This window comes from Poecilia formosa, unplaced genomic scaffold (genome assembly GCF_000485575.1).
Source record: "Poecilia formosa unplaced genomic scaffold, Poecilia_formosa-5.1.2 Scaffold31, whole genome shotgun sequence".
In the NCBI taxonomy this organism is placed as follows: Eukaryota; Metazoa; Chordata; class Actinopteri; order Cyprinodontiformes; family Poeciliidae; genus Poecilia; species Poecilia formosa.
Window position 1 is genome coordinate 3,172,400 of NW_006799970.1, and position 71,108 is coordinate 3,243,507.

Below are 71,108 nucleotides of genomic sequence, written 5' to 3' on the forward strand. Positions count from 1 at the left end.
ACATTTATCTGCATGATTCCAGTTGTTGGCACAACAAAGTTATTTTTATTCTATTCTAGTCCGGAGCTATCATCCTGCAACCTTTACTTGCATCCTTTAGATGATTAAATTAATTACAGATTTGCAAACATGCTGAATTTTACTTACTTAACCCATCAGGACAACAGAAACTAAAAGTAATTAATGAGAATACTAAAAGATGGAATGGACTCTTTCTCTGTGTTGTTTGTGCCATCCCCCGGACCATGCCGCCCTGGGTGGTGAGCCATTTTGCCCACGTGAAAAAAACCCGCAGATGATGAAACTTCTGAAGTTACCTGATTTAAGTGACAGGTAATATTGTGCAGGTCCAGCTTTGTGGTGCTGCGGTGGTGAAATGCATTTCAGGTGGAAATCTTACTGTTATTTAAAATGAATCACATTTATAAAATAATTTAAAAAAGGAAACCAATTCACTCAGTTCACTAGACGTTCCTGTCTCTGTGTTGTCAGACCTGGAGCACATTTTTAATCTTTGCAGCACATGAGCACGTCCTGACGTCGATTCTTTCCTGTTGTTCGCTCATGTTGTTTACCGTGTCATTGACGCTGTTATTTCCGGTGCTATGTTTGGGCCGAACCCCCCCGGCTTGGATGGGATGACATCATTACACACATCGCCTCCTGAAAGCTCTGTCGGAGGACGCAAACACACACACACACACACACACACACACACACACACACACACACACACACATATCGCGGTGTTCCAGCAGCAGGTTGTCTGAGGATCCCGGTCGGTTCTAATTTGGCGCCTCGTTGATCGCAGGTGAATCTGCGGCCCCAGTACACTTACAGATTATTATTATTATTATGGGATGTTTTGTTGGCTCAGATTGAATCGCAAAGGTTTTCTAACCTTTATCAGGTCACAACCATGAATTACGACAGGATTTATGGCATTTAATGTGACCGGCAAAAACACAGCAGCACGACTAAGAAATGGAAGGAAAACAATTTATGAATTTAAAATAATTAATAATAATAATAATAATAATCTGGAAAGTGTGGCATGCATTTTTAACTTAATACCCAGAGCTTCTGGAAGTCGACACAATTAAAAAAACAAAAACAAAACACGCACGTTCAGATGAACTGCTTGGTGTTTATCTGAACTTTCTCCAACAGGGACAGGAAAGCTGTTCGAAGTTGATGGGAGAACTGATGAAGCTCATCAGGACCGTCCTGAGAGAAAACTTATTAGAGGCTGAAAAAAGTTTAAGGTTATGGTGGAAAATTACTTTTAACAAGAACCAGTACAGTCAGGGCTACAATGATACGGTTAGAGTAGCCTAGTCAAAGTCCAGATCTAATATTGTTGAGAATCTGTCCCATGACTTGGAAAGTGGTCTTTTTGCTACTGCATAAAAATCCCAATAAAATATTGTGAAATTAGTGCCTGTAAGGTAACAAACTGGGCATTTATCATATTGTTTATAATTTATCATGATGAGCTTCTACAATAAGAATTTTAATTTAATATTGTCACAACAAATTTCAGTTAATTGTGTTCATCCCTCTGCCCCCAAAACTGTCAATATATTTTAGGTTGTTTTACTATTTTTTCCACCTTTTGTTCAAGTATCAATAAATTTGAAAATATGAATAAATTGGGTTACTGTGTGCAGCTTAGCGTTATAAATCACACTTATTTCTGTGTCTGGTGTCCTGAAGATGGATGTTTTCCAAGAAAAGTGTTTGTGTTCATCTATTAATGCTATGCTATGTAGCATAGCCATACAGAAGCAATAAATACTCCTTATCGCTTTTATCGATATCACAAATGTACCGCAAAAATATCGTGATAAAACCCCGATATTGCCCAACAGGTAAGAACCCAAAAGATGCACCACAGAGCTTTACTTGACAGAAACTAGCTAGCCCGGACCGGGGCGTGTTGACGTGTAGATTCTGGTCTGGAGACGGTAAAGAAGGAGCAGATTCTGCTTATTAAAATCCCGCTAACACGCTGGTCATCAAAAAGCCCCAAGAGGCCAGTTTCTATCTCAACCACTTTAGAAGCTTTTACAGGAAATCGGCTTCATTTCTCGCCACCCCGTCTGCAGTCGGAGTCTGAACGACTCTCAGGAGGTCATGCTGTTCCAGCAGAGCGGCACATTAAGCGCAAAAAGATGAAGCCGAGACATCTTGTTTCAGCGGAGCGGAAATTAAGAGGAATAGATGTTAAGATGATCTGAACAGAGTGTGGATGAGATGATGCAGCAGCGGCAGCAGGGAGGGACCTGAGGAAGAGCGGCCGTCGATCCGTCCTTCCGGCAGGAAGTGTTTGCGGATCAATAAGAGGAGAGGATCTACGGAGGGAGACGGCACCGTCTCTCCATCCACAACTGGATATTCCTCTTTCCAGTGTTTAAATTAGCAACAGTGGCATAATTCAGATTACCTTCCAAACACATCCTGTTGAGTTCCATCGGTAAATGAATGTGAAATCCTGTTGATCCTATTTGTGATCTTTGTGGCTCTTGATTTAAATGAGGATTTACTTTCTGGGACTTTGTTTCCTCCAGCATCAAAGATTGAGACACTTAAAAAAAAAATCTGAGTTGGAGAGTAACTAACTTACTTTTAACTAGTGTGGATTATTTATTTGTTCTCCATGCTGAGTTCTTGACGTGCGAGGTTGAAGAAGAGTCAGCGAGTTGAATTCATGAATTCCATTTATTAATACCAAAATACACCTGCTCCATTTCTCATGCTACCTTTAGGAGTTGGCAGGACAAAATGGCAACACAAGTTTTCCATTCCCTTTGTTGGCCTCTGTGTAAGCTACGGCCTAAAGAGGGCGCTACCTAACATGTCATTTCCTTTAGCATTAGCTTAGCAACTAGCTAAAAGAGGTAGACGGAAAAGCACATAATTATTTATTCTCAACACTAGTAACTTTTTGTGTAAAAACAATGTTTGAAGTTATTGAAGTTTCCGGGATTTAATTAATAAATTGCATTAGGCTGTGAAAACAACTTACCTACAAGTCATAATGTATTAAAATATATATTTTTTTTTTGTGGAAAGAATTGACACAGCGGTTTCTACAAAATATGGCTTCCTAAGAGTTATCTGACAAGCTAAATAAATTTTATTTATCTTCTCTTTTTTTAAGAGAATCGCATCATTTGAAGGGATTTACTTATTGTGTTGCTACCTGACCCAGTTTTCTTTTGAAGTGCACCACAGCATTAAGCTCAATCAGATATTAAGGGTTTTCTATGCAGGTTCTGAGAATGTTTGGCATTTAAGTTGTAGTATTCATGAATGATGTATCAGTATTTCAGCAGACTGTCGTCCAATCGATCGACCTGTACGCACAATGTCCTCACTTGCACAGATTTGTTTCTGCTTTGCTAGCAAAAAAGCAAACAAAAAAAAAAACACCTCAGCGCAGACTGAGTGCATTAATCCTAGACTCTGTGCTTTCATTTGTTTATCTGTTTGCTGCCAGTAAATGATTTGCTCATCGCAAGCTTAAAGGCTGCCGAGTGGAGAGTTTGGAAAACGAGATTAATTTGTGGCTTGATTAAGGCGAAAGGCCTAACCGGTGACCTGCTGAAGCAGCTGATCATCCCCGCTCCATCACCAGGTGATTATTTTCGCCCTCCGTTCAACAGATCCGATCCTCTCAGGAAGGATTACGCCGAGGCTAAGCTCGCTGTGCCACTTACCGAGAGGAAAGCGGCAGCGAGGCACACGAGAAGTCACGGTTTCTGCCAAACAACCTGCATATGGAGGGAAGACGAACGGCGCCGAGCTGTTTGGTTGTTTTTCTGAAAAGCATCTCAAAACGAGGATGTCCTGCTAGATATCAGCTCTTTGAACTTCAAATAGCATAAGTTTTATTCTTTTTATTATTTAGAAAGTTATTCAACTGTTGTTGCACAGCAGATGTTACCTTGTTTTGCAGAAGATATCAACCAACACGCTCTTTTACTTAGAAAGTTAGCTCCTGATAGCTACAGCTTCTGTTAGCCGTCTGCTTGTCTTTGCCATCAGTTTAAGGAAATATTTATTCACTCCTCACTTTAACCTCAAAGATTTTTTGGGGGGCAGATTTATTGTTTGAAATTATCTCACAGCATCTCATAAAGTCAAAATATCAGCTTTCTTCTGGCCCAAAACTTTCATTTTCGTAGCTCTCTGACAGTTCCTGGTGGATTTGCTGGTATGTTTCAGGTCATTATGGTATCGGCTAGTTGTCAAAGTACTTTAAATCCTTTTCCAGACAAGTACCGATACGGTTCTCTGACAATAACTCTGTCAGTAGCAGACCAAGCTAAATGCTTTAGCTTTAAATAGAGCAAACCTCTTTGAAAATGTGTCAACCTGACGTGACAAACCTGTTTTTATCAAAGTCCTCTCTTCAATTTTTGATGTTTGTTTTCGTTACTTTAATTGTTCAGTATTGCTAAACGTATATTGTACATGTTGTTGTTAATCTCAGCTGTTAGGCAGTCGAAAGATGTATTCATTTTATTATTTTGAAATGTTCAGCGTGTACCATCGTAGAAATCTGACTTTTGGTACTTTAAAAAGGTTGAAATTGCTCATCAATGTTTACTTTCCCGCTGGAGTAACAATAAATACATAAATAAAAAATAATGACATTTCTGAGATTTCTGCAAGTTTGTTTTGTTTTGGCTTACAACCCAACAGTGGAAACATGATGGGAAATACGACGGACCGAGTCGAGGCACAAAAGGCTTTGAAACTTTTTTTTTTTGGTCTGGTTGAGGTCGGTATCGTTTATCAAAGTCATTTCGGTGAAATTGAAACTAAAGAGAAGTTTAACAGGAACTTTGTCGATGACTCTGCCAATTTCCACTTAATCTGCAAGAATCCAAATGAAAAAAAAAAAAACCCTCTTCTGGTTATTTCACAAACTGTTTGATTCCAGGAATTTTACTTCTTTTAACTTTGCAGATTTTATGACAAGATAGACAAAATATCAAGAGCAAAACTCCTTACGGCACAAGTTTCCTGCTTCTCTAGTCTGAAGGAAAATGTTTATCTCGTAATTATCATGGGGAAGTTACGCATTTCATCTCTCATATTTAACAATATCTTGGATGAAACCCTATAATCAGGTTTGCTGTGATGAAAAGCTTCTTTGAGCCTAAACATTTAAAGGGAAAGTTTACGGTTTTGTCATGAACTGTTTTTCTAAGAAGCTGTGAGCAGTCGGTGGAAAATATGATGAAAGGAAAACGTTAACTAGTCTTGACCTCTTCGTATTAAGTTAAATATCTTTATTATGAACACAGCTGCTTGGAACTAGAGTGACATAGCTGCAGACATGTTGGGTTAAACATAACAATGCTAAATATAAAGCTGCTGTTACGGCCAATAACTTAATATCAAGCAGAAAATGTCCTTTATTTCAAAACCTAAGCAGTCTGCTGATTTCTGTGATGATGACAAAAGACGGTCAGCAAAAAGCTGATGGAAAAAAAAAAACTGGTCATTTGACAAATTATCCCATTTCCAGTGGTTTCACTTCCTCCCTTGGTCGATGATGTTTGAAAACACTCTGAGGTCAGTGTCATACTGTACTGCAGTAGTATAAGGGTTTATCTGAAATTTGCTACCAAAAGATTTTGTTTATGTGTAGATATTTGTTTTACTCATTTTTATTAGCTTTTCCTAATCATCCAGGTCAGGAGGGTCAAACTCATTTTCATTTTGAACTGTATAAAAAATCCGAATGTTCTCAAAGTTGTGCCAGAATGTATTGATAAAACACATTAAACTGTTAAAATATCAATAAATAGCTGTTTTGGCATTCAATAAGTGTTTATTAAAATAAAATAATATTGAACGTCTCTTCAAACTGATCAGTCCGTCCAGGATGCTGTGATTGTTTTTGTGGTTTTTCTTTTGCAATCAAAACCACATATTTTGCTAATTTAGAAATATTTGTAAGAAAATTTTACTTTATTTGTGCTAATGTGTGACGTCAAAGGTGACTTTTTATTAATCGCCATATCGATCATGGACTATAACTCAAGTAACGCTGAGACAGCAGTCACTTAAACTGATTGTATTTTTAGGCCAATTTTGAGAAAAAAAATTTCAGTAAAATCAGAAAAAATGTGGGGATCTGTTGATTTTTGTGAGAATTTTGCGTGAACTTTTGTGGATTTGTGAAAAACTGGAGGGACTTCCAGATGTTATTTCTAGTCTAGAGGGCCACATAAAGAGCTACAGCGGGCCAGGTTTGGCCACCGCGCCTCGAGTTTGACACGTGCGGTCTGGGTTGTCTGAGAGTGGAAGATTCTCTCCTTCCTCAAAATAAAACGACGTTAGAAATGCGACAGCCTGGGGATTTTGATTATTGTCTCATCACGATGTTCATCTCTCAGCTCAGCTGCTGTGAAATCCTTTAAATCAAAGCATATTCAAATGGCCTAGTCAAAGTTCAGACCTAAATCAAGTTAGGAATTTAAAGAAGAACTTGAAAAATTGATCCTCACAGATGCTTTATTTTTTATAGATGTCCAAAACTGTGATCCATCTTGTATTATCAAGTACGGTGTGCTTGTGATGTTATAACGCTTATTATGAGACATGAATGTGTGTTTTATTGTGACTTTTGTGTTTTTTTCTCTCTCTTTCTGCAGGTCTAGAGGCAGACATCCGGGATACTGACTTGTATTATCTCCTTCTTTCCCTTTAAACCTTTTGTCCACCTTTCTTTCTTTCTTACTTTCTTTCTTTCTCCCTTCCTTTTTTTGTGTGTTTTTGTTTTTGTCTCGGTGTTCACAACATTTGAAATAAACCGAAGGCGATTTCTAATAATTTCAAAGCAGAGCATCACGGTGAAAGCTGTAGCGCTCCACCTGTGAAAGTAAAGCTGTCGGGCCTCACCCTGACGCTCTCACTGCCAGATTGGACGCGTTAAAAACAACAAAAATAAAAAACAAACTACACAACATACATTCAGGTTTGTGGGGATTTCAAGGGCCGTGATATCCTTTAACTGTGCCGAACCGCACCTAAGCTCTAGGGATTGCAGTGCCAGCCGCTTTTATTCTGAAAGTCTCCTCAGGAAGTGGTGTGTGTATGTGTCGCTTCGGCTCCTGCTGGTTTTCTGACTGTGGAGCGATAGAGCCCGGTGTTGAGCAGCAGCTGCAGCTCAGTGCGCCGCGCAGAGATGGAGGAAGAGCTGGCCGCCGCTCAGCTCCTGTAAACCGGACAGGAGAGCATCGGACGAGCCGGTGGGGAGGGGCGGGGATGGGGGCTGACTAACCATGGCTGATAGCACCGACTGAACATCCTCACTGGAAACCACCGGGATCGCCTCGGAGATCCGATGAAAGCAGCCCTGTGTTGAGGTGAGTGCTGCTGCTGCTGCTGCTGCTGCGTTTGGACCTGGTTTATTCATCCTGACACCTTCTTTATCTCCCGACGAGACAACGCGCCTTGCTTCCTGAAGGACAACAATAATGATAATAATAATACGGATAGTAAAATGCAGGATTAGTGAATAATCTGCTTGTTTGTTGCACCCGCTTCATCCAGCGTCCGCGCTGGAACCTGGCGGGGAAGATTCGGGTTCGGATGGCAGGGAAGCGAGTGCAGTGGGCTGGAGCAGAGCAGAGAGGGGTGAGGACGGGGGGGAACCAGAGTGCGCATCGGGCTCTGCGTGGCATTAAACAGGGAACGGGAGAAGAAGAGGAGGAGGTCATGGTGTAAAAAGAGAGAGAGGGGCTTCTCCGATAATCCACTTAGGAGGCTTAATTGGAGGAGCACAGTGTGGTCCGTTCCGGTCCGGCCCAGCCAGCCCGGCCTGATTGGATGATCCGTGCAGCAGAGGCCCGCTCCGGATGATCCACAGTCATTTGTTCGGGCTCCCATTCATCCGGACCGGGAGCTGTCAGCCATTCAGCAGGAGGCTGCCGCCGACTCCCATTCATGAAGCCCATGCAGCGCGCAGGCTGCACAACGATCCACTGTGGGCTTTAAATAGGCCTGCAGCGGGCGGCCCTGTTTCAGGCCTGCTATTGACTTTCTCTCGTGTGTCAGCAGACAGACAGTTAATATGAAGCCCTAATAAGTCTGATTCTCTCCATGACCGAGGAGGCCCTGCTGGCTGGGAGGCGCTTACAGCCCGATCAGCTGGAGGGATCCAGATCAGAGGCGTTTGTTGTTGTTGGTCTCTGGAAATCGGGGCGTGTGGGATCCGGAGTGGGATTCAAGTGAACCTTGTCCAGTTTCACCCTGAGGCTCCGTGTAATTAGCGCTGTCACCATGGGGAAACCATGATCTGTTTTTTTGTGGCTCAGTTTGACAAATTTTAATGTGAGGGTTGGTTATTCTAAGCTGAAAATACAAGTTTTATGATGGGTGTCCTGAAGATACCTGTTGACCTTTGCCCCCTGGATCCCACAGAGAGCGATGCTTGTCTAAAGACTGACTCCTGATTCCGGATTTTACAATCAATACCTCGATAACACCGATCCATCCTGACATGCGTTTAAAGCCTGGATTCTGCTGAAATATTACTTTGGGAATTTTGACATAAAATATATTTTACACATTCTAAAATAAAAAAAATAAAAAAAATCACACAAACATTAAAAATACTTTTAAACAGCTGATCTGGTCATCCTTCACTCCATGACGTTAAAAACCCAAATGAACTCAGATTAAAGACATCTTAGCTAAAATCTGTGATTAGTTTACGGTGCTTCCATCCATTTCATTGTTAACAATATCTTTTTTTTTCTTTTTTTACATTTTATTAATATATACCCAAAACATTATTCACTTAGAACCCCTGCCTCTTATTATCTGTCAGCTGCTCTTCACTTGTTAACCAGCAGGCAGGTGTGATGCTAACATGTAGCTCAGTGGTGTTGACAATAAGCAATGGAGGAAATCTGTCTGTTTAAGAACGTGCTTGGATATTTGTTGGTCTAAATCCACTAAAAACACGACAAGAAAAATCAGTTGATTTTTGCTTTGATTTGACACGTAACCACAGCAACGTCTCCTAAGGGACCTGATGAGATGCTACGGCTACGATCAAATAATAAGAAGCTTCTTATTCACTCAGATTTACTCCTCCTTGAATTACCTCATCACACGTTATTAAATATTGACGTACACTGCTGACAGAAGCGTAATGTTCAAATACATTTTTTTGTTTTGCAAACGCCTAATATTTCAGCTTGCAGGAAGTAAAGTATTTCAAAGTTTCTTTTGGACTTCATCTGAACTTTTTCACTCGTTTTCTGTCCAACATCAGACCACAGCGTCATGTTTCGTAGCTTGTTGTTTAATTAATGAAGCAAGCCAACAAGTAGGGGATAGAAGACATAACTTCACACTGGCTGTACCTGTCGTTTCATGTTCATCTTCTTTTATTTTGCACCTGTAAACAAACCCAGCTAGTCCTCTTCTGTTTATTTATCCCTCAACTTGAGCATTTTAATCGTCTACGGCAATAAATAACCTTAGAAATGGCTCAAATTTGAATTGTAATGCATTTAAAATTAACAATATTTTCTAAAGTTTTTACTTCTGCTCATTGTTCTGATGTCTGTTTGAACCAGATAAAATGTGGGAAGTGCAATTCTGATCCCTGACGGACATCCTCGAATGGAGTCACGTAAACGTCTGCTTTACAGTAGAGAGGAGGATTTTATTAAAGAAAATATATCAAATTAGCATGAAATAAGGAGCTGGAACAGAAGTAAAAAATAACATTGCAACTAATGCGACACAAATGCCAGATGAGTCTTAAACTGAATCTTCATAAAAGTGACTTGTAGAGAGTAAAGGAGCTACACTTGTGAAGGTTTAGTTTGTAGCCTGTTTTTTTTTTTTGGAGACGGATAACTTTGATCACTTTACCTCACAGTCCCAGTAGTGACATACAAGCTAAAATGTGAAGGTAGATGCATCCCCACACAAAACTTTTGCAGTTTAGCTATGGAAATTGTGCCACTGGACTTCCAGTATCAATTCTCGGTCAATCTGTTCCTACTTTAAGGAGGCGTTGTGCCATTTAAGGTGCGTAAAGGAGTGGAAAAACAAGCGAAAAATGTCCACAACGCAGATACTGTGGTCCTGTGGGAGATCGCTAAATGTCACAATCCAAAGAGACCCAGAACCTGAAGGATCCATCATCCCTCAGTTCAGGGATGTCAAACTAATTTTCGGTTTGAGCCAAATCAAGATCGTGAATGCTCTTAAAGGGCCGGTTGTGCCAGAATGTATCAATGAAACCTGTTAAAAACTGATAAAATATCAATATTTAAAACTAAATCATATTTTTGAACATTTTTTCAGTCCTTCAAGGATTTTGTGATGCTTTTTGTGATTTTTTTCAAAGTGTTGGTGGTACTAATTTGCAATATTTATGCTTATTTATTTTGTTACATGTGACTTTTTATTACTCATTGTGTAGATCATGGTCTATAATCTGGCATCAATTAAGGCTGAGGGAGAAAGCTTTTGAGAATTTTTGAGAGAAATCTGCAATAAACTCCCAATTACATATTAGTGCAAAAAAAGTGCAGGGATTAGTTGATTTTGCATAAATTTCCACGATAACTTGGCAGGAAACGGATAAAAACTGCATTGATTTGATTGACAACAAGCACACCTAGTGTTTAGTCTAGGATCTAGAGGGCCACATAAAGAGCTGTTGCGGGCCGGATTTGGCCCACGGGCCTTGAGTTTGACTCACTTGCCTCAGCTGATTATACACTGTAAGCCATGTTATTAAAACCTCCAAGTTGCTGCTAAAATCTGTTAAATTGTGTCTGCTTTGTCATTTCTCACATGTTCGCAGTTGCACCTTTGTATCAGGCTGCTTGTAACAAACACACAAAGATCCAGTTACTGATTGGTTGCAGATGCAAAACCAGCTCATCCCTGAAGTTTCGAGGCCTGAGCGATTCACGTGGGAAGCGTAAAGCAGTCGCAGTTAAAAAAAACAAAAGCAAAAATAAGCACAAATCCTCTAAACAGCCTTAAGGAACAAGGATCCACTCTACTTAAAAATATCACAAATAAAACATTTAATAAAAAAAAAAAAAAAATGCTGGATAAACCAAGACAAGAGGAGATATCACACAAAGCGACTGAACCGACTTCCTGTTGCTGTTTCCTACATTAACCAAATTTAATCCCGGTTAGTGAAACATAAAGCGGGTTGTGCAGCGTTTCTCTACTTCGGCGCGGCTCTGCGAGAGGCCCGTGGTCATCTGTGGAATCAGTTAGACCTGGTGGGTGAGAGACAGGAAATACAAGTCAGCGGTGCAATGTGCATCTCCCACGCAGTTCGTCCTTTATCGCCGGCTGCCATATGGATGCCTGAGCTCACTCCACGCTTACATTGTCAAACCTCGCCAGAGAGAGGGAGAAAGAGGGAGACGGCGGTCTGGCTGGAGAGGCTAATTAATGTGTTTAATATGTGTGTGGTGAGGCTCTGCTCTTCACGTTATTGGAAGAGGATGGAAATCCCTCTCTGCCCCCCTATCGCAGGTAAACCGGAAAAGCACTTAGGTAATTTGGTGCGGGGGAAATCTGCCTCTCCTCATCATCATGTCCGGATTCTTATCTGCGGTTTGCAGTAACATACTGTAAACACGCCCATGGTCTCCTGCACAGAGACAGTGGCTGCATGCAGCGGGGTGTATCAGTGTCTGGATCAGGCCTGGATCCCATTCATGATGTCCGTCTGTGTGCCAGAGGGAGGGAGGGAGGGAAAAAAGAAAAGAAAAAGAAAAATCCTCCTTTTGTCTGTGTGTGTTTCTGATGGTGCGACTCTCCCACACGACGTTCAGGCTCATTACGGAGAGACGAGGTTATCAGCGATCAGGTTAAAGGTCACCAAGTGTCCGCTTTGAAGGCAGCAGATCTAAAACTAAATGAAGGGGGGAGTTTATCTCAGCTGACCCCTATTTCTGCTTTTCCTCCTGCTGCCACGTTTAACCCCTCCGGTTCCGTCTCTTCACGTTTCCTATCTTTGATCACCCACTCATGGGGATTGCTATCGTCTGTCTCCATCTCCTTCAGTTTTCATTCCAGGTTTGCCACTTCATCTTTTGCGGCAGCAGAGTTCCCCGTCTGTTTGTCCCAAAATCACCACACTCACACACTCACACACACTCTCCCACATACAATACCTTGCAAAAGTATTCACACACCCCAAACGTTTGTGACAGAACACCAAAAGCCACAGTGTTGCAACATGTAGGGAAAATGATGTATGCTTTTGAATGCAGATTTGTAAAATGTGGTGTTCACAGTTTAATTTTGGTCTCATCTGACCAGACCACCTTCTTTCACATTTTTACTGTGTCCACAACATGCTTGGTAGCAAATACTTTTCTGATGGTCTGCAGTGGAGTTGTTGCCATGTTGAGATGAAGGACTGTCCAATGCTTCGTGAAATGTCCAAAATTTGAGATAACGTTGTAAAACCTGACTTGTCTGTGGTGATTCTTGGTGTTTGTTCCCTAATGAGGTCTGAGATTAAATTACACATACATTGTTTATTAAAGAAAACATCTGAATGCAGCTACACTGAATTTTCTTTTGGAGTTTCAGAGTAAAGAGTGGACGTCAAACCACAGTTCTCACAATTCTTATCTTTAAAACATGTTTTGAAACCGCGTCACAATCATTCACTAATTTGCGTCGTCCTATAACTTAAAATCAATTCTTTAAAAAAAAAAAGTTTAAGTGGTCGTTGCAACATGGCCGTGAAACCAGGCAGTTTTCCATTCCGTCATCGAGTTTATGTTACGTTGCTACCAATGAGATCTGAAAAACAAGATTAAATTCATTTTCTTATAGTCTTTTTAGAAGCAAGTCTGTTAGAATAATCAGGATGAGAAAGTTAGCATCTTTTCTACTACATAGCTACTCTGTAAAAGTTTCATATTAGACCATCTTATGCAACAAAATTGTTTACCTCCAGGGAGCCAGGATTGAGATAAAAGTTTCCTTTGCCCAGGCTTAACAACTATTATCTTCCATTGTGAAAGATTGTTGTCTCTCTTGTCTTATTAAATCTGTTCAACAACATGACTGCAAATGAGCATCAAACGTATGAATTGCTCTTTTAGATCATAGAAGTAAAACTGGACATTTATGTGGTGGTTTGTCACAGGTCGGTACGGTTAGGCTGACAATTTAATGGACTCTAACTGGGCAGGTGAGGTGAAATCCAAACGTCTCATGTGGCGTCTTACTAGTGTGACGAAAAATGTCACGCATGCTTGACGTGATGTCTTTCTGTCCCCTAGTCAATGGGCTGTTTTGTGGCACACCAGTGGCTCCACTGTAACCGATAAACTGGAAACCGATACACTATTGTACTGAACCGCACCGACCCGTGGAAACGAGGCAATAATGTCTTCAGTAAAGCTTTTCAGTAGTTTGATCTTCCAAGACTCCTTTAAAAACTCCCATTGGTCTTTTGTTCTCTAATCTACTTTTAACACATTTGTTTTATTACAGCGATTAACAACATGTCATAAGGTGGTACATTCCTAGGCATTATTTACACCTGTGCTAGGCTTTTAGTTACTGCGTCTCTCACGGTGTTGTTGGAGATGTCGTACGTTGCTGTGATGCACTGAGCGTGCTCCGAAGCCGTGTGTCGTGCTGTGGTGCGGGCTAATCTTAGAAAACATGGCCAGGCTTGAACTCCCTGCGGTGAGAGCGCAACATCACCAATCATCCTCATCAGCTAATCACAGAGGGTGTTCTGCAGGCACGAGGCAGCGCACAGCATGGACGATATAGGCGACTCTGCGGCTGCATGACCACTGTTCGCCTCTGAAAATGTGCCGAGCTTCAGCAACACTAACCTGCGTGCATCTCCCATGCATCACGGAGACTGAATTGTCTTCAGTGTTCCCACAGGAACCTGCAGCATTGTCGTTTCTCTCGTAACCTCACAGGGGGAACTGTGGTTGTATGATGTGTTTTGCAGGCTTCAGCTGATCGCTCTCCCTGTGCAGCGATGTCTCTTTCCTCCCCACTCAGTTTACTGTTGCAGACACGACTCCCGACCATCTGACAGAGATATCTGCCCCACTCCCCTGGGTGAAAAACCAGCAGAAGGAGGAGGAGGAGGAAGAGACTCGGCAGTGGTAGATTGTTACAACAGATAGGCGACTGATACAGGAAGACGGGAGGGTTTCTGAGGCCTGAAGGGTGGACCGCGTACACCTTCAGCCTCCCCATGACTCGCCTTCAGTTTGCCCTTTTCTTTCCCCCTCTTTGTTTCTGGTCCAGCGGAGCTGAAAAACTCTGAAGGGATTCGTGTTGATGTGGGAATCTACATGGAGCCTCCGCTGTCTCTCGTCCTGGAGTATGTCTGCTTTTCTTGCCACTCCCCTCGTCTCCTACACCTTCACAGGCTCACTGATTGTTTTAGCAGCTGGTTTTAAACATGGTCCCTCATCTTTACATGTGGAAAAAACTACCTTGCTCTCATTTCTAAACATATTAATATCACTGGGAATGGGCAATATGCCAGCATTACATAGTACAGCGTTACAATTTGTTGTCAGTCTTCCAAAACAGAGCGTTATTGTCTGCAGGGCTCATTCTACACATTGCTGCTCTATGTTTTAATTGTACTCTTTTAGTAGGGATGAGATGGATACTTGTTTTAATGATTTCTAGTGTAAAAACGTTGTCATAGTAATTAGTTAATTTCACTTTTAAGTAGGAATACGAACATAAAAACCGGCCTCTTGGACATATTACCACAGATGTAAGCAGAAGGAAGTGAAAGTTCACCGAGGATATTTAAAAAATAAAAGACCACAATTTTTGAGTTCACACCTGCAGAAATGACTAACCTTAGTTTTTATTCTTGCTACATAAAGAATGAAACAACAGGAGTAATCCTGGTGCTAACCTGGAGGTGTTTGATCCAGAACCTCCATCTACTCAGCCAGGTCAAAAAACAAACCCATGTTCTACGCTTCGCTTCGTGTAGATTGAGGGTCTGGACCAATTGCTCGCTGGAGGCCTGGACTCAACTCTGTTGAAGTTTGAAATGAATAGAACTGATCTTACCCGACTGCTAACGTTTGGATGTGACGTACACAACACACGAGATCGATGAAGCTTACCAGAAATTGTGTTAGCTGTAAACACAACATGCTTGCCAGCAATAACATGTCTTAACGTTGTTCTTGCTCTTTTTTTCTCTACCAATCTTCTATGAAGACTATATTTGGGGGCTGCACCAATAACACTTTGGTGTTCAGATACTTCCACCAGAGCAGTGGGTCTCTGCAGCTCCTCCAATGATGGCTCTATCAGGTATATTTCACCGAATGCTTAAAAGATGACCAAACGTTCTGGATGTTTTGTCCAACCGCATTTCTTCCTCAGAGACGACGGTCCCCCACTATCCTCCCATTGTGTAATAATCTGACGGACAGACCTCAACACAATTTGAAGTAATTTCTGCAATTTCTTCAGATTTTGATGAAATCTTGATGCATTAATGATTCGGCCCTTCTTACACACGATTCATCCTTAGACCTGGTTGTTTAGGTATTGAGAAGCTGCCTCATTGCCTCAGTTGGCATTAAATAACTTGTTGCCTGCTGAAAAATAACAGCCCATGCAGAAACAATCCAATAGGAGGCTCATATCTACAGCTCTGCAAAAAAATAAGAGACCACTGCACTGAACCCCAAAGAAAAACTCCTGGTTATTCCACCATATATTGATTTCTGAACTCTTCCTGAGTTAAAACTTTAGCTTTGTTGTTTCTAAACGAATATGAACTTGTTTTCTTTGCATTATTTAAGGTCTGAGAGCACTGCAACTTTTGTGTTATTTTGACCGTTTCTCATTTTCTGCGAATAAACACTAAATTTTTGCTTGGAGTTTCAGAGACATGTTGTCAGCAGTTCATAGAATAAAAGAACAAGGTTCATTTTACTCAAACATAAACCTATAAAGAGTAAAATCAGAGAAAATTATCATTTTAAGTAATCTCTTAATTTTTTCCAGGGCTGTATATCCTTCGTTAAACTCAGATTACAACTTTTCTTTTTCTTTAGACAGGAAACCTGTGTGAGTTATTGTACAAACTACCTCTGAAGGAAGCTGGACTTTATTTAGGGGTGTCAAAGTACTGAGTGAAACAAAAGGCACAATTTTCACCCCTTTTTCTTCTGAAAACCATCTATCATTTTACCTTTGTTCACAGTTATACGTTACTGTGTGTTGGTCTATTACACAAAATCCTAATAAAACACCTCTCGTGGCATTAACGTGTGGAAAAGTGGCCCCAGTAGCCACCTCTCTCTCCACCTCCATCCCTGCTGCTCCTCTTCCTCCTGCCTTCTTTGTCATCATTTTTCCTCCAGATCCCAGTTTGCCTCCTCAGTAGTCTGCTGAGCCCCAGAAAACCATAATGCTGTCCACTTCCTCCAGAGCCTACGGCTTTAGTTTCATGCTGACTCAATGACTGTGCATGTGTGTGCGTGTGTGTGAGAAAGAGAGAGAGAGAGAGACAGAGAGAGAGAGACAGTGGACGGTTCGATATCCTTGAACGAGGAAGGGCAGGAGTTTCAGAAGCACCTCGTCGTGTGCTGGGTTTTTCTGCTGAATGGGTGGAAAGTTGGCCAAGTGCAGGTTTTTAAATAGCTGAATGGGTATTGACCCGCTCCCCAGCATCAGCAGCACAGACACACACACACACACCCACATTCACTCTCACCAGCTAGGGACGGGGGTGATTATTACTGCGTGGTGATTAGCAGTTTGGCTCACAAAGCTCGTGTGGCCTGAAGGCATGAATAAATGGAGCACTTAATGAATGACTTCATCAATTCATGAATGAAAAGAAAACAATCTTCCACAGTTTAGGTATTAATCCCAAAATTAAAACCATTTTCCCCCTCCGTCTCTTCCTCTGTGTGTTTGTGTGAAACCTATCGGGATGGGATTGTGTAACCTGATGACTGATAATGTAACTGCTTCTATTTCTGGACCTCGTGTCGTGATTCAGCTTCAGGGTGCAAAATAAGAGGAAACGTGTGAGCGGCTCGCTCGTGTTCCTTTACTGCTCAGCTAGCCGGACCAAGCGGCCTTTGAAATCACGTCGCAGTGGCTAAATGTGATTCACTCAAACAATCTACAGTCATGGGAGGAAAACCGAGTTTCCACACGTGTCAGAAAAGTCTTGGCGGGGGGGAGAACTAAGTGGACTCCAAGATTCAGATTTGTCTGTCAAGTTGCTGGGTTTTTTTTTTTTTTAGGTAAACAGTACAGAGAATAAGGGATTAGTAATTGCACATTTGGCACACAATATATTGTTTAAGAATTCTGACCCACTTCTTACCTCGATGCTCTAGTAATCACTAAGTTTTTACGAGGGCTGCATAATATATCATTATTGAAATATTGGTGTGTGTAAAATTAATGAAGGAAGCTTAGAAAGCAGAAACTGAGGGCTGATATGTTTCGAGGGTTGTGAAAACACATTCTGCAAGTCAATAAGATATTCAGCCAGTCTCACACAAAAAGGCTGTAACCTGACTTAAAACGTTGTTGAGTTGTCTGACTCATAACAAAGATGTCATTTGTTAGAGTTGTAAATATTTATAGCACACAGTGATTTATTTTTTTTAATCAGAAGTATAAAAATCAGTATATTACATTTAAAATTCACCTTAAAAGCCTTGAGTAAAGTGGACTCCCTCCTATTTGCATGTTAGTTTTTATGCATCCACATATTTGCCGTCTCTTTTGTAGAGCATATGAGCTATTTAAAAAAATAAAAAATCAACTTGGAAAGCTGAAACACTGAGATGCAACGCTACCTGACGCTGGCGTTTCCAAAGCAACCAAACCAGGATTGTGATTTGTTTTCCCCGACACTGATTGGCTGAAGTGGAGATAAGGAAGACTGTGGATTCCAGCGTCTTTGGTAAATGCTGATGCACTGTGTGTAATAATGCATATTAAGATAAATATTGCTGTGTGAACCATTAAAATAGGCGGTTAAAATCATTTTTAGAGAGGATCTCAAGTGTTTCTGGATTTCAGCGTTTAGTGGGTGGTCAACCCTGTGAAAACTGGGGGTCCTCTCTGTTGAATCTATCATCAATATGTCTGTCATTTGATTGTAAAGCTAATCCTAAAGCCATAATCCTACAGCTATGCAATAATAAAGCTGTGATGAAGATGAACTGAAGAAGAGAAGCCTCATTTTCCTGAGACCAAGTTGATCTGAGAAAATATTTCCTTTGTTGTTTGTTGTTATTCTGTCGTCTCACTAATTTCCTGTCCTTTAAAGCGTCTAAAACTTTGGCACCAGGTCTCAGCATCTAGTTACTTTTGAGCTTAGAAATGGCTCCTCAAAGAGCTGGAAGCGCTCTCGTTTGCTTTCTCCTCCTCTGATCCGGTCTGTTGTTTTTGTCCAATCTTGTAATCTTGAGGAGAAAAAAAACAAAAGAGAGAGACTGGCGTCGTCATTATAAAGACATTATGTTTAATCTATTAAAACCATCAATCAGCCCTGGAACTCCCACAGAAGCATCATGAGAAGTCAAGTCCCTGGAAAGAAGCGTTTGTTTTCAGAGTGCAAACCTGAAGCAGCAGAAGCCCAGCAGATAATCTGATCTCTCTCTCTCCGGCCGCCCCGCCGCGCGTTTCCCCCTTCCTGTCCGTTCACGCGACATCTCCCTCTTATCCGCGAGATTCAGGGGGAATAATCAAACCAACATGCGTCGGATTGTTTGGCACCGTAGGACGATGTTGCATTAGTCACTGATGTGCAGATGTAGAGAGAGAGGGGGAAGATGGAGGATAGGTCGGGTGCGGATGTGTGATTGGATGCTGCCACTGACACGGTGTCATTACGGCTTTGTGTTAGATTCCCAGTGTAGCGAAAAGTTTAGTCCATGATGTGATGCGATTTGGCAGAGCTGCAGCCCGAAAGGGGAATAAGCTGATTCATGCGAACTAGCATGTTGGGGAAGAAACAGTGGATGTCAGCATCTTTTGTCTCCATGTTTAAAAAAAATAAAAACAAGGACTGGAGAGGACATAATGATGCAAGTCATAAACTGTAACTGATGGATGTTTTTGGATCAGAACCCTCTGAATCTCTCTGGTTTCACTGAGTCTCCTGTTGTTCTGATGGGAAACGTGATGAGGGCGTGTTCAACATGTGGAAGCGCCACATTAGTCTCCCCCATCCAAGATGGCCAGATTTTAATAACAATGGGTTTTTTTCCTTCTCGGCATGAATTGAAAACATAAAAGTGTCTTTAAAAATTGTCTGTGATTTACTTGAATCTAAATATCTTTGAACAATGTTGTTTGTTTTTTATCTAAAATAAAATCTTAAGGTCAGAACCGTCTTTTTCTGACTCGTTGACATTTTACTAGGGCAGTAACGTCCTTCAGAGGTATCGGTAAATAAATGCCAACTACAATAAAAGTGAAGTGTAAACTTTTCTATCTTACAAGACAGATTACAGAACTTTTTAAAGTGTGCCACACGATAAGGCATTCATTTTCTTCTACAAGATGTATTCAAAATAAGTGATGTAGAGTTAAACCCTCTGACGTTGTTTTGTGCTACATCATTTAGTTATGTTTTTATTAATTTTAAAAAAAGCCTTTCTCTGTTCATTTTTGTATTATGTATATCAGGGTTAGAGACGACATGACTGTGTGTGTGCCCTGCAGTTAAACTTAATTTGACTGCGATTTAAAAATAAAGAAAATTAGGAGAGCGGTGACATTAGCATGTTGTGTTAGCATTTAGCATGATTGGGATAATTAGCTAAAAACATTGTACTCTGTAAACCTCACTTATATCCTCACATACGATGTGAGATTTTCTTAAGACTGACATTTCCTAGTTCACCATGTTCTATGAAAGATAAAATTGGATTCCTTAAAGTGATAAAAACAGGGAAACGTCGCTGTATCAGCTTCTGGTTATCTGTTAGCGTTTAACTTTGTGTTAAAAAAGCTACATCGTACCTGTTGAAAATGCAGTTCTTCTGTGTGGAGTTAGCATCTTCACTGGGCGCCTTCTGCTTCTGGCATCTTCTCACTGTCCAAACAAAAAAGAAAACCCATCAAACAAACCAAGCAAATTTGAATTGTATTTTTCTGTATTTCTATATAAATATCATCTTGGTGATGCATGCAAGCTGGCTCACAGTCTGCTCCATTCACACGTCTCTGCTTCTTCCTTTTGACACCATCTCACATGCAGGCTGTTCCCCAGCTGTTTTATGTGATCCAAAGCCAGCGTTTTCTCTTTCTTTCCCTCTCTTTCTTCTTGTTTAATCCACACTGACAGTCTCTCCCTCTTCCTCAGCCTCTCCTCGGTGGGTTGGCATGGCCCAGTGATGAACGGAGCGGTGCTGCCCGGTAGCCCGGAGCTTTCCTCCTCGTGTCCGCTGCCCGACTGGAGAGAGTTCTGCGAGCTCCACGCCAGAGCCTCGGCCGCCGACTTCGCCGACAAGTTCCAGCGCTTCTTGTCGGAGAACCCGTGCTACGACTCGCCCGGTGCCGATGCCAGCTTCTCGCAGCACTTCGCCAACCACTTTCTTGAGTGCTTCTCTGCGGCGCTGACCCAGGCCAAGGAGAAACAGGCGTCCTCTCCGGGGGAGGACGGCTGCAACGCGGCGACCAAGTACAGCATCGTCCCTTTCCTGGGAATCCAAGGTTGCCCGCTGACCTACGGTCACGACCTCTACCAGCGGCGCAAAGACACTGGGGCTTCGAGTGAGTCTCTGGACAGCATGGACAGCGGAGGCGGAGGGATGGACGGGGGAGGAGGTGGCGGCAGCACCTCCTCCAGGGGTCCGCAGAACCACAAGATGTCCGTCCTGGGACAGTCCCGCAGCTCAGAGGATGTGTCCGTCAGCCACCCGAAGGCTCGCTTCAAGAAGGGCTTCTCCCTGAGGAACATGAGTCTGTGTGTCGTGGACGGGGTGAAGGAGATGTGGCACAGACGGGCCTCCCCGGAGCCTGACGCCCCCTCGGGAGCCAGGAGGGCCAACGGGGCGGGAGGCGAGGCGGGAGGGGGCGAGAAGTGGTCCCAGAAGCTCAGGCTCCCCCGGAGTTCCCAGGGCCACAAGGCCGAGCTGCTGGAGATCCAGAGGGAGGGGGCGCTGAGGTACATGGTGGCCGACGACACGAACTGTATGGGCGCCGCGCAGTGGCAGAAGTGCCGCCTGCTGCTCAGGAAGACCAAGCGGGAGGACGGAGGGGAGAAGTTCCTGCTGGAGTTCTACGTCCCTCCAAAGGTATGCCAACATTGTAGACACATGTTTCTAGTCAGTTTTTTGGTGCAAGTATGTTATCTCAAAAAAGGTGAGAACAATAAACCAGAAAAAAGCAACTGCAAGCCAACTTCATCAAGAAAGAAATGATCGATTCTGAGTAGCTAAAGCTATGTGAGTGACAGTCCGAGGCAAGCAAAATAAAGAAGAAGGAAGTATGAACATGATTATTTAAACTTTGGGTTTCCATAGTTCCAGTTTTGTCTGTAAAGAGAGCTTCTTAAAGGGGGCTAACGGGTCTGTGGTCACAGCAGAAACTACCCACTGGTACTTTTAACACTGAATGTGCTAAAGTAAAGTAAAAATAACGGCAACTGAATCATTATATCATGAGGTGCTAGCTACAGCAGCACCTAACACCAATGAAACATGCATGAAAATAGCATGAAGCAACTGCAAAAGGTTAACAGAAATAATAGTGATAATATAGTTGAGTTGAGGTGCAGGTTTGCATTTTGTGTCTCACCTACTTTGAAAAGTTCTGGTCTAAAACATTTAATGTCATCATATTTGAGTTTGATTTCTCTCAGAAGTCCTAAGAGACGAAGCTGCAGCAGCCAGTGCAGTCTCTCCTCACTGGTCTCTCTTTCATTGACCTTGATAAACACTAAAATCCATTTCAGATGATAAATCCACTGTAATCCGCTAGTTTTCTCCTCCTGGATCACTTTCTCTGCTCACATCACACAAGTCGATCCATGGAGAACACAGTCTGTGTGCGCCTACCCTGCATGTTCTGCAATTACAGAACTGAAAGAGCGTGGTTTGCAACTTGTGGCGTTGCCCTCTAGCAAGGTGTAAAAGGTTGAATTTATATCCATTTAAATTTATTCAGTGCATAAGATAAAACCTAAGTTGTTGTGCTTAATCTGTAACATGTTATCTTCAGCAGATTCTCAGATTAGACACAGTCTTGATGATCAGGTGTTGCCTCTATACTCTGTTCACCAACATCTTCTGCAGCCCCTCTTCCCTTTGCGATGAACCATAACACATAAAAGACACACGTAGATTATCTCACCAAATGATGATCTGACTGTGAGGAAAAACCAAGATTCAATCATTTTCTTATTTTAGAAGGTTTTTACACATTTTGTTTTACAGGGATGCCATACAGACAGCTTTAATATCATAAAATACCATTTATCTCCGTTTCGTGCTTTTTTACTATCTTCAGGTTAAAGTGCCCTGCAAAAACGCAAAATTTGACCAAGTTAGTTTTGACTTATTTCAAGTGTACTAACCTAGACATAACTTTTCATCAAGCTATAGGATCTTGTTTTAAGTCAATATTCCTTAATATTGATTTAAAAAAAGCAGTAGTCATACATGAAATAATCTGCCAGTGGAACAAGACATTTCAACTCAGAACACAGGAAATATGTCCTGTTTCACTGGCAGATTATTTTATGTATAACTAGTGATTTTTTTCCCACCAATATTAAGGAATTATTGACTTAAATCAAACTACTATTTCTTGCTGAAAATTTACTTGTAAGTTAGTTTTGTCTTATTTCAAGTGTACCAAGATATTTAGGCTAGAAGCTCGGCCAAAAACACTTGGTAAGATTTTTGTTTTTGCAGTGTAGAAGAATAAAAAATAAATAAATCAATGATGACAGTAAGCTGCAGCCCTTCCTGAATGCCAGATTAAAATTCAGCTATGCGATCCGGCCCTGCCTGCCTGCCTGCGCCAAGCAGCGCCGGTCACAACCACACGCTCCTGAGCATGCGTGCAGCTTTCACATTTGGCTGCATGGGATTTCCACATCGTTGCCCGTGACCTTAAGTAGGCCAGGAGGCTGTGCGGCTGAGTGTGCGTAAATCTGCTGCTGTCCTTTGATCGTGGCTGGGGGGATCGGGGCGTGGAAGCGGCTGCTTGCGGGCAGCAGAGCGGTGAGGACAGGTGGAAAGGGTGCGGGGGGCTGCAGAGACATCCAGTGGCTGCCTCATTGATTTTTATAAGGCAAGAGGATCTCAGAGTTTCTTTTTCATGTTCACATTGATTGCTTCCCCATCTTGGGTGAGCTAGGTGCTGGGACAAGCAGGAAAAAGGAACCAAAAATAGTCTAGAGGGTGACCTCACTCTCTGCCCAGAGAGGAACAGATAAAGAGGAATAATTTAGCTTCACGGTGTTTAATCTACCGCCTGGACGGCAGGTTCATTAAACACATACGTCTTTTATCGCCACCGTCCCATTCGCGTGTTACAAATCACAACAGCGGTCGCTCCGAAGTGCTGGAGAGATAAACAGACTCATAAAAGTCTCACTCGCGCCGACTCCCTGGTTCCTGCCAGGGTCATCAATCTGCCGGCTCCCTCTGCAACGCAGCGGCGACGGCCCGCGTTGTGACGCCGCACAGTCTCGCTCCGCTTCACAGCACACGTAGGAACACGACAGACGGGTAGAGGATCGAACTGCTAATGACGCTGGCTGATTAGACTGCTGTATCCGGGAATGTTAACAGAAAGTTAGGTGGAAGGAAAAACTGTTGGAAAGTTGGATGAACGCAGTTGTGAAGGAGAAGTCATTCAAAAGTAACACATTTTTACTAAAATATAAATAATTATAATAAAATAAGTCAGTCTTAAACATGCTTTAAAGTTTGAGATCATGTGTGAGTTTTGTAAAAGTTCTTAAAATTAAAACTTAAAGCTACCTAAATGTGTTATTTGCATGTTACACTTTTTCATTCATGGCATCTTGATGTTTTTAGCACGACACTTTCTTCTCTTATTTGATCAGCTCTGGCATAGACAAATAAAAAGTCATAAAATAAACTAATATTGTATCAGAACATCATAATTTCTCCCTGAAGAATGTAAAAAAACATTAAAAAAAATTTCTGACACCTCCATTGCAAAACCTGTTGCAACTGTAAAACTTCCAGTAAAATGATCAGTTTTCTTCATATGAGTTTCATAGGTCAGGAAATTACTACGATAGCTGCTCCCACTTACATGCAGTCAGAATAGCAATTAAAAAAACCAAATGAAGACACTTCATGCCCTAGGATAGGTATGGTGGAGGATGGGTAATCCTGTGGGAAAACCCTGGAACCTTATGGAACTGCCTGACATCACAACCTGAGCAGAAACAAACCCCGACATTTATGTCGCATTATTCCATGCAGTTTGCCTTGATTATAAAAACCTTTTGAGACCTTTTTGCTCATCTTTACCTCGGCCTTTAAGAACCAGTGACACTTTTAAGGAGACTGTTCCCTCAGAGGCCGGTCTCACCACAAACGGGAAGCGACTGAAGGGTTTAATACAGGAAGTGGGTTTTTTGTTGTTGTTTTTTTCTTTTGACATTTGGTCCAGGAAAAAAAAGGGAATTTGTGGGCGTGGTTGGCAGCCAGCTGCACAGGCAGATTGAGAGGAGTGCAGCGTTACTCTAGACAGATCAGCTGATAAGCCGCTGCCACACAATCGCTCAGCCTCCCAACACATACACACACAAACGCACACAAACACACGCAAATAAATGCGCACAAAATACACACGACTCGCTGCCCTGAACATGCTCACGGAGTCTGATTGCAGATTACCGTGTGGCTCTGCAGAGGGCCTGCCGGGGCCTGCCCTCCCCGTGTCGGCGCTCTTGTAAACTGTTGAGTGTTTTATTTGTCAGCCTGCAGGAGAAATTACTGGGTTGAAGTGGGAAACGGCAAATGGGAGGGAAAACGGACCGACTTGGCCCAGAGCAGAGCCTTTGTTCTTCCTTCTTCCTATCATTGGTTTAATTTTATTTACAGATGTGGAGCTTCATCTACCGGGTCCACGCTTTTACATTCGACTCGTTTGAAAGGGAAGCTTTTGTTTGAGAGAATTAAAACTTTTAACTGTGGGATCAAAGTTGTTTCTTTATATTTAGCTTCCAGTGATTCAGACTTTCTTTTCTTTGGACTTTGGCTGCTTGTTTGCTCATTTCTTGACTGTTTTCAGAGAAACGTTTGTGTTTTCCTTCAACACAGCAGAGCTGGGAATTTCTTTTTTAAATAAATTTCCAGAAACTTTTGTTAGTACCGTTTGTCCATCAATCTATTTCATTAGGGGCATTTATTGTGTCTTTTATAATTTATCGTGATGAATTTATCAAGCTAAGAATTTTGATTGATTGTCACAATAACTTCCAGTTGATGCTGTTTAACTTGATCGTATTGTTGGTTTAGTTTAGGTTTCTATTGAGAGTATCAATAAGTTTGAAATTCGATTAGATTCAGTTGCTGTGTGTAGTTTAAATCAACAGTAGAGGTAAACTAGAAACAGGACTGACTTTTATTTTACTTCTTTCAGGCAAATCTAATTTTAGATACTCTAAATCAGCAGCAAATAATCTTTTAAATCTGAACTATCTTTATCTTGCTGTACAACGCAGAAGCAACGTGTGAGCTTTAACGAGTCCGTTTGTCTGTTGGGTTTTAGTGCTCAAAGCCTAAAGTGAGCATCCCTCTCTCGGCGATCGTGGAGGTGAGGACCACCATGCCGCTGGAGATGCCCGACAAAGACAACACTTTTGTTCTGAAGGTACGCTCTGCCCAAGCTCCACCCTTACGCCAACCGAGTCGCTTAAAATGCCCCCAAAACGGGGAAAAACACAGCAGCACAGAGGTGACTTTAAGCTGGAGAACTTGGAGAAACAGGCAGAGCTGCGACATGATGCAGTGAGAGAAGCTCAGTGTGTGACTGATGTTTTTGGCTGCTTTCACAGGTGGAGAATGGGGGCGAGTACATCCTGGAAACCATCGACTCTCTGCAGAAAAACTCCTGGGTTGCTGATATCCAGGACTGCATAGACCCCGGGTAAACCGGCAGATAAATATTTGTTGTTGACTGAAGACGGAGGGAGGAAGTGAGAGGAGGGGAGGCGAGGGAAACACACATAGTCATTAATCATCCAATTAGTGGACTTTTTGACAGGCTGTTTGAGCAACAAACATGGGCAGGCTTGTGTCGCTCAGTTTTTCGGATTAGTTGGAGGTTTGTCGGCACCGGTCCCTATATAAACAGAAAGATTATTTGTTTTGGTGTTTGCAGGAAGTGGCGGTGCGTAGGACCATGTTAGGATGCGGCTAATGTTTGTTTACTCGTGTGTGTGTGTGTGTGTGTGTGTATACGCTCTTGCGGTTGCTCTGACCTGCCTCCTTGTGTATAGAGACAGCGGCGATGACATCGAGCTGGCGTCATGTCCTCACGGTCAGGCTTCCAAAGACTGCTCCATGGTGGCCTCTTGCAGCTGCGAGCTGCTTTCCGAGGGTGAGCCGAAACTTCACTCCACGCTGCACGTTGAATGGTGTTTACATGCTTTGATGCTGGAAAAAAAAAAGGTCCTGATTTATATCTATATAAAAAAAACACTTTTTAGGTGTGTATCGTGCTCCAGAGAGGTCCTGTCCCACAGCAGCAGACCATTACAGCGCCCCCTCAGTTCGATGCAGGGAGCCTCCCTTCACTCAGCACCCTTCGCACATGCCTTTAGAGCGCTTCCTGCAGTCCCCAGAAGCCCAGAGCTCCAACGCTTCTGCAGGTAGCAAAACGCCGCTTTGCTTTTTCTCTCAGAAATATGGATGTTACTTTATGAAAATCTGTCACATTTCAACCGCAAACTTTATGTATTTTACTGGGATCTTATGTGACTGACTAGGTTGGTTATTCCACTTGATTCTCATCTCCAGCTGTTTGGGCTTTCTCCCATTGAAATGGATTCCTGTGGTGACTTTCTATATACGAGGGCAGTCAGCAAACAGATGAAGATGTGAATGATTGATGTTGATTTTTCTTTTTGTATTGTAGTCTGCCTGTAGTTTTAGCAATGGCAGCGGAGGAAGTGAAAGAAGCCGTTCAGTTTGTCCAAAATATCAAAACATTAACCATCTTGTTCAGCTCAGTACTTCTTTCTTCGCAGCAAGAGGCGGTTTGTTTACAGTACAGTTTCTTAAGCTTTATAGCGTTAGCCGAACGTTATCAATTGGGTAAAATTTAAAACCCAAACTGAGTTCTTGCCTCCAGGAAGCAATCATTTTGTTAAGGTTCTAGTTATGTCCTTCTCTTTCCGTTTTTCAGTCAGTGGATTAAACAATTCTTTGTCGGACGTTCAAAGATTGTTATAATGTCTTATAGTCTAACTTTGCCTAAAATATCTCTCCAAAGTTTGGTGGGCCGCCCTTTGGACACACCTGAACTATCTGCTCACTTACTATGTAAAAAAAACTATAAAATACAATTAACTTGTGGTTGTGACGTAACGAAAACGTAAAGTTTAAGTGTTTTTCAAGAAACCATACAAAAAAAAAAACAACAAAAAAAACTAACTTGTGACATTGTTCAGGTGGTGGCGAAGGAACGAAGGAGCCAGAGGGCGACGCCAGTTTGGCAGGCTACCCCTGGTTCCACGGTACTCTGTCTCGTGTTCGAGCGGCTCAGCTGGTGCTTGCGGGCGGGGCCAGGAGCCACGGGCTCTTCGTGATTCGTCAGAGCGAGACGCGGCCGGGCGAGTACGTCCTCACCTTCAACTTCCAGGGCAAAGCCAAGGTGAGACCTCATGAGGACTGAGCACCTTAAAATGGTGGATTCTGTCCACCATTTTAAAAAATATATGTGCATTTCTTTTGTACATTTGAGTTGGGATGTAGGTCTTACATTTCATTCATAATGTTCTTAAAAAGTCTCAAATTTCAGTTGGTGAAACCTGAAAGCCTGTCCTAAAACTAGCAAAACCCTAATAGTTTAATTGGGATAATTGACATTATGGGTCCAGAATAATAGATTTAACCCAATACTCTTAATACCAGATGTAGCTAGCTGTCTCTGCAGCTGACAGCTAGCTAAGCTGTCATTTCCTAGGAAATTCTCTGTAACGTCAGAGCTCTTTGCTCTCTTATGCAACGTGATCCCAGACCATCACGTCCTGCCAGTCGACTGTGTTGAGGAAGTGTCAGCTGCCATCATTTCCCCTGGTGTCAGCCTCGGGATGCTGTCACTCTTCTCCCACAACAAGACGCTTCTTAAGATAATGCCCTCTGTCCGGGTTTCTGTGTGTCAGCTGGCCCATTTTCTTTTTTTTCCTTTTGACTGATTTTAAAATCTTTTCTTTACTTTGGCAACGTTCTCCTTTCATTCTCTCTCTCTGTCTCTCTCTCCGCCCCGCAGCATTTACGTTTGTCCGTTAACGAGAACGGCCAGTGCCACGTCCACCACTTGTGGTTCCACACTGTAACGGACATGCTGAGACACTTCCACGCCCACCCGATCCCCCTGGAGTCCGGCGGATCGGCTGACATCACGTTACGCTCCTATGTGCAGGTTCAGCGAAGCTCCGCTGCAGGTATGTCGACACACAGACTTGAACAGGCCACATGTAACACGTAGAGGATATCACAGAAGTCATTTTGTGTACTTACAACCACATACTTGGGGAAATAATTTATTGCGTTCAACTTTTTGTACAAAATATAACCTACATAGGGTATTTATTAGTATTGTAATTTTACAGGATTTTATTTTTAGTGAAGATTCCTAAAAAAGGTATCCATCTGCATCAACCATCTGGGCCAAACCACCCCGGTAAAGATCAAAGCATTTTTTTTTTTAGAATGACCTAGTCAAAGTCCCGACTTGATTTCAAAAGTTTGAAAATGGATGTTTATAGACTCTATACATCCAATCGGACTGAGTTGTTAGTTATTTTTGCACAGAAGAATTGGTGAAAACTTTCACCTCTAGATTTGCAAAGCTGCTGGAGATGAACCTAAAAGATTTGTGTTTCTTTTTTTTATTATTCTAAAAACATGTACCGTTTTTCCTACACTCCATATTTACACTCTGCTTTGCATTGTAATTGCATAAAATCCAAGTAAAGCTCACTGAAGCTTGTTCTTGTGGAGCTTTTGCATATAATCATGTCTGTCGGTCGTCCTCAACAGCCACTGACTGTTTGAACCTTAATGTGATTTCAAATGACGTATATCAGCTAAAATCTCTTTAACCACCTAAATGTAATTCAGGAGGAACTTGCAGGTGGCTGCTGGTGTTGACGGATGGCAGATTTTGACCTTCCCTCATCCTATCAACCTCCTTGGATAAATGCCCCCCCACCGCAGTGCAGCAGAGTAAGGGGAGGGCAATTATACAGCAGAAGTTTTGCATGCAGGCCTGGACTCTGACTCCACCCCGACGGTCACAAAGAGGCCCTCTGTTTTTCCAAACGTGGGACCTACACACACTCATCCACTCTCTCGCATGCAAATAAAGCGAGGGTTTCATTCGAGGTGTAAAAGGCCGTATTGATGCGCTGCTCAGGCATGTCTTTGGCCTCAGTGTTGTTGGTGTCCTTGCCCACCGAGAGAAAGGATAATAAAGGAGGCCCACACTGCCTGTGTTTACATGCCGATTCATGAAGGAGCCTTTTACTCCCGACTTTCCAGGAGGACCAGTGAACAGCGATCAGAGTTGTTGTTTCGTTTCTATGTACGTCTCCACTTTTTAACACGCTTTCTTTGTTCTGCCGCAGATGCGACCGTGCCTCCGGTTTTCACTCCTCCTCGGGATGCGTCCTGCAGAGCGGATCCCGTCCAGCCAGCCCTTCACCCGCCCGGAACCGCAGCTCCTGCGGGGCCTTCGTCCGACGGGCCCCTGTCCTCCAGCACCTCGTCCTCGCCCACTGCCCTGCCCTCCCTCTCCCGGAGCGACCCCGGTACGGGGCTGGGCGGCGGCGGCCTGCAGAGCCGGAGCAACAGCTCCGAGCGCCTGTTGGAGGCGTCGAGCGGAGCGTCCGAGGATTACCACGACGCCGACGGGACCCGCAGGGCCCGCGCCGTGGAGAACCAGTACTCCTTCTACTAAGCAACCCTCCTAAAAAAAAATGAAAGAAAAACAGCGTTTGGCTTGTTTACATCCTGAAAACACGAGGTGTCAAGGACAACTCCGCACATTTAAAGAAACAACAACAACGAAACCCTGATCCAAATCACTCCTCATTTCCTCTGTTTATTTTTGTTCCAGGGAAATTTCCTGGGAAGTAAATGATGCCAAACGGCGTGTCCGTGCTAACAAATTCCCCTTTTTGCTTGATATCAAGGACGTGGGTAACAGACACCGAACAAAAGGTTAAGATGCACAAAAATAAATAAATAAATAAATAAATAAATAAATAAATAAATAAATAAATAAATAGTAAAACTTAAAGGTGTGGATGATTGCAGGCAGATGGAGTCATATGGTTTTGATTCACTTCCTCTGTCCGTTTCCTGCTCGGCCTTACCCACAGTTCCCCAGGAGCGGAGCCGGTGTGGCCGCCCTGCCAGAGGACTGAGAGTCTGAAATGACCCTGCAGAAACCCCCCGCCTCCCTCGCTCAGCTCCTCGGAGCATCCTGTTAATGTTTGTAAAGCTGCTTTGAATCTGTCCCGGATATCCTCGCTGTCCCCCGAGGATTTTCTCTTCAGAGTCCGGCTCCGGGTCTTTACACTAACACTGGGACAGCTAGCGCATGTGTTTGTGTTAGCTGAGAGGTATATTTCATAAACCTGAACAGCCTGAGGGGGTCTCAGTGCCCGACGGTTAGCCTGAACTCAGAACAGACTGAAGCAGACGAGGATGAGGAGGAGTCGATTAACATCCCCGAGTCTAAAATCTAAAATGTGAGTTTAATCTCTGGTTAAAATCTGCAGTGCCTTGCAAGCATACTCATAGCTCTGGATCTTTCCCACGTTTGGTCACAGGGATTTTATGTGTTAGATCAACACAAAAGTAAAGTAAATTGTGAGATGAAAGGAAAATGATATGTCTTTGTTTTAATTTTTATAAATGAAAAATTTTAAAAATGTGTTTCACATTCAAATTCTGCCCCCTTTTACTCTGATAAACCTAAAAAAAAGTCCACTGTAACCAATAGCCCTCAGTCAACCTGCATAAAACTTAATCTCAGAATAAATCCAGCTGTTGTGCTGAGGCTTTGCAGATTAGCTGGAGTACGTTAGTGAACAAGAAGACCAAGAAACGCATAAAGCTTGGAACTTTAAATCAAGATTAGGCTATTAAACGATGTTGCAAGCTTTGTACTGCACCACGATCCATGTGGTAGAAAGAGACAACGAAAGAGAGCAAAATTATACTTTTTGCCCAACATTATACATGATGACGCTGAACACATCATCCCCATGAGAAAACACAGTGGTAGCGGTATGATGCTGTGGGACATGAAAACCTTTTTATAGGCTGCAGAAGACTTTAAACTGGGGCAGAGGTTCACTTTCTGGGTTACAAAGGAAGAGCGTGCTGTCCACCAAATCTGACTGCAAAGAAGAACGGACAAAAAAAAGAAAAAGATCTAGATGTGCCTGACTTGGGGGAGCTGAGCACAAGTACAAGCCTCACTTTACAGATTTGTGTTTGTAAGAGATTTTCAAAAACGTTCATGACTTTCAATCGTGCACAACTCGGTGTTGATCTGTCACTTAAAACCCCAATTAAAATATACTAAAGTTTGTATTTTAGAGTGACAAGTTGTGGGAAAAGTTAGAGGGATATGGCTATTTTTGCAAGACCGGGTGTTTAAAAATGCCATCTGTAAAGGTTTGTGAAAGTTTCAGTGAGGTCGCTACATCCAGACACAAGGTCAAGTGTTTGTTTTGCTAAAAAGTTTGAGATAGTTTCTATGAACCGGACAGGACGGCTCCCGTGTCAGTGGGTTGTGACTATGAATGTGTGGTTGTGTATTAGAGTCCAGATATTTTTTAATGGTGTGTGTGTGTGTGTGTGTGTGTGCGTGTGTGTGCTGCAGTGGTGTTTCTGAAACATGCTTTTCCGGGTTCCTCCATCCTGGTGGTGGTTCCATATTCACACGCATCATCATCAATGGTAACCTATAGTTTAGATACTCTGTTAACATAAGATTACTTTGAAATAACGCCTTGAGGATAATATGATTAAACCAAACCCAGATTTATTTGGGGGGACTTGCAACATGTTTGTGTGTGTGTGTGTGTGTGTGTGTGTGTGCGCGCGCGCGCGCGCGCGCGTTAATGTGAAAGGCAGCGTTGGGGACTGTTGTGTGTGCTCTGCAGGTAAGCTTGTGGGTATTGACTAGGACAAAGTGGTCAAGGTGGCCATGCTTGAAAAGAAAGATGGTGTTTTTGCCGTTTTATTTGAACTGAAGTTTTATGCAAATTATTTCAAGGAAAACTTGATTTACGTTCAAATTACGTCACATTCAGTTTGAAAAACAACCTCATTTGGGTTATTTTGCGAATCCAATATGGACGATAAAATTAACAAAGATTATCGCGTCGGGACAGGCAGTAGCGACGTCCAGAAACAAATTCTTTTTTTTTTTGTTCAGTTTGCCAGAAAGATTATTGGCAAAGGTTTCATGTGAAAACTGTTCTCTTAAAGTTAGCGACAGGGGAAAAAAAAGAAAGAAAAAAAAACTGCTACTTTCATTGGAAAGACAGTTAAGCGTGTCTTATCGAGTATGGCCACCGAGCCTGGAGGGTGATTTCGGGTGAATGAAGCAGATCATGTGCCAATACGAATCCTATTTTTTGAAAGCCAGTTATTCCTTCACCCATGTAAATGACATGTTTCCTATCGAGTCTTATTTATGTACGACCGGTTCTTCTTTATGAAACAGTGGAGAGAAAAAACCCCACCCCGACCCGTCCCACATATCAGCGACCGCACTTCTTTCTGTTCTACGTAACTCTCCCACAGCTGAACTTTCTGTTGTCTGACTGGGTTTTGAAGAGTCTGTGCAATTTTGTACAAAGTGATGTAATTGACATACTACTTTATATTTCTGTGAATAAAACGTGACTATTGGACGTGTTGTGCGGTCATTCAGACGTTTCTCAGCAGGGTGCTTCAGTGGTTAAAAGAGGAAATTCACGAGAGTCCAGGTATTTTCACATTCACAGTTTGGATATTTGCTCTTAAGGACAAAGTGATGGGTTAATCAGAGTGAATTTGTCCAAACCCTTTAGATGTTTTCATGTCCTTCCACACAGTTCAAACTCTTCTTTTTTTTTTTAAGATGGAGATTATTTCTTTATATCCAGATGCCCCCTGGAGGGCAGATTTAAAAACATAAATGCATTGTTTTAGAGACGGAATTTGGAAATCAGCATTTGTTGAGTGGAAAGTTTTGAAGATTATTTAATTTGAAGATTTTGTCTAGTTCAAAAAACTGCATAAAGCTCATGTTAGAGTATATTCATATTCATTTCTTTTAAAGTCATATTCCTAACCAATGGTATAGTTAAATTTGCAAAAAAAAAAAAAAAGTATCCACTTTTTTATTCTACAATATTTACGAAATTAGGACTATTTAGGAATATTTACGACTACAAATGGAAAATCAGCCAGTGAGTCTCTTGTGAGGTTTAATGTTCCTCTGAATGAAAACATTCAAACACAAAAATAACTCCTTAAAATATTTGTAGATTTTAATACGTTGATAATCATACAGAGGCATCATTTCTGTACAGTACGTAGATGTATTTACATTTACACACCTAAGGAAACAAGCAGGTGTTTACATTTGCTCTTTACATGTAATATGTATTTATTTTCCTATTACATATTCAGTGTAAAGGGGAATAAAAGCTTATGAATCATTCACCATTAAAAAGAGCAAACATCTTTCCATCTTTAGGCCTCATTTGGAGAGAAAACAATCACTTTAAGGTGCCAAAAGCTGCCTGGCTTCAGAACTGAGAATGCAAATAAAAAGTAAACAATATTGTTTGCAAAGTACCTGTTTCTGTCTGAAACAATGATGAGGGAGAGCTTTAGGTGAAGAAACTTTGACCATGTTATCCTAAGACCACCATTTATAAAGTTCAATCACAGAAAGCTGCTCAACGTGACGAGCATAATCAGCACGGTGAGGGTTATTACTATGGTCTCTGAATAAATATTAAGTAACTTAACAGCACACATTCTTCAGAACTACTTTTTGTCCCCCACTTTTTAATTTGTTGCTTCTTTAAAGAAAAGGAGCAACAAATTATTACAGGAGAATAATAATTTAGTGCTTCTGCTGGTTGAAATTCTACAATTAAAGCTGTATTTTTTGTTGTTTGTTTTGGCCATTAATAAGTCAGATTCTCTGGTGTTTTCACATTTTTATCTATAGAAAAGAAAATGATTTCAAAATGCAAGCAGCTTAAAGCTGAAATGAGCTGAAACACCTCCTCATTCATATGCAGTCAGCCTTTGATTTCAAGGATTCAACCATTTTGCATCAATGCCGACTTGAAAGATGAACCATCAATTTTATGCCTGCATGTTTCCTTCAGAAACCGCAACGATCCAGTTTGAAAATTCTTGGAGTTTCAACTCCTGCTGCAAACTGTTCCAACACCTGAGCAGCCTGAGCCTCCGCCTCCATCCGAGAAATATCAGCCACTGTCTGCTGCGTCAAGAGCTGAGCAGACTGATTAAGATCATCACTGACATGGTCGCCAGCATCAACGCAGTGAGCTCCCGCATCTTCTCCTCACGGTACTCCTTCAGCCTCTTCTTCTGCTCTTCCTCCATCTGCTTCCTCTTGACTCTTAGGTCCCTCTCCCTCTGAAGCTGCTCTCCGTAGTGAGCCTTAAAAAAGGCGTCAAAATCAAACATGGGCCCACCACCGGTTTGGGAGAACGGCCTGGCTCTTTGATGACGATATTGCTGCTGCTGGGAGCTTGTGGCTCGGCTCGATACATCTTTGGAGGATGGCTTCACTGGGCTCTGCAGGTCAGACTGGCTCAGGATCCCTCGGTCATACTTCTTCCTCAGACTGATGTTGCCCAGCACGGCGTAAGCCTCGCTGATCTTAGCGAAGCGCTCCGTGGCTTCTTCACTGCCCAGGTTCTTGTCAGGGTGGTAGATGAAGGACTGCTTGTAGTAGGCCGTCTTGATCTGTGACTGTGTAGCACTGGGGGACACTTTGAGGATGTCGTAATAGGCGGTTTTACTCTTGTGCAGCAGAGGAGCCTCCTCTGACCACTTGCTGTAACTTCTAGCTGCTGTAGAGGCTTTAAAGGCACCAGAGAGAAGCTTCGGGTGTTTCAGTGAAGCTCCACTCCCTGATCTGTCATCTGTGAGGATGAGAAGGACAGTGCAGAAGGTTCTGAGCTGCTGTGGGGACCACCAGGTGTCGGGGTGGATTGAAACAGCCCTCCTGGTCCAGATGGGCTTCACGCATGAGAACAGCTTCTCATAACGGCGTCCAGTCGGGATCAGGTTTGTTTTGGTGATTGTTTGGCTCTTTCTGGCGTCCGGAAGCCACAATAAACGAGCTAAATGTGTGTTAAAAGAAGCGCAGCCAAGAAAAGTCATTTTTTTCTCATGAGTTTCAGTTTGTCTTACTCTGTTAAGTTTCTCAGAACTGCGCTGAAGTGCTCTTCCCTTTAGTAGCTGGACACATTCTTCGGTAAAGTGTGCCTGGGTGCAGGTGTCGTTTATCGGGAGAAGTCCGTTAGGTTTTATGGGACGCAGCGGAATAACCTGGCCGGGACCTACTGTCACCAGACGGTAGGCTCCGGTCCCGAGCCTCTGGCTGACCTCTGCCATCTTACCAACAACAAGCCGGTGAACGAAGACGGACAGTTTCCGGGTGTTACAAGGCAACAAACCAATCAGGTGCAATGTTTACAGGAAGTATTTTAACTCATCTACCAATCAAATTCACAACAAAGATGTTCGCGCATGCTGCATTAGAGGTAACTGGGACATTTCGTTTGTACAAGAGAAAAGGTCTCCTGTACAGTGAATATTAATATTACAATATTAACAATGAATATTTCTTAACTTAGCTAAATGTCCCCACCCAGAATTAGGTCTTTACTTCAGCATTTCTAAAGATACTTAATTGGACTAGTTAAACAAAATCTCTTAACCTAAATATAATGAAATGTATTTAGCATTTTAGCAGATTAAGATCACGTTTTGTTCATTTTTCTCTCTACTCGGGTTTGATTCAGTTGAAATACTGTCTGTTTGTGGCTTTATTAAAAAAGAAATTAGATTCCTGATTTGTTCTCATACTTTACACATTCTACATGGAAACTCGAAAGTTGTGTAATTTGAAATGTGATTGTCAAAATTCCGCGGTGAAGCGAATGCATAAAAGTTTATTCATCAGATTAAACTGAAACTGATTGATATTTTTTATATTTTGAAAATGTAAAATTAATATTTTACAATAACTGCCAATATGGGAGTTTTTTTTGTCAAGAAAGCTGAAATTACCTGAATCATGCAGAACAACCTTTCTGCCATACTGTAAGAGAAAGAAAACAAATAATAATAATAATAATAATAATAATAATAATAATAATAATAATAATAATAATAATATTTAAGTCTGTATTTGACTAGGTAAGATTTCAGTATACAATGCAGATGGTAAAAAAAGTATTTGCATCATTGAGTTATTATTTGTTCACCCTTATAATATCCTTTAAATATCTACAAACAACTGGTGTTTTGATTATGAATACAATGAAAAGGTGTAGTTATTTTGTTGATGTTTTTCTTATCCTGTTTGTAACCTGAGAACCAGACAAGAGCAAAGTATGAATTGAATTGAATGAACAGCAGGTGGCGATAAAGCGCCTCTTCCCAATAGAGTAACATAATTTAAATCAGCGAACAAGAACTGTGGCGTTTCACATGTGGATAGCCTGCTGCGGACACAACATTTAGCTTGATTTTTAAACAACAGATAAAGAAATAAAGCCAGAAGGACCATGGCTTCCAGCTGCCGGAGACCTGAACACACAGCTCCGCCGGACGTGGTTAGTTTGACGGCTTTGTTTACCGTAGCTGCTGTATGTTTGTGTGTTTGTGGAAGTGTGTGTGCTTGTGGAAGCTGTGTGTTTGTGGAAGTGCAGAAGTAGTTCCATTAAGTGTTTGGAGTGTTTCCTTAATTGAAACATAACATATTTAAAGATGTATATTCATACTCATTTAAACCTTTCACGTGTTAGTAGTTTTGTAGCTTTGTCTTATTTAGATCAAATAAATCAGCAGCGACCTACAGACATGATCAACTGAGTTGAGTTGTGTGATCTAATCTCATCTCTGCAGTTCTACAATGAAGATGAAGCAAAGAAATACTCACAGAAGTAAGTCTGGATCCTTTATTCTCTATCATATGTGTACAGTTTTGGGCTTTTATGAAAGTCCCTCAATTTAAACTCTTTGAGCTCCTGTTCAGTAATGTTTCTAATTAATCTATTGCTCTGTTCTTGTTTTGTCCTATGTTTCGGTTTATGTTTTATTTATTTTTGCTGTGTTTGCCCAGCTCATTGTTCACTTTTCACATGCTTGTTAAGATGGGTGCATTGATTCATTTTCAATATGCTCCTGTGGTTTGCATTTATTGCTGATTTTACAAACTATTGATTTTAATTTTTTTCCAGTGAATTTGTATTTTTGACTTAAAATTATCCTGGTTTTGAAAATTAGAGACACTTTGAGGTTTATGTTTCTGATAAAGTTAATCAATATTATTCTCTTATCTACAAAGAATAATTGCTCAGACTTTATTACTGGAGTTTTATTGGTGCCAAAAATATGTACTATGTATGTAGTAAATATGTAGATCAAATGACTACTTGTCTGTTTTTTGCTGCATTTTATTTATTAATTAGAGCTAGATTTTGAATGGTGCTGTTAATAGGAGATTGTTTTCTTGCGCACATTTGTTTCTCTCCACGAAGTCTGACTGTACTTCCTGATCGTCAGTTCTCGGATGATTGAGATCCAGACTCAGATGTCGGAGAGAGCAGTGGAGCTGCTAAGCTTGCCAGAGGGACAGGCCTGCTTCCTGTTAGACGTTGGGTAAGTCAGTTACACCGGCTGTTTACATGAAGCAAAACCTTTAGTAAAATAATCATTCGTATGTGGTATAGTTGGATTCTACGTTTAGGTGATAATTATTTCTCGTGTTCCTGCATTCATAGCCATCTCTGTTCTCTAACAATGTTAATGTTGCATACAAAGCTTATAAACGTCAGTGCATTTACATCAACTGTGTATTTGTAATGTATAAAATGTTAATCTGAGAGCTACTTGGAGCCGGAGCAGAGAAACGTGAGGCACTAAGTTCTGTTCGGCCTCCCAGGTGTGGATCTGGTCTCAGTGGAGATTACCTCACAGAGGAGGGACACTACTGGGTCGGAGTTGACATCAGCACTGCCATGCTCGGTTAGTTTCACACGCTTTTTAAATTGAAGCACAATTCATTAAGCACGTTGTTTTTTTTCACGTTAAAATAAAAGAAAATGTGGGAAGTAACCTTGAGCTTTTGTTTGTATGGTATTAGTACAATGATTATTAATGTTGAGGTATTGAATCGTGTGTTGACTTCGAAATATTTGATAAAAGAACCAGACTTGGTTTTTATGAGGAAAAACAGGAATGACCTGCAGCAGTTTAGGACTGCAGGCGCGATTTTTATATTCTTATTTTGTTTTTAATAAAAACAAGCACACTTCATGTTCTGTAGGTTGAAGGTAACTATTAGACGATGCAAAAACATAAAGTTCCTCGTTAGCTTTCCATGCTACCAGCTGAGAGATTTTTGGTTGCTTTTATACCAATATGTGGATTGTCAGTTGTTGATGTGGATTCGTGTCTCATCATCAAGCTGTGAATTTTTCCCTTGATGCTTCCAGATGTTGCTCTGGACAGAGAGGTGGAGGGAGACCTCCTGCTGGGGGACATGGGCCAGGGGATGCCTTTTCGGCCGGGCACGTTCGACGGCTGCATCAGGTAAACGACACGGCGGCTTATCCGACACATTTTAACGCTTTTAACTGAGTTCTAAATTGTTTTAACAATTAAAACTTGTAACTGTTTTACTCTGGTCAGCATCTCTGCGCTGCAGTGGCTCTGTAATGCCGACAAACGGTCGCACAGTCCACCAAAGAGACTCTACACTTTCTTCAGTACCCTCTATTCGTCTTTGGTAAAGTTTTGTCGTTGTCAACCTGGACATCAATACATCAGACTCCTGTGTTTACAGAAAGTAAATTTGGTGTTTTTGTTCTTTTAGGCCAGAGGATCTCGGGCAGTTTTTCAGCTTTATCCTGAAAACTCAGAGCAGGTAGAAAATCTAAGATGCTCTGAGTCTGAAATGATGTTCTTGTGCATTTGGTCGTCATATTTAATTTTATCTTTTTTTTTTTCTTTAAAGCTTGAGCTCATTACCTCTCAGGCCATGAGGGCGGGTTTCAGTGGAGGCATGGTGGTCGATTACCCAAACAGCAGCAAAGCTAAAAAGTCAGAAATCTTCATCCACCTTCATATGTATCATATAATGTTCATCCACCTGCTAATCATCTGAAATTATTAGCAGTAGCAGAAAGTCATAGGAGTCATATTGATTTAACTCGTATAATTAAAACAGATCGCTTCTTACTTACCTCCAGGTTCTTCCTGTGTCTGTTTGCTGGTGGGACGGGAGTTCTTCCCAAAGTAAGAAACATATATTTTTATTTATTTTTGACTTACTTCCTGTTTTTGTAACTTCTATCTTTTTTTTATTTTATTTTTTTTATTAAATTCTAATTATTTCAGGGTTTGGGGTCAGAAACGTCAGACAGGACTGTTGCGAACCAGGTTCAGTATTCAGGACAAAGGTAAATACGTTCTAAGAAAAGCAGTCATTTTTGCACACATTGTTTCATTTAGAATATTGATATTATAGTAATATTTGTGTTTTTTATGTGTAGCAGCTTATTTCAGTCACTATTTTGTTCTACTTTATTGCAAAATTGAAGCAGCTTCAATACAGTTTTTCTTCTATTGATGCTGAAGCCTCCCGTTAGAATACTTGAGCGAATTTATTTTAAAATAATCTTCACCTTTTTTATTCATTTTAAGGATTTTGCCTTCAATCTCAAACCTGCTTGCCTTATTCTTATTCTTAGACGCAAGGCGATTAAAGCAAGCAGTTACCTGACTCTGCGAATGCGATTAGTCACTTTTATTTTGGAGGACTCTGAAAGCAAGTTATGATTAAGTTGTAAAGCAGGTCTCGGCGTCAATCAGTGCAGGTTGAGTCATACTTGTGTTGATGAAGCCAAAAGACCGACAGGAGCTCAGAGGGCCGTTGTCCTGCCTGACCTCAAACTCCGTCAGGTGGCTTTTCCTCCCTTTCACATTCGGATGTTTAAGCTCTTCTCAATCAGACGCTTGGGTGCGAGTGTTCCCGGCTAAAGAGACGGTTTGAATACTTTAATATGCTCTTCTTTGTCTTTGCGAAGATGTCGGTTTAGTAACATGAAAGGGAAATCGGCGAAGAAGGGGCGAGACTGGATAATGGAGAAAAAGGAGAGACGAAGACGACAAGGAAAGTATGTGTGAAACTGTTCTAAAATAAAATGGATTTTTTTTTTTTGTTCCAGCTCTAACATTTTAAACACACTTCAGTCTGGTTTGAAACCTGTCTCTGATTGGCTGACGCCCCTTCTCCCTCTTGACTGCCGTTTCCTGCAGGGGCGTTCGACCCGACACGAAGTACACCGGACGTCAGCGGAGACCTCACTTCTAGCTGTGACTCATGCAGCTGCTCCATCATTAGCGCCATCTCTCTCTCACACACATGCTCACACACACACGCTCACACACACACACACACATGCTCACTCACGCAGTGTCCCCTGGGGCTGCGGCGTGATTGGACTTTTCAGGTCTCTAATTCAAGTGGACGAAACGCAAGCGATAAATTACAGCAAATCACTTTTTATATTTGGTCAAGTGCTTTGGTGTTTTGTCAGAAGCTGTAAGGAGATGCAGTTTTCAGTTTGAGTTGAAGACCAAATATGAGTTGCTACGAAACAAAAAATATAAAACAGAGGCAATGTTATCCTATTAAAGATACTTTTAAATTAAATTGTCTTCATTTTCTAATTTATGTTCTCAATTTTTCTCATTTTTCTCAAGTAAATTCATTCTGTATGAAATGGATAATGCATGAGTGTATTCTTTGACAAAGAACAAACCATCTTGATATAAAGCACTTCTTATTGAAGTAGACTTGAATCAGCAAAACGGCATTTAGAAAGTCCAATTTTTAAAAAGAAAGTTGTCATTTGGCAAATAGAAATATTTTTGGTTATTCCAGCAAAATAAAACAATAACTTTGGTCACACTTGGAATCAGCGAGGGGGAAAAAAATCTTTTAGATTAAAGCGTGTGGCTTTAATTGTGATGCAATAGCTAATCGTTACAGGATGTGAAGTGTAGACCAGTAGTGTCCAAACTTTTTTTCACTCACGTAATCATCGAGTTAGATACACTTAAGTGACACAATTTTCAAGATAAAAACGAAAACCCATGAACAAATTTTTATTGTATTTTCCTATTTTATGATTTCGACGTCTATGAAAACGCAAAGTATGCGTTTTCATAGACGCATACTTTGAATTGCCTTCTATGTAAATGTTTTTCTAGCCTGTGGCCAAAAGATGTCGCTGTTCCTCACTGGAAACCACCTGGGCGTTATCCTTTAACCTGCTCAATCGATAACCTAAACTAACTAACAAAAATTCCCGTCTCAGTTCACCAAACATGTCGTGTTTGTTGTTGTTCTGTTAACTTATCCCAATTCCTGTTGGAACCAAATTCACTCTCAAAAGACGAGAGTTTATTTTTTTGCGGATGGATAAGAAGGGGAGTTTTAGGTGTGTGTATGTGTGTGTGTGTGTGATAGGTAATCGGCGGAAGGCCGTGCCTCACCTTAACACATAAAAGTAGTCCCTGTCTGTAAGGAGAACGGGGTTTCGGAGCCTCTCCCCGCTCGCCCGGCTCGCATCATCCAGTCGGTCTCCGCCCCTCCGCTCCATCATCAGCTCACATCCAGGGGGGGGGAGAAAAAATAGAAAGAAAAAAAAAACGACAGGAGCAGGAGGAACCACGTCGGTGGAAATAAGGAACCATGAAGGACCGCATGCAGGAACTTAGACATGTAAGTTTCTGTTTTATTTTTGTGCTTTTCTGCTTGTTTTCGTTCACTATCAGTCCCTGTCTGCACCTGTTCAGCCGGAGCAGAGGCGGGTTGAGTCGGAGCGCTGCTAGAGCAACAGTTGTGACTCCGAATGATGGAGGCTCACATTTGCTGTTTTATCAGAAAACCAGCGCATATTGGGTCCAAGGGTTGCTGTGAGCGCAGAATCGGATGGAACTCAACTAGTTGTTGCTTTAGTGTTCAAGCGAATTGAGTCATGTTGTTAATTATCTTCGAAATGTATCCTCCTCACTTTGAGTCGGTCGGTTATTTATGCGGTTTAACGGTGAGATTCATCAAAACTAAACTGGTGGTTCATAGAAAAGCTCATCTTTAATGCACGAAATCTCACAATTGATTTATGTTTAGTATTTGGAGATGAAGGCCTTTGTGCAATTATCTTGTAAAAACTGGCATGTAAGACAGAAGGCTGTATTGAATTTTATGAATTAGTCTGTGTCCAGCTGGTTAATGTGGTTGTGAACCAGACACTGGTCCCAGTTCCTGCTGGTGTACACACAGGGCCGGTCTTACGTAATGGCTTACTAGGGCTACTGTTTTGGGGCCCAAGGTTTTTTTTTTTTTGAGTTCTAAAAGTTTAAACATACAAGTACCTAAACATACATTTAGATATATTTCATGATATTCTGAAGTCTTACCAAGAAGTACAATCTCAAAATAAATATTCTTTAACATTTATTGCTAAAAAAAAAAAGTATATTTCTTATGGAACGATGTACTTAAATTTCACAGTACATGTCAGTAACAGCGCAGTTAATTTGCACATTTAAAAACATTGAAATAAATTAGTCTATAAATTGTTTTATGCAATAAAGTGGATTTGCACAAGTAATAATCACTGAACACACGGAGCTGTCACAGAAAGCCTGTAAAATAATTAAAATATGTCAGTATATAAACAAACATCCTAACTTACAAGAATAGGGTTAGCACCCCTAAACTCCTTAAACATTTGCATAAAACACTTTTTGAACTTCTCATTTACTTTTATGATACTAACAGAAATGTTTAAGAAGGCTTTACAACATACAGTTGGTATCTTTCAAATTAAGTAATTAAATAAGGTCAAACTATTTAAATGAAAAATGGAAACTGTGAAATGGTAATGGCCAACCAACCAGACGTTATGATCATCGGTGAGCAGCAGAGGACAGCTGTTCTGATCGATGTGATTATCTCACATGAAGGAAACATCAGGAGAAAGGAATGTGAGAAACTGGAGAAATACCAAGAACTCAGTCAATGATGTTACACAAATCTAATAGTAAATGGTTAAATTGATAACTGAGGCTTACAGAGTTTTTTTTTCTATTTTCACTAACATGGCCATATTTGTTGTCACATCCGACACTCTAAAATATCTGCTGTCAAACTGATGATTTATACAACAAGGTTCTTATGTCATTTGGTGAAGCAGAGGAATGAGACCTGATTTTGTTTTGACTTTAAACACTTTATTTGCTAATGAGCGTCCTCCACAAGGAAATTTCTTACTGAGGCACTGAATGTGTGTTTGTGCAGAGGCCATTGTTAAATAAGTGCAATTTTTAGTAGAGCTGATTGAAACCGTTTCAATGAATTGGCCTCAAGGGAAGCAACCCAGCCTCGCCAAATGTGCATGTGAGAGTGTTACAAGACAGGCGTGTCTTCTTCTTTTTCTTCCTTTTCATGCCCCGCTGCCTTCTCCTCTTCCTCCTCCTTGACGCATGCTGCTGTGTAACCAAGAAAGACAGAGAATTAGTCAAAAACCTGCTTGGCGAGTAAGAAGCTCAGCCAGTATTCAGGCAAACGTCGTGGGGAGTCGACAGCGATGATATGCCAGCTGCTGATCCCGTTTTCTTTCATCTTTTCTGATCGTATCGCTCATGTCTGAGAGATTGCAGCCGAAGCGGCCCGCAGACTGACCTATTTTAGGCAACTCAGACCAAATGGGATTGAAGCAAATTGCAAGTCACACACTGTTATTTCCCAGCAGTACTATATTAATATTGTTTTCCATACAGAGCTTCAAAGTTGAAGCTCGGGTTGAGTGTCTGTGGGGACAGCACAGCAGAATATTGGTGAATTTATGATTACGTAGCCGTCCAAACCAGAAATAAAACAAGAAAAAAAAATTTCTTAGATTGTCTCTCTGATTAATCTTTCACTGTCAGGCTTTTAATGAGATGCTGAACAATACTTGCGCTCATCTTTATGCTTTGTTTTTCAAAAGTTTTCCCATCTTGTTGTTATCTTTGCATGATGAAAGAAAAACAAGTTTGGCACATTTGAGGTTGGGTATAAAATCATTTTAATAAAAACCAGATTATTAATGTGGCCGTTAGCAGCAGGAGCAGAGGATGTAGCTTTTGCTGCCTGTCATCACTTTTTCTTTCCTGTAAATCTCTTCTGTTCTTGATGTTGTTTAAAATGGCTCTGAATGAGATTTGGGAGTCTTCAGAGTCCCTTGTAGAATTAACACATGTCCCCATCTTAATAAAGTGGACATACAAGTGATGCTTTTTTTTAATGCTCCTTAATAAAGCATCACCACAAAGCTGCAAGGAGAAAGTGATGACAGGATGAGCTTCAAATCCTGAAGTAATCGCCACAACCCAGGCCACGGCGCCGCAACAAAAACAGTGAAAGTGCAGCTCCCAGTAACATCACGCAACTGAGGTGATGGGAAGTGTAGAACATTTACAACGATGCGACACTTTTCACATTTTCTGCGATCCCTGCAAATCTAATGTCAACATCTGCTTACGTTTACACTTACAGACAGGCTGAATCATATTCCTTTCTGCGCTCCTTGAACAAGGGGCAGTGGTGAAAAAGCGTAGCTCAAATATTTTAAAGTTGGGTGCAGTTATGTTCCTATGACCAGTCAGTGTGTAACTTGAGGATGAAGGCATTTCAAGGTTCGATGGTGTTTGTACGAAACTTTTTAGAAACGACAAACACAACTTCAGTTTTGGAAAAAAGAGGTGCTTGCTTTTCCCAAGCTCTATAAATGGTTGTGAGGCCATCTTCACTTTTCTGGCAAATGTTTTAATCCTAAAATGGTGCACATGTAGTCTCTAAATGTACCTGAGGGATGAGTTTTCATTGTCGTTAGTTTTTGTTTTGGCGCTGTAATGGGCTTGTGATCCTTCCATCATCCTGTCTGGTCTTCAACCCCTGAGACCCTCAACACGACAGACTGGGCCTGGATGGATGTTTTCCCTATTTGCAGAAGCTATAACCATGATCCATGCCAGCAAACAGACTAGCTAATAATGTCTCCAATTATCTCCCATGCAGCTCTGTTGACAGTTGACTAACAAATCCCTGTGAGCAAACTAGAAATAATTGGCTGATTTGGACATTTCCTCTGAGTCTGAACAAAATTAGAGAGTTTGCCAATTAAATTTACTTCCCAGCCCCTAGTAAGCTTCATCAAGACCAACGTTTAGCTGTTGTTTTTATTTGTACATAATTGATTTTGTTGCCTCGGTTCAGGTCCTCCTGAGTCAGCACTCTGTTGCCAAATTGAAAATTTGCACACCTCAATAACTGGAAGTCATTTATGTTTCTAGAAGTGAATTATCTCCATGTTATGCAACATAGACAAACTGAAGTAAATTATCATCTGACAAAAGTGTTCACATCCCTAAATGTTTTATATTTTGTCACTTTATAACAAAAATTCCTCTTGTAGTTTGACCTTATTGAGCTATTGTTTGATATACCAACACAAAGCAGTGTGTAGTTCTGTAGAGTATGGGAAATGACAAATGGCTTTAACATTTTCTTTACAGAATAAAAATCTTCATTTGTATTCAGCCTCCTTGAGTCTTTGAAGAACGACCTTTTGCTCCTGCAGCTCTTTTGGGATAAGTCTCTACTAGCTCTGCCCATCTGGAGACTGAAATTTCTGCCCATTGTTCTCTACAAACTACCTCCAGCTCAGACAGATTGTTATGCAGAGCATCTGTGGAAAGCAGTTTTTAAGTCTTGCTCCAAATTCTAACATGGATTCAGGTCTGGACTTCTAACACATACATATGTCATAATTCACAGGTCTTGTTGTTTTTTTGCCTTTGTGTTGTATTTAGAATATTTTGAAGTTATTTGGTTTTTGTTTGGGCATTTTGTTCTGTTCTTTGCATCTTTGTTTAGATTCCTATTTTAGTGTTACTCTATAGTTTAGCTCCTTCTGTTTCTTGTTTAGATCGCTGCATATTCATTTTTATGTCAAGTCATTTTCCCTTTAGCTCCTCTGGTATTCACTTAGATCCACTTTATTCTAGTGCAGTGTTTTTCAATTTTTCAATTTTCAATTTTAATTAATGGCTGATTAACAAGTTTTTTCTGAACTACAATAATCTGAATGGGGTGTGTCAAAGCAGGGAAACATCTAAAACATGCAGGGCAGTGTGGCTTGAGGACCAGGGTTGGGAAACACTATTCTAGTGATTCTACTCACCTGGCTATCAAGCCATTAATCACCTCCCCAGAAGTTACAGACGAGTCAGAGTCTTTCACTTCTCGTCAGGTCTTTTCATTTCCTGCCCTGTCAGTTTGCCTGTCTTCTGTACCTGGTTTGTTTCTCTTCATCTTTCTTTGCGAGTTTCTTTAATTAATTTTCCTTTCCAGTGTGACACTCACCGTCTTTCCAGCGTTTTGGTCCATATCCGCCACAACTCATGACAAATACGCCGTGGACAAAACTTTTGCTGTCCTAGTGAAACGTGAACCTTGGTGAACTGTAACCAGCTTCCCTGTCACTGCTGATTTACACATGAAGATTTGATGGTCAGGGTGATGTGTTGATCTGGTAGATAAAGGCCACAACAAGATAAAGTTTGTATCAAAATAAGAAAAAGTACAAGCGGCGTGAGTAATGCGAGGCACTAAAGCAAAATAAAAGCCTGAGTTTTCCAGATTATGTTACTCATGTGTGTTCTGTGTGTTTGTTGTCGCGTCACACAGCGCGTTTTCTCATCCGCATGTGTGTCATGTTGGCAGGATATTGGGATTGCTCATATTCATGAGGATCCAGGTTGTGCTTCAGCACTGCCCATATGCATGTAAAGCTTCTTCATGAGCTCAACGCCTGCTCTGCATCGCCTCTCCCTGCAGCTCCTCTTTAGCTCCGTGCCTGAAGCTGTCAGCTTCAGTAACTAAAATGATCATACAACCTCTCCTTATCAGCGTGTTTCCATTGCTCCCAGTCGGCCCAGCAGTGACAGATGGCATAGATATGATGTGTTTGTTAGATCTCCTGGGAATTAAATTGATGTGGTTATTACAGTTATCACACACACTAATGGAGCTGTTATAAATCAGATTGTTTATTGTTTCTTAGCGGTGAGTTATTTACTCAGGCTGGCGTTATTAACGTTGCATGTGTAACACCTGATTCACTCTGAGCTATCCTCATTTTTATCTTGATATCTTATTCATTTTGTTGTCTTTTATTTACTCTTATTGACGACTCTCTTTCCATTTTCATCTCCTTAAAGTTGCAGTAGCTAACTTTTTTAAGAATGTAGTTTTTGCAAATTTGTTAAAACTGTCAATATGTTGTGTGAAGTGAACACATCAAGCTCCTCTGGATCCTCCCTGTCATCATACTGCCATCTGTAGAAATATACGCTGCTTCCGGTCAGAAACAACCAATCAGAGCCAAGGAGGAGGGTCTTGGTGCGGTCAATCATGTTTGCATATGCGCTTCTCACAGTCTTCATCTTGAGGCTGTGAGAAGCATCAAAGGTTCACCATGAGTTCACCGCTTACATTGAGAAAGTAATAGTGAACTTCAAAACAGGAAATGCTCAAATCTGTGCTAGACACTAAAACCAAACTGAGAAGCACTCATGCCATTTTTAACCCTTTACACTTTGGAAGCATAAGCAGTGGCAATGACTTCATTTGTCTTGTGAAAGTCTCTGTAATGCCGTGGATGTGTTACAGACAAAACTGATCTCTCTCAGGTTGGAAACCTATCGATGTAATCAGGAGTTGCAATGAAATGCCTCGTCATGGTTCAGCATTATCAGGACAGCACGCTCACCAGCATATTATTCATTAACACGTAGATGCTGCATTAATGAGCCATGAAATGGTGTGACCAAGCTGGCATCTCACCAGAGACTTGTCTGTCTTTGCAAATGAGTTGACAGCTGCAATGATATCCAATGTCTGTTGGCTGTGAACGGTTATTTCTGAAATTTGGCTCGTTGAACTGTTGTTTACAGACGATTGATTCGGGCCAGGGAAGATCCCTGTAGATGTACAAGTTATGAAATTACAGTGATTGATTTTTTTTAAGGATTTGGCTGTGTTGAAGCTTCTTCCCATAAATGAGCTAATTAAGCTCCTAATATTATAAATCCGACGACAATCCTGTAATCAAACATAACCCATCTGCTGTGGGAGATTGGCTTTGGGTAATCTTGGTTCTGGCTGTTAAGATTGAATTTTTAATGTGTTGACCTCCCGCTCTCACATCATCACATAATTGATGGCAGCTGAACGGTTCTCTAGCAGAGCAGATAGAAGCTTTTTATCATGCACACTTGTTGAAGATTAAGGCTTTAAATGGTAATTATCCTCAATAGGCTCTAAGTAGGTGTTCCTGTCAGAGTCTGCAGGTGAATTTGATGAATTAAAGTCTTGGATGTTGCCAGTTGGATTTTTGGCAGAGGCTCCTTAGTGGGATAAACATCTGCAGTCAATGAACATGAACACATTGTCTCGTGGAAAATGCTTCGGTTGGCAGGGAAACATGGTCTGAAACGATTTTCAGCGCGATATCCGTCACCAAAATTTAGATTCAATGTGTGTCAGAAATTGGCAGTGGGCTGAATTCAAGCACTTGTTCACCCAAGCATGACAATAAAGCAGATAATTGTCCCTTTGTATAAAAAAAATATACAAAATGTATAACACGATCTTTTTTATTTAAGACAGAAGAGAAACAATTATCGGCATTGCCGCTAAATTAATTCATTCTACTCTTTCCACAGATGTTCAATGGTATTTAGATCAGAATGGTCCAATGCGTTGCTCTTAGCTATTCCTGGGTGTTTGTGGATGACCTATGACCTTTGACCGAGGCAAAGCGTACTGAAACTAGGCAGCACATTTCTCTCCAGAATACCTCGATAGTCTTGATATTCCAACTTGCCTTGCACAGATTTAGTTGAACGTGTCCCTGTGGTCAAATTATTTTCAATCTTTTCAAGAGGTAGCATCGTTTCTGTTCAGGCCTGTTTCCTTAGTCTGTTTTATTGTGTGTTTTTTTAAATGATTCTGTTGTATCACATTTAAAAAATTTAAATGGTTAATTTTCAGTCATTTTTAAAAATATGTACTTTTATCAGTTTCAAGGTGTTTCAGTGACCGTTATGGGCTTTGGAGTGGTACCAATTATTTTGTCCACATCCACAAATGACAAGAAAAAAGAAAACTACAAATTATTGTCTGTGTTGGTCTAGCACTAAGTAATCCACCAAAAATACATTGAGGTTTGTGCCAAAAGTTAAAAAGAGCACAAGATGTGTCAATAAATTTGTAATTAATTTTCTATTAGATTGTTAAACAACTGCTTTGTCTGGAAATTATAAATTGTTAAAAACATTTAAATCTAGAAAAAAAAATTCCAAGCATGCTACCTAAATATTTGATGTTTCTGCTTAATTTAAGCCATTTGCAACAAAGTGAAAATTAAGCATTTTGTAGATTATTTAATGATTAAAAAAGTTGGCAAACCTTTGATGTTAATTTCTTTAAAATGTTCCTCAGCTTTATTTTTCCCTAGCCCTGTTTCCTGTTTCTTTTTCTTTCATCACATCCTGCTTTTTCCTCCCACACCTTGTTACACGTTCTCCTCCATTGCCACAGCATTATTGTGTTAGTAGAGCATGGCTCGTGTCATAATCCTTTATGGCCAGCGACTAGCAGCACACTGCAGCTTTCCCATATTTCACAGGAAAGTCAGAGCAGCAGATATGGGTGGAGAGAAAATGCGGTGACAGCACATCTCTTCTTCCTAGCCTGTGATCTGTCAATAAAGTTCAATTGAGGCTTTATGACATTTTCTCTCCCACTCCTGCCAAACTGAACACTGGCCAGCCTTTTTCTCCTGCCTGCAGACACACACAGTCATGTTTTCATGACTTGTGGGGACTTTACATTGACTTCCATTCATTTTCTGCAGCCTAACGCTTACCCTACCCCTAATGCCAACTGTAACCCTTACCCTAACCCTAACCATCACATATGTAACCCCTAACCCTATAACAACATTTCCCTTCATGGGGACCAAGAAAATGTCCCCACAAGGAGCAGGGTCCCCACAACTTCATATTGTAGATAGGTCCCCACAAGGATATAAAATCCTGGTTCACTCTCACACACACACACGCACACTCACACAGGATGAAAGAGTTGGTGTATGAAAATCTTCTATCATGTGTAATTCATATAGTCACACCCCGACCCGTCGACTAATTATGAGGTATGAAGCCGAAATATGGGGGAAAAAAAATCAGGACTTGGGCTGAAAGGTCACTTCTCTCATGTGAGTCTCTGTGTCACAAATAGATGTCTCTCTGAGAGCTGACAGATGTACACCTGAAACCGACTGATATCAATCCGTGCAATGTCAAGGTACTATCGCATTATAAGTCATTATTTAACCTTTTGCTGTGCGGACCTTTGTAAATTTGTGTTTATGCGCTTTTAAATGGCATCACTCTGATGATTGCATTGTTAAAGGTCAGAAAGATGTGAGGAAGGTGGTTGGGAGGGGGGTTGAAGAGGAATAAATTATTTAATTTAGCAGAAACGTAGCACAGCGAAATGTTGTGACAGATGCAATATAAAATTTAAAGTCTGGACAGAAGCAAAAGAAAGTGATGAAGTGTGGAGAGGAGAGAAAGGTAACTGAGTCCACGGTGTGTGGCTCTGCTGCGGTAATGATTCTGTAGTCAAGCTCCACTCTGTAGGAAGGAGGTGTCAAAATGACAGGTGAGGTGGATAAGAGAGAGAAGATAATTAAAGGAGAAGGACACTGAGAGAGCAACAGGAAATTGTTAGGCATTTTATAACTATGCAGCAGTCTTAAAATGAGAAGTAATTCACAGTGACTGTCAGAAAAACGGCAGGAGGTTCAGTTCAGCTTTTTAATAGAGTGCCAGTTCACAGCAAATGTAAGGGACTTTAAGAAACAAACAGATCCGGTTCATGCCTACAAAATCAGACTGATCTAGTCCAAGGCAGATTCTAATTTAATTGCATACGTCCCACACGCAACCAAAACTCATGCAGTCATTTAGTAGAAAGTTACATAAGGAAGCCTGGACAGATACATTTAGTCATTGACTTTGCAGCCATCATGACTTCTGTTAAAGTTGAATGGATGATTCGCAGCAATCTCTCCTAAGAAAGATAATGGCATCAAATCGTTGACTCTGCAGGAATCCCTCTTCCTCTTTCTGAGCAAGCATTTGGCTACAGTGGCAATCCTTCCACCTGGATAAGCATGTGGTAATAATGGACAGTTAATTTCCTTGAGTCTCTGACTTTACAGAAACTGCAAATCCTGGGAGAACATGTGACAACAGGGGACAGATGGAGGCACTGAGTCACTGACTCTGCAGCAATCCCTGTTTCTTAGTAAGCATGTGGACACAGTGGACAGATGAAAGCATGAAATCTTTGATTTTTCAGCAGTTCTTCCACCTGATTAAGTGGCATACAAGTGATTGCATTGAGTTATTGACCAATCAGCTTTGTGACCAATTTTTTTTTTCTTGTAGCTCAGAACTGCTTTACATTGTGTCTTTGAGAACTGTAATTAATTGCATTCAATTGATTTGTTTCCTATTTTTAATACTCTGACTGGTATTTAGTTATCTACAGTAGAAGAAGCTTAAAAATGCAAGATTGCCTCTTCTGTTGTCGTCTTTGCAACCAGTGTACTTCGCTGGAAAAAATCTGAATTATGCCTTTGGTATCCCTGTGATCAAGTTTAAAATGAGATATTCTGTTTAATAGGCAGTAAGCAATCAATGCAGCTGCTGCAGATTCAGTATAACTCAATCTATTCATAACATTTTTAGATTTAACAATAATTTTTTGCATTGCTTCTAATTAATATTTCTCAGACCTAAATATATAAAAGTTTTTGCCTTTCATAATTTTACTGTATTGTTCTTTATCTATAATGGATGGTTTAAAGTCAAAGTCTTCTGCTCCAAGATTTTGCAATAATTTGACACAAACGGAAACAAAAACCTTCTTACTTTTAGATTCTACCGAGGATATTTCTGTATACTTCTCAGCGATTCTGCATGAAGCAAAAAAAAAAATCGCTTTAGCTCCTTTTCTTCTCTCAGATACAGAAACTAATCATTAGTGTACTCTCCGAACGACAGACACTTGTGGCTTTCCTCTGCTGACAATGTTGTAACAGGGAGAACAGTAATGAGACAGAGACTGAATGAGTTTTACACTCGGCTGGTCTTCTCCCGGCTCACTCTATCGCTGCCCATGTCCGCTCATCAGTCGCGCTGCCTCTCCAGTTGTATAATTTCCAGGTTTCAATCAACCTACACCCTGTCCTCCTCCTCCGTCAGCCAGTCATTCACTCTGACAGGTCCTCTGTCAGTCCGCTGATGATTCGTGGTTTCAAAGTGTTAGCATCGTCTCTGGGCTGCCAGTGTGCCTTTTTGTCAGGATACTGAATGGAGAATTAAATCTTAGGTTACACTGAGTTAGTGCTACAGCTTGCAATTATATTGGTAATCGATTATTCTGGCGATTAATAGAGTTATTGGATAAAAATATTGACATTCTGGAGGTTTTTCATCTAACTACTTAAACCTGTTTTGTGCAATATTAAAAATACACAAAGAGTCAAATAGCATTTATTTTTGAAAATATGAAAATAAGCAATTCATTGCCCCAAAATGCAATAGGAAAGTGAAACGGCAGTGAAAGGAATCAGGTATGTGAGCTGCAGCTGCTGTGCATGTCGTTCTGTGAAAAGATGTGCTTGATTATTAGCCAGTGATATTGCTGAATTATGGGCTGTTAATGACTCATAACAATCTGTTCATGTTAGCTGCAGCTTTATAATAATGAGCACATGAATGTCTCTCTAGCTGAATGCTGTATTAAAGGGGCAATATTATATTCAAGCAACTTTTTTGAGATTTTCATCATGATATAATATTATTTCCTCATCAGAAACATCTCCAGTGTTGCCCTGACTCATTCAAGCACGTTTGAGAAATACTTTAATCTCCCATAGCAACCATTCAAAACGTGAACATGAATCCAGCTCTGCCTCAGAGCTGCAGTTTCCAAGCCGAGCTTTCACCTCCCAGAGCAGCCCTACCCCACAGCGCCCCCACTCAGCTCCTTCAGACTAACCAGCAGCAATTAGCAAAACCTGGTAGAATCTGCTGGGCTAATTATATGAGCAACCTCTCAGCGAGATGCTGGTAATAACTTTGTTAAAGGGTTAATAGAGGAGCAATGTAACAACGTCCTGAAAACATAGCTTCAGAAAGAACAGATTTCTTAAAGCTACAGAGATTCAATTTCAAGGTGTGAAATTCATTTCATTTTTCAATTTTTCATATATAGAAAATTTTCGGTAGCACTTTATTTGACGGGGTGTGCATAAGACTGACATGACACTGTCAAAAACATGACATAACATCTGTTAGGAACATGAAGGAGTCTTCATGAATATTTATGACAGTTGTCATTCAGTAAATAATGACACTTTTAATGCAAAATTACTCTGAAAGTTGCTTTAAAAGTCCATTAAAAGTGGCAATTTTGCATTAAAGTATCATTATTTACAAAATCATGCAAAGTTGGCACTTTTAATGGACTTTTAATGCAACTTTTAGAGCAACTTTGCATTAAAAGTGTCATTATTTACTGAATGACACTTCATGACAACTGTCATAAACATTCATAAAGACTTCTTTATGTTCATGACAGTGTCATGTCAGTCTTATGCACACCCCTTCAAATAAAGTGTTACCCCACTTGTTTGGTCCGCACCAGAGTGTGTTAACACCAGCACAAAATGTCTGGAACAATGGAAGAACAAACTGTGGTATGTTTTGAAGTGGGCCGAATATGTCAGGCATAAATGCATAATTTAGGATGTGTTTATCTATGAAGTAACATATTTGTTTTACCCGTGCCATCAAAATAAAAACATTTTGTATTTAAGTCATTATTCAACACTTTAAATTATTTACTGCTCTTTGCCCCATCCTTTTAGATTCTGAGGATGTGATGACAATATCGTTCAATATCTCAATCGTTAGAGAAATTAGGCTTGACTGTGAATTGAGGTGAAACCCTTGAGACTTAAAACCACAGTGAAACTACTGTAGCATTTAAGAAAAATAATACCAACAGTTAAACATTGTGGTGGTATAGTAATGGAACCATGATCTCAAGAGGTTACGCAGCCATCGGTCCCCGACCTTAAGCTCATGCAGGGACAGTGATCTGAAGCGCCTCTGAGGAGCTGAAAAAACCCAAAACAAGATGATGTTTTCAGTGTCCCAGTCAAAGTCCAGGCTTTACAAGTTATGTTTCTTGATTGTCACGAAAGATGGCACAACCATAACGAGCAGTCAGTGCATTTTCACATTTGGTCGAGTGTATTTGGATCACTGTTTCCTTTGCAAAAATTAACTCCTATTTTTTTTAATATTCAGACGCATTCATGACAACCCCCCCAAAAGCGATCTGTAAAGCGGCAAATGAGATTAGCTTTCTTAGCACCTGAGGCAGTTATTTGATGGTGATCATCCACAGACACAAATGGTTCAGTTTAAACTTCATGTCACTGTTATCAAGAAGATTGAAATACATGGACTTAACGAGTGCCGCACAAAGAAAACATAAAATTTCCGTATTTCCTGTCGTTCTAATAGCGACGTGCTCGTCTATAGCCTGAGGCTTCCTGTGCATGCCTGTGTAAGCACAGAAGCAATCTGTCTCCCTGCCTTGTGATTTTAAACTTGGTTATTTTCACATGGCTTCCCGGTGCAGCTGACGGTTTATTTATGAGTCTGACTTCAACCAGCTCTCATACAGAGATGCCAGAAACAGGTTGGCTTTTAAAACTGGAAATACAAAAAAGGACAGCAAAGAACTGGAGTTGTATGTCTTTTCACCTCTGCAGGAGCTGCGTCTCGTCTGTTATCACATGCAACTCTGAGATTGCTGTTAATAAGCACAGAGCTGCTGCATTCACAGCTCCCTGCGTCTCTCTGGGTTCTTGTTGCACCTTGTGTGGCACTTTCACAGCTTTCAGTAATTGTTGTGTTGCTGTATTTTTCCCTCATTTCTGCCTTCTGATAGAAATTCATACTTCTTATGTATCTTGTCTGCTTTGTCTCCCACTGGCTCCCAGTAGCTCAGACTTTAAAATATTTCTGTTAGTTTATAAATCACTGAACGACTCAGCACCAGAATACATTAAAGATCTGCTGTTGTTGTATCAACCTGCCAGACCTCTCAGGTCTTCTGGTTCTATGGATTCAGATCTAGAACCAAACATGGAGAAGCAGCACTCAGCTTCTATGCACCACAAATCTGGAACAAACTTCCAGAAAACTGCAAAACAGCTGAAACGCTGAATGCCTTTAAATGTAAACTGAAACCTCACCTGTTTAGAGTTGGTTTTGAACCAAAATAAATGGTGCATTGACCAACACATTTGATTTGTGTTGATGATTTTGATGACAGCACTCAACAAAATTGTTACTGATTTCTCAGTTGGTGACTCTTATGTTGTTTTTATGACTTTTTATCTTTGTGTTTTTATGATATAAAAGCACTTTGAACCGGCTTTGTTGCTGCACAACACAACTCAACTTGGTTGATCGAATGGAATAAGCTTCTTTTCCATCTTTCTGTGTGCTCTGGATGTGTGGGCTCTTCTGTCTTCATGGAAAGACTTCCCTGCTGATGCAAAACTCTTCAATCTGACGATCGGCGCAATCGGGTGACAGCATCACCTGCCGCTGGGACGTCGCGCCCGAGCATGAGCCCAGAGGTGGAGAGCATTTTACAGGTTACGGTCCACTGAGGACCGGCTCGTTTATAGACCTTGTTTTCTTTGTGTGTGTGTGTGTGCGCATGTGTGTGCCATCTGCTGCGTATTATAAGTGTGTCATCTGTGATGTGTAGATGTATGTTTTTGTGTCTGGCTCAGAGCATCTGCTGTGTGTGGACAGTCAAGTCTGTGGGCTGAGTGGAGAGTCGAGGGCCTCCGCAGACTCTTTTTGGCTCAGCGGGAGCTCCAGATCTGGGTGGGAGGTGGAGACTCCGGGGGTGGCGACTTTGCTGCTGTTGGTTGACCGTAAAGTAAAAAACAAAAAACAAAAAACAAAAAAGAAGACAGACCAGAGCCCTTATCTCTCTGCAGGGGATACAGCATCCCTCTGTGGAGGCTGAACAGCGCTCGCTCAGCCTATTCTGAGTGTCTGCTTGTTTTCCTCCTCTGCATCCTGCTGAGGCAGCCTTTACAGCGTTCGCCCCGCTTTGTGCAGAACCGCCGTTTGGACAGAACCGCAGCCGAAGTGAAAAAGCAGCAGGACCTACTCCTCGATGTATGTCAGCGTTAAATATGATCTCCCTCAGATATTTGTATCCTGAGGTTATTTAAGGAGAGTTTCTGCCGGGAATATAAACTGTTTTCACAATTAAAAAAAAAAAAAAAAAAGTTTGTGTTGGGTTAAATATATCTTGAGTGGGCCCAAATAATAGAGTGATAACAGTGGCTCTGTGTTCCTCTCACTAAGATTTGTGCCAACTATCTCAGCATCTCCAGCTAACCCTGGTTCACAACATTTTTTTTCTCTCTCGTCTGTGTTTTTAACTCATCTCCTCATTGTGCCTCTTTTCTTTTTCCCTTCTGGTCGTCTCCGTCAGCTATTCTCATGTTGAAGCCCAACACAGAGGAAGGCGCTAATTAAAAGCACAACATGATTTTCATTCACTGTTTTTTCGCACAGCAAAGAACTTGACAAAGATGCATTTCCAGCATATTTTCTTGTACGTTACAACTGATTTAAAATTTAGATTTTTATAAGGCACATTTTTCAATTTTGTCATGAATGTTGAGAAAATATTGATAGAAGTTTTAGACAGAGGAATTAAATAACTCCCCAAGCTTTTAATTGAACAAAAGTTAAAGGTGAAGTATTATTTAAAGTTGACTTTTTTGAGCTTTACATTAAGTTATTCCTTCATCAAAAACACACCTGGAGTGTTGCACTGATTTTTCTTTTTCATGCATGTTTGATAAATCCTTTAATCTCCCATGGCAACCATTCGGGGACGCCTAATCGCTTGGTCTCACCGAGCGCCGCCGATTCCCACCAAGTTTGGATCTGTAGCCCCACAGAGCGAACCCCTTCCTCATCACTCAGCTCCTCCAGACTAGTGGCAGCATCATTTAGCTACACGTCTGCTGAGCTTATAAGAACGGTCGTAAACGGCATCATGGAGAAGCATTGGTGTGATGACACACTGAGGGAAGATCAGGAGCTTCGTAAAGAGACAGAGGCCAATTTCAAGGCTTTAATTGCAAAGTGGGATTTCTTTTAAGGCCATATTTATATATATTTGTTGGGCAAAAAAATATTCTTCTGCTGCCTCATTATTTTATTTTATTTTTATTTAATCTGCGATACCCCTAATTCTCCATTATAATCTAAAGTGCTCGTGGCTTATTTTTTCAACATTAAAAACATGTTTAGTTTAATTCATTAAACTGAATTTGACAGAAGTATTTAAATCGCTCCAATATTTAGAAAAGAACCAAAATGCCATACAGTATTTTCAGTAGGAAGACATTTACATCCATAAGCCTACAAACGAGTCTGAGTGCTTTAAACATTAAGCTGTAGATTAATGTTGCATAGACCTGGGTAACTCTTCTTCCCATCAGATATTTGTTTATCTGCCTCATTTGACTGTAAGCTTTATGTCTCCCAGTGAATGTAATGCATTCACTCTCCTGCCTTTGTCTGGGTGAATGGAGCAGCCAGCGTATGAAGCTCATAATAATAATAATAGTTTGATCATAATGTCTCTGTACATCTGTGTGTTTTAAATATTGATTGGACTTAATGCCTGAAAGAGACCAGAGAGTACATCTGAAGCTACATCTGAAGCTCTTACAGGATCCCTCCTCTGACTGGAGCTCTCATGAAAATCCTCTCACTGTAGCCAATTTTGACAAACAAGATTTCACTGATTCCCCCCCCTTTTTTTTTTATTTTACTGAAGTGAAGATTTGGAAAGAAATTGCAGACGTTGTCTCCTGTTAAAATCCCCGAATAAAATGAAGGAACATCAGGCAGAAAAAAAAAGATGAAAAGTGCAGCCAGCCTGCCGTTACAATGTTGATAAGCAAATGGATCTCATAATGGGCCTGTGAATTAGTTTGACAGGGGCTAAATGAATGAGATGAAGCCACATGAGATCCCTGCTAATGCAGCATAATGGCTGATATGTGATTAGGAATAAGCATTTATTTCATGATGAATCACCGGCTACATGACGGGAAATTAGAATGTTCTCTTTTATTTTCATGTTTTCTGTCTGAATTTACATGATTCATGAAAAAGACCTGTCTGATGTCGACCGTGTGCTGCTGCTGATGAGGTCACGTTTTCGCTGTCAGACAGGAGATTCCAGGCTTTCCAGGTGACATCTAGGATATTCTCAGATAATTTGGAGTCAATTTTCACTTATTTAAATTTTTGAGGGTCATAGTTTAGATGTGTTTCATCTTCAGGATGTCATTAAATCCTGATTGTTCCTGCTAACGATCCATTCCTATATCCAGGTTCTGGAGTTAGACTTTGTTGAGAGACTTTTTTTGTTAAATGTCTCTTTTTGCTAATTCAACCAACCAGACACCACTCCTTTCTCCCACTTGTGGCTCCACAATATTCCTCCTGTGTGTCTGGTTATGGTTACATTATTTTAAAATCATCATGAAGGATCCTGAATGCCTCTTGGTTCCCTGAAACCAAGATTTAAACCGACCCAGTCAGCGCACGACGAGGCCGTAACTCAGGTTTTATAAAACATTAGCACATCTGAGACATTTCTAGTTTCTTCCAAATTTAGCTAAAGTCTCAATGACTAATCTCTATAAAAAACCCCTCTCTCATTATCCTGACATGTAGCAAGACTTTGGGCAATAATGCTGACCAGAAGAGAAAAAAAGTCTGCTTTTTTTTAAAAATTGTGTTTAAATATCAACTTTCTATGTGTTATTCTGTTCTATGTGTTAATGGAGATGTACAAAAATGAAGAAGAAGAAAAAAAAAACCCACAAACATTCAGTTTGCCTCCAGGTCATAATTAAATAATAAGTTGTTAATCACTCTATCTGTGGTTCTAATTACTAAAGTGCTCCTTGTCTCTAATCAGCTGATGGGTGGAGAAGGAGCGAGAGGGTTGATGCCGTTTTATTTAACCTCCAATTATGCAAAAGAAGTCGTCTGATCTCAACTTTATCAACATTAATGCAGTTTATAAATGTGTTTGCAGTCTTTTACTTATTCAGTTTTATTTAGTCTCTCTTTGATAACAGCAGTATCTTGTGTGCAGGGCAAGGAGACGACAGAAGAAGAGGATGAAGTCGCTGTGGGGATGGACAAAGGCTTCATGGAGGAATTCTTTGAACAGGTTTGTTTCCTAATCTTTCCCACCGTTTTCCCCTCTGTCCTGCTTTCATAACTTGCCATCATGAATTAATGACCAGGTTCTTTGTAACGCCACATCTGCCAGGGCATCATCCCTCTTCTGACATCGGTTCCACTCGTTCTGGTCTGTTATCCATGTAACGCAGGCTGTTTTCTCTCCTGCTGCTGAGGAATGATTTATAACTATGGCTAATGTTTTGGGTGTGGCCGGATCATTATTTACTTCAGTTTGCTTGTGCTCGTGTAGGTCATCACTTCGTTTACCAAGCAGTAATTGTTTTGCCAGACGCTGCGATGTATGCTTCTACATGTAGGTTCTGTTTGCACAAATGCTTATATCACAATAGAGTTTGGAATTATGGCCCAAGCCAGACCCAGGATTCACAAAACAGCTCAGGATTTAAGAATACAAACAATATTCAATACAAACCAAACAATAAGGCACAATAAAAAGTTATGTTAATCTGCTTATCATAAATGGGGGAGTAGATGGTTTAACCTGTGGAGGAAATAAAGACAGTAGGAAAGATGCAGAAGTTATCCAGACTGTAACAAGCGCAGCAGCACACTCCACAACGCGCAGGCGGCTCCGCTCCTATCAGTCACACTTCCCGATTGATTTTCACTTGACTCACCCTGCGGTTACAACAAGCGACAAGATGGAGCTAAAAACAGGAGTGTAAGTAAGTAAACACTGCTTACTTACTTACACCGTGGTCTAAAAGCAGTGAAATCTTAAATAATATAATGTTAGACTTACTCCGGACTCTGGCCCATAAGTTATTTAGTCGGGTCGGATCAGGACGGGGTCAGGTTGGATTTTTTAAACTCTGTCTCTCAGTCTGAAAGCCATCGTGGTTTTCTGAAGGATGGACCCATTTCTGGTACCTCTGTAGAGACGGTGCCCCGCTGAGAGTCATCAGTCACACAGAGCCAGGCCGACTTCACTCTGTGACATCTTTCAGTCGGAGTGGAGTGGAGTGGGCTCTGTAATGCCTCCTTAATGGGCCTGATCTCCCACAGAGACACAGATGTAAAAAAGGGGATTGTTGCGATTTACTAAGACGTTTGGCTCGTTGTTCTTTCATGGACAATTTTTGTTATTTCGATATTTCATCCGTCAGGTCCTTTCAGTTTCAGAAATGGATGTCAGTTTATGGACACGGTTGATTTATCTTTGATGTGCTAAAATGGTCATTGCAAATGCTGCGGCAGAAGAGGGTCAGCTGAGGTCGAACGCCATTTGTGATTTATGAAAGAGACCCAACCAGCAGGGCTTTGATGTTCGAGCTTTCAAAGGAAAACGGGACAACAAACAGATTACAAAGGAGGATAAATTATCTAGGAATTCAAGGTGCATCAATTAAAACCTCTGTAGATATGCAAAGGAGATATATTAGTGGAAAACAGCACTTTGATTTGAGGTTTTTTTTGGGTAGATTTTCTGGTATCTGAAGTTGGTATCATTTCTAAAAATGGGCTTCCAGATTTTCATTATAGATATTAAAATATGCTCTGATCAGTTTGAGAAGCAACACACTTACATAAGCTCTAACAAATGTTGTTGTTTTTTTAACTTTCAGAATAGGCCAATCATTAGAAACACTCCTTGTCCAGTGATATGAAACTGAAATGTTGCCCAAGCCACTGCTGTGCAGAAAAGCTCTTGTCGGCTCTTCAATCTTTCTCTATAAGGCAATTTAAAAATTAGTTGTTGTTTTTGTAATTTTGTTACATTTATTGCAACAAAAACACAGTAAACAAAACCCCAAAATGCAGGAACAGCCATAAATTTACATAAATGACTTTTTAAACCTGCTTCCCGCTGAACTGGATCAGAGTCCAGAACCAGACAGATTGAATTTAAAAGTTCCAGATGTTTTATGATCAACTCAAATGATTCAGAGGGAAAATATCTGGGCTGCAAACGTCTGAGTCGGTTTTTTTTTTGAAGAGCGTTCTTTGTTGCTGCGGCTCCATCCAGACTGTTGATGCTGACATTAATTGCCTCGTCTCCCATGAGAAGTTCCGAAAAACCAAAATGATGGGATGATCTGTAAATGAAAGAAACACCACATCATAAATAACCGGCGACCATTAGGATATCTGTGCTGGATGTGCTTCATTTCATGCAGAAAGTGGAAAAAAAAAAAAGGATTTAACTTTCTAAGTATCCTCACTTATACCGTAAATAGATTTCCCTTTTGTTGTTTCTCTCCTTTTTGCCTGCAGCCTTAAACAGCCTCACATTATGATATAGAAGTTCCAACATGTTCATAGTTTTATTGAGTTGCTTCTGAGGAGGAAGCATAAAATCATAACTTGGCTGACGGTGCAGGAAGAGAGCAGTTTGAGACGAGCTGCAGGTAAACTGAGAGAGGCTTACTCTTACTGAGTGACATGAACCAAAGATGAAGAATTGGTAATAAGAGCAGATGGGAAGAAAGTGAAATCGGTAGTAACGAGTCCCTCACCCTGACAGGATGTATTAACTCAGGTTCAGATCAGGAGGGACAGCAGACAGAGGAGGAACAGCTGCAGCCCTTTGTCCTCCATTCACACAACAAACTGTCCCTCAGAGAGACGTTATTGATTTCTCCCCTGTGTTTGTGCCATTTGTGTAAAAGTAAAGGTGTGTGGGGTCTGGTTTTCCACACCATGACATCTGCACACGCACACACACGCTCACACACGCGCACACACAAGCACACACACATATCGATGCAATTTGCTTTTTATTGCCTTGGAAAAATAATGCTGCATTCGATCCCTTTCAGAAGATTTTGTGGAAGATTCGATGAGGATTTTATCTTTTCAAGGAGACGTGACTGTTGTCAGCTTGATTTCTCCAGCAGAATAAAAAGTGTCAATGTTTCTCACAATCCTGAAATGATCCTATAAACACGTTACTGCAGAAATCAACCCTGAATGAATGACTTATGCAGCTTTGCTCTCTCTGATATCAGCAAGCAGAATGGACAGTTTGAGTTTGTCTTTTATTTTACATCCCACCACTACTACTGGCACCACTTGTCAAGCTTTATTTATATATATTATATATATACAAAATAGTACCTGAATACCAATCTATCCTCACATCTACACAAATTATATGATTAGAAATCGTTGGTATGCGTTCCAGGATTTTGTTTATTTGACGTTTATATAAAAGTTACTACTTTATTACTGTAAAACTTTTAGCATTAACTTATAAACACAATGGTATCTACAATTCCTTACGTTTTAACTGTAATAGTTTGCAGTCTGTATTTAAAGATGTTGAATTAAATAAATCTTTTTAGGATTTTACAGTCTGTTGAGAATGAGCAATACGAGTTAACGTAGGTTGCATGATTTGAATAAATTCGTGTCAAACAGCAAAGCACCTGAGATGAATAACATGCCTTGGAGGCGCATGTTGCCACACGAAGGCGAATGTCAGCGTCATTAGTGTCGGTCCTTCTTTCTCTTTGTCTGAAGGCTCCTTTCCTCTGATGATGCAACGATGAAGAGAGTAAAAGCAAGAAACTGTGGCCTCAAGCTGGCAAATCATTAATTTGTTTCATTGTACAAGATGGAAAAAAAAAAAAGATTTTCATAAAGAAAGGAGCTTAGATCAAATCAGAGATGTTATTATAGGAAGCTTTTGGAAAAGAGACGGCTGTAATTTTCATTTTAAAATCAGCATTTCTACTCAGATAATATTCATTTCCTGCCATTGTGGTTTAAATACAAGAAGGCGTCATTTGGGCTAATGATTTACTGATTAGGTGATGAACCCAGCGACGATGTGAAAGATTAAAAAGCAGGAAAGCGGTGATGGAAATTCGTTTTTGTTTTTTTTTTAGATATTGACTTGTTTTCTTTAACTTATTTAAGTTTTAAAGAACAGTTCCTTTGATTGTTTGCTACCTTTTCTGTAAAATTGTGTTTGAAAATGTGGTGATATTTTTACTTGGTGATTTGGGATAAATGTTCAAAAAATAACTAAAATAAATTGTGTTTTACTGAAACACATATCTATAAATGGCAAACTCAATGGAAAAAAAATATTTCTTATTCCTCTATCTGGAGTTCTATATTCACTTGTACCAGATGTTTACATACACATATGTTCTTTTTAAGCACATATAATGTGCTTAAAAAGACACATTTAATGTTCACATGTCCTGGTTTTAGGCCAGGATGATAAAATGCTGAAACCAGAAGTTTACATACATGAAATAAGAAGATATACAGTAAATAATGTTACACAAATGCAAAGTGGGACAATAATTATAACACCAGATTCGCTGTTAAGTGATTCAAGAAAAAACAAAGTTAGTGTTTTGGAGTGGCCGTCGCAAAATCCTCATCTTAGCTGTTATGAAAATTTGTTGGAAGAGCTGAAAAGGTAAGAGGGAGTGTGTGAGCCGACACCACTGACTGGGTTACACCGGTTCTATCAGGAGCAAAATCCCAGCAAACCTTCGAAGGAAGATACATAACGACATTAACAGGTCGTGTCAGTCTTTAAAAAATATTAGTAAAATGTATCCAAAACTGAAGAAAGCTGTAAAAAAATTCTAAATAAAAACTTGAATTATTTTGAGAACTGTCACCGACTGAAAGGACACAACATGTTTCCGTCGGTCTGAGGTTTTACTTGAGTTGAGCTTCCCAAAGTTATTTCTGTTTGCTAAAAGAACATTTGTGGGAAATTATTTTTTAATGCATTGGGAAAACAAAACAAACAAAAAAAGCTTTATTGATAAAATAATAACTTGCACAGTTTTCAAAAATTAACAATGTAATTTAGAAGTAGAAATTACCAGGAGTGTCAGTAATTTACCAACAGCAGGAGCTTCTTTTGGGTTGTTATGATCGCATTAATGAATTTGAGGCACAAACTGAACGACAAATCATGACAGATGGTTGGTTGGTTGGTTGGTTGGTTGGTTGGTTGGTTGGTTGGTTGGTTGGTTGGTTGGTTGGTTGGTTGGATTTGCAAATGTTCTCTGCCTTTAATAAATTGGATATGGTATTAGCAGTGCTAGCTTGTGTGCATTGTGTGTGCGTGTGCAGTGTGTGTGTGTGCGTTGTGTGTGTGCATTGTGTGTGTGTGCATTGTGTGCGTGTGCATTGTGTGTGTGTGCATTGTGTGCGCGCGCTCAGGCATTATTGCATTTAAATGAGATTCTCAGGAGTCTCTGAAATTTTTTTTTTTCTCCCACGTAAATAAAATTAGTCTTTTGAGGGCTAGAAGGTGCACCATGACTCACTAGCAAACCTTTTCTAAACAGTTTCACTTTCTACTTCCTTTTTCTCTTTATTGGTTTCCATATTATTTTTTTTTATTTCTGCCTGACACACATTCAAGTTTTATGAACTGCCAGTGTGCAGTCTCTCTCTCTTGTGGCATTTTAAAGCCAATATTATTATTAAAAAAAAAAAAAAACAAAAAAAAAAACAGATTCAATCAGCAGTTAGTTACGGAGATGATTTGAGAGGGACGACCCCGGCTCGGGGAGGTCGGCCTCAGGAATGTGGCAGAGCGAAAGCGAAGGAGACAGGCGACGGTTTTCAGGGAGAAACGACAACTGCATCGTGGAGACAAATAAATTTGGAGCAGGTGTAAAGGAGGAGGCAGCGATGAGGAGCTCGACAGTCTGAGATGAAAGTTCAGATTTATGAAGTCGCCGGCAGATGTGACCCGCTGCTCCTCCAGCTGCAAGCGGTGGCCCAGAGCAGCGCAGCTGGTGACGAGGCAGCAGGTGGGAGGCGACCGGGTAAAATGTCAGACCTGGATCTGCAGACGACGCAGAGTTCAAAGTAAAAATTATTTGAAGCAGTGCATAGTAAGGATTGTGTGTATTTTAGCTTTTGTGTAAGATCAATGCAAAGAGTATTTCTAATGTTCCTTCAAATAGGGGAATTTGTTATATGTGGATTTTAAATTTTAAACGCCAAAATGCCACTGAGTTGAGTTACTGGCCTGGTGTCCTTCTGTCATTTTGATATTGTTGAAGTTTTTTTTTTTCATATTTATGGACTAAATAATACTTCTTTTCACGTTCTGCAGTTTTTTCTATATGCTTCTGAGATCATTGCTGGGCAGTAAATTGTGTCCATCACTTATCTGACCCAAACNCTCGTGGCTTATTTTTTCAACATTAAAAACATGTTTAGTTTAATTCATTAAACTGAATTTGACAGAAGTATTTAAATCGCTCTAATATTTAGAAAAGAACCAAAATGCCATACAGTATTTTCAGTAGGAAGACATTTACATCCATAAGCATACAAACAAGTCTGAGTGCTTTAAACATTAAGCTGTAGATTAATGTTGCATAGACCTGGGTAACTCTTCTTCCCATCAGATATTTGTTTATCTGCCTCATTTGACTGTAAGCTTTATGTCTCCCAGTGAATGTAATGCATTCACTTTCCTGCCTTTGTCTGGGTGAATGGAGCAGCCAGCGTATGAAGCTCATAATAATAATAATAGTTTGATCATAATGTCTCTGTACATCTGTGTGTTTTAAATATTGATTGGACTTAATGCCTGAAAGAGACCAGAGAGTACATCTGAAGCTACATCTGAAGCTCTTACAGGATCCCTCCTCTGACTGGAGCTCTCATGAAAATCCTCTCACTGTAGCCAATTTTGACAAACAAGATTTCACTGATTCCCCCCCCTTTTTTTTTTATTTTACTGAAGTGAAGATTTGGAAAGAAATTGCAGACGTTGTCTCCTGTTAAAATCCCCGAATAAAATGAAGGAACATCAGGCAGAAAAAAAAAGATGAAAAGTGCAGCCAGCCTGCCATTACAATGTTGATAAGCAAATGGATCTCATAATGGGCCTGTGAATTAGTTTGACAGGGGCTAAATGAATGAGATGAAGCCACATGAGATCCCTGCTAATGCAGCATAATGGCTGATATGTGATTAGGAATAAGCATTTATTTCATGATGAATCACCGGCTACATGACGGGAAATTAGAATGTTCTCTTTTATTTTCATGTTTTCTGTCTGAATTTACATGATTCATGAAAAAGACCTGTCTGATGTCGACCGTGTGCTGCTGCTGCTGATGAGGTCACGTTTTCGCTGTCAGACAGGAGATTCCAGGCTTTCCAGGTGACATCTAGGATATTCTCAGATAATTTGGAGTCAATTTTCACTTATTTAAATTTTTGAGGGTCATAGTTTAGATGTGTTTCATCTTCAGGATGTCATTAAATCCTGATTGTTCCTGCTAACGATCCATTCCTTTATTCAGGTTCTGGAGTTAGACTTTGTTGAGAGACTTTTTTTGTTAAATGTCTCTTTTAGCTAATTCAACCAACTAGACACCACTCCTTTCTCCCACTTGTGGCTCCACAATATTCCTCCTGTGTGTCTGGTTATGGTTACATTATTTTAAAATCATCATGAAGGATCCTGAATGCCTCTTGGTTCCCTGAAACCAAAATTTAAACCGACGCAGTCAGCGCACGACGAGGCCGTAACTCAGGTTTTATAAAACATTAGCACATCTGAGACATTTCCAGTTTCTTCCAAATTTAGCTAAAGTCTCAATGACTTTTGAGTCTAATAAAAATATTTAAAAATCTCTATAAAAAACCCCTCTCTCATTATCCTGACATGTAGCAAGACTTTGGGCAATAATGCTGACCAGAAGAGAAAAAAGGTCTGCATTTTTTTTAAAATTGTGTGTAAATATCAACTTTCTATGTGTTCTTCTGTTCTATGTGTTAATGGAGATGTACAAAAATGAAGAAGAAGAAAAAAAACCCCCACAAACATTCAATTTGCCTCCAGGTCATAATTAAATAAGTTGTTAATCACTCTATCTGTGGTTCTAATTACTAAAGTGCTCCTTGTCTCTAATCAGCTGATGGGTGGAGAAGGAGCGAGAGGGTTGATGCCGTTTTATTTAACCTCCAATTATGCAAAAGAAGTCGTCTGATCTCAACTTTATCAACATTAATGCAGTTTATAAATGTGTTTGCAGTCTTTTACTTATTCAGTTTTATTTAGTCTCTCTTTGATAACAGCAGTATCTTGTGTGCAGAGCAAGGAGACGACAGAAGAAGAGGATGAAGTCGCTGTGGGGATGGACAAAGGCTTCATGGAGGAATTCTTTGAACAGGTTTGTTTCCTAATCTTTCCCACCGTTTTCCCCTCTGTCCTGCTTTCATAACTTGCCATCATGAATTAATGACCAGGTTCTTTGTAACGCCACATCTGCCAGGGCATCATCCCTCTTCTGACATCGGTTCCACTCGTTCTGGTCTGTTATCCATGTAACGCAGGCTGTTTTCTCTCCTGCTGCTGAGGAATGATTTATAACTATGGCTAATGTTTTGGGTGTGGCCGGATCATTATTTACTTCAGTTTGCTTGTGCTCGTGTAGGTCATCACTTCGTTTACCAAGCAGTAATTGTTTTGCCAGACGCTGCGATGTATGCTTCTACATGTAGGTTCTGTTTGCACAAATGCTTATATCACAATAGAGTTTGGAATTATGGCCCAAGCCAGACCCAGGATTCACAAAACAGCTCAGGATTTAAGAATACAAACAATATTCAATACAAACCAAACAATAAGGCACAATAAAAAGTTATGTTAATCTGCTTATCATAAATGGGGGAGTAGATGGTTTAACCTGTGGAGGAAATAAAGACAGTAGGAAAGATGCAGAAGTTATCCAGACTGTAACAAGCGCAGCAGCACACTCCACAACGCGCAGGCGGCTCCGCTCCTATCAGTCACACTTCCCGATTGATTTTCACTTGACTCACCCTGCGGTTACAACAAGCGACAAGATGGAGCTAAAAACAGGAGTGTAAGTAAGTAAACACTGCTTACTTACTTACACCGTGGTCTAAAAGCAGTGAAATCTTAAATAATATAATGTTAGACTTACTCCGGACTCTGGCCCATAAGTTATTTAGTCGGGTCGGATCAGGACGGGGTCAGGTTGGATTTTTTAAACTCTGTCTCTCAGTCTGAAAGCCATCGTGGTTTTCTGAAGGATGGACCCATTTCTGGTACCTCTGTAGAGACGGTGCCCCGCTGAGAGTCATCAGTCACACAGAGCCAGGCCGACTTCACTCTGTGACATCTTTCAGTCGGAGTGGAGTGGAGTGGGCTCTGTAATGCCTCCTTAATGGGCCTGATCTCCCACAGAGACACAGATGTAAAAAAGGGGATTGTTGCGATTTACTAAGACGTTTGGCTCGTTGTTCTTTCATGGACAATTTTTGTTATTTCGATATTTCATCCGTCAGGTCCTTTCAGTTTCAGAAATGGATGTCAGTTTATGGACACGGTTGATTTATCTTTGATGTGCTAAAATGGTCATTGCAAATGCTGCGGCAGAAGAGGGTCAGCTGAGGTCGAACGCCATTTGTGATTTATGAAAGAGACCCAACCAGCAGGGCTTTGATGTTCGAGCTTTCAAAGGAAAACGGGACAACAAACAGATTACAAAGGAGGATAAATTATCTAGGAATTCAAGGTGCATCAATTAAAACCTCTGTAGATATGCAAAGGAGATATATTAGTGGAAAACAGCACTTTGATTTGAGGTTTTTTTTGGGTAGATTTTCTGGTATCTGAAGTTGGTATCATTTCTAAAAATGGGCTTCCAGATTTTCATTATAGATATTAAAATATGCTCTGATCAGTTTGAGAAGCAACACACTTACATAAGCTCTAACAAATGTTGTTGTTTTTTTAACTTTCAGAATAGGCCAATCATTAGAAACACTCCTTGTCCAGTGATATGAAACTGAAATGTTGCCCAAGCCACTGCTGTGCAGAAAAGCTCTTGTCGGCTCTTCAATCTTTCTCTATAAGGCAATTTAAAAATTAGTTGTTGTTTTTGTAATTTTGTTACATTTATTGCAACAAAAACACAGTAAACAAAACCCCAAAATGCAGGAACAGCCATAAATTTACATAAATGACTTTTTAAACCTGCTTCCCGCTGAACTGGATCAGAGTCCAGAACCAGACAGATTGAATTTAAAAGTTCCAGATGTTTTATGATCAACTCAAATGATTCAGAGGGAAAATATCTGGGCTGCAAACGTCTGAGTCGGTTTTTTTTTTGAAGAGCGTTCTTTGTTGCTGCGGCTCCATCCAGACTGTTGATGCTGACATTAATTGCCTCGTCTCCCATGAGAAGTTCCGAAAAACCAAAATGATGGGATGATCTGTAAATGAAAGAAACACCACATCATAAATAACCGGCGACCATTAGGATATCTGTGCTGGATGTGCTTCATTTCATGCAGAAAGTGGAAAAAAAAAAAAGGATTTAACTTTCTAAGTATCCTCACTTATACCGTAAATAGATTTCCCTTTTGTTGTTTCTCTCCTTTTTGCCTGCAGCCTTAAACAGCCTCACATTATGATATAGAAGTTCCAACATGTTCATAGTTTTATTGAGTTGCTTCTGAGGAGGAAGCATAAAATCATAACTTGGCTGACGGTGCAGGAAGAGAGCAGTTTGAGACGAGCTGCAGGTAAACTGAGAGAGGCTTACTCTTACTGAGTGACATGAACCAAAGATGAAGAATTGGTAATAAGAGCAGATGGGAAGAAAGTGAAATCGGTAGTAACGAGTCCCTCACCCTGACAGGATGTATTAACTCAGGTTCAGATCAGGAGGGACAGCAGACAGAGGAGGAACAGCTGCAGCCCTTTGTCCTCCATTCACACAACAAACTGTCCCTCAGAGAGACGTTATTGATTTCTCCCCTGTGTTTGTGCCATTTGTGTAAAAGTAAAGGTGTGTGGGGTCTGGTTTTCCACACCATGACATCTGCACACGCACACACACGCTCACACACGCGCACACACAAGCACACACACATATCGATGCAATTTGCTTTTTATTGCCTTGGAAAAATAATGCTGCATTCGATCCCTTTCAGAAGATTTTGTGGAAGATTCGATGAGGATTTTATCTTTTCAAGGAGACG

General features: G+C 40.7%; 4 protein-coding genes and 2 long non-coding RNA genes across 10 annotated transcripts in view; 4 read left to right on the top strand and 2 right to left on the bottom strand.

Annotated features, from left to right (window-relative positions):
• The first annotated feature begins 7,117 nt into the window (after positions 1-7,117).
• sh2b2 (SH2B adaptor protein 2) lies at positions 7,118-30,243 on the top strand. Its single transcript, XM_007549519.2, has 9 exons — positions 7,118-7,388; positions 20,396-21,329; positions 25,795-25,896; positions 26,081-26,172; positions 26,525-26,625; positions 26,735-26,896; positions 27,698-27,900; positions 28,519-28,693; positions 29,879-30,243. The coding sequence occupies exons 2-9, from the start codon at positions 20,427-20,429 to the stop codon at positions 30,208-30,210; spliced, it is 2,070 nt and encodes a 689-aa protein (XP_007549581.1). The 5' UTR covers positions 7,118-7,388; positions 20,396-20,426; the 3' UTR covers positions 30,211-30,243.
• Positions 10,423-20,387, bottom strand: LOC103136321 (uncharacterized). The gene is made up of 3 exons (XR_001661774.1): positions 20,235-20,387; positions 20,053-20,125; positions 10,423-11,288 (listed from the first exon to the last, which is right to left on the bottom strand). It is a non-coding gene; the product is annotated as an uncharacterized LOC103136321 (long non-coding RNA).
• Positions 30,244-31,163: 920 nt separating the features above from the next.
• LOC107835931 (uncharacterized) lies at positions 31,164-60,113 on the top strand. The gene is made up of 3 exons (XR_001661773.1): positions 31,164-32,363; positions 42,047-42,330; positions 60,034-60,113. It is a non-coding gene; the product is annotated as an uncharacterized LOC107835931 (long non-coding RNA).
• dnajc30b (DnaJ (Hsp40) homolog, subfamily C, member 30b) lies at positions 33,787-36,095 on the bottom strand. Its single transcript, XM_007549520.2, has one exon. The coding sequence runs from the start codon at positions 35,922-35,924 to the stop codon at positions 34,785-34,787; it is 1,140 nt and encodes a 379-aa protein (XP_007549582.1). The 5' UTR covers positions 35,925-36,095; the 3' UTR covers positions 33,787-34,784.
• bud23 (BUD23 rRNA methyltransferase and ribosome maturation factor) lies at positions 36,979-41,256 on the top strand. 2 transcript variants are annotated; one of them, XR_001661772.1, is made up of 13 exons: positions 36,979-37,150; positions 37,443-37,480; positions 38,103-38,198; positions 38,482-38,564; positions 39,035-39,131; positions 39,231-39,327; positions 39,415-39,465; positions 39,556-39,641; positions 39,791-39,836; positions 39,939-40,000; positions 40,628-40,717; positions 40,860-40,965; positions 41,002-41,256. XR_001661772.1 is itself a non-coding variant. In XM_007549521.2 (12 exons), exons 1-12 carry the CDS (start codon positions 37,103-37,105, stop codon positions 40,912-40,914), a joined length of 849 nt encoding a protein of 282 aa, XP_007549583.1. In that variant the 5' UTR covers positions 36,979-37,102; the 3' UTR covers positions 40,915-41,256. The 2 variants fall into 2 exon arrangements, 1 of the variants encoding a protein (XP_007549583.1); XM_007549521.2 differs by having other exon boundaries at positions 40,860-41,256.
• Positions 60,114-68,101: 7,988 nt separating the features above from the next.
• Positions 68,102-71,108, top strand: part of stx1a (syntaxin 1A (brain)) — a 38,838-nt gene continuing 35,831 nt past the window's right edge. For all 4 annotated transcript variants that reach the window (XM_016670236.1, XM_016670237.1, XM_016670235.1 and 1 more), the window contains exon 1: positions 68,102-68,266. In XM_016670236.1, coding sequence (XP_016525722.1) covers positions 68,117-68,266 — 150 coding nt within the window. In that variant the 5' untranslated portion in view covers positions 68,102-68,116. The remainder of the gene's footprint in view (positions 68,267-71,108) is intronic.

Bases quoted from the DNA above. Each gene is read 5' to 3' on its own strand.
- bud23 (XM_007549521.2), top strand. From the start codon at position 37,103: ATGGCTTCCAGCTGCCGGAGACCTGAACACACAGCTCCGCCGGACGTG. The intron at 38,565-39,034 runs GTTAGTTTCACA...TGATGCTTCCAG, and splicing joins CATCAGCACTGCCATGCTCG to ATGTTGCTCTGGACAGAGAG. The intron at 39,837-39,938 runs GTAAGAAACATA...TAATTATTTCAG, and splicing joins GGACGGGAGTTCTTCCCAAA to GGTTTGGGGTCAGAAACGTC.
- sh2b2 (XM_007549519.2), top strand. From the start codon at position 20,427: ATGAACGGAGCGGTGCTGCCCGGTAGCCCGGAGCTTTCCTCCTCGTGT. The intron at 26,897-27,697 runs GTAGCAAAACGC...GACATTGTTCAG, and splicing joins GAGCTCCAACGCTTCTGCAG to GTGGTGGCGAAGGAACGAAG. The intron at 28,694-29,878 runs GTATGTCGACAC...GTTCTGCCGCAG, and splicing joins TCAGCGAAGCTCCGCTGCAG to ATGCGACCGTGCCTCCGGTT.
- dnajc30b (XM_007549520.2), bottom strand. From the start codon at position 35,924: ATGGCAGAGGTCAGCCAGAGGCTCGGGACCGGAGCCTACCGTCTGGTG.